Source organism: Pristis pectinata, chromosome 27 (genome assembly GCF_009764475.1).
Source record: "Pristis pectinata isolate sPriPec2 chromosome 27, sPriPec2.1.pri, whole genome shotgun sequence".
NCBI classification, from domain to species: Eukaryota; Metazoa; Chordata; class Chondrichthyes; order Rhinopristiformes; family Pristidae; genus Pristis; species Pristis pectinata.
The window spans coordinates 30,831,004-30,892,478 of NC_067431.1; the positions used below are offsets into that span (position 1 = coordinate 30,831,004).

Here is a 61,475-nt window from a genome sequence, read left to right on the forward strand (position 1 = left end):
TCGAGGTGAACATTTGAATCACCAAGACACAGGAGGCTACGGGCCAACTGCTGGAAGATATGGACGATTTGGGCTGAATGGCCTGTTTCCATGCTGTATGATTCCATATATCTGGGCTGACACCCCAGTGCTGAGGGACTGCTGGGTCACTAGAGCCCCCAGCTCTTGTACAAGATGTTAACCCAAGGCCCCACTGCCCCTTTACAGGAGGACATAGAGGATCCCACATGGAGCTCTCCCCGGTGTCTGGAAGTATTATAATAACAGAAGTCATTGCTGCTGATGGGAGATTGCTGAGAGGAAGGTTCGTTCTTACCTTAAAACAATGACCACATTTCAGAAGTGCTGCACTGACTGTAAACATTGTAGGACATGCTGAAAGCAGCGACCGAAACCAAAGACCCCTTTGTTCTGGGCAAAGATCCTTCTCTGTGATGAGCACTAGAAGCATCAATTTAAAATGTTTTTAAGGAAATGCATTTCAGTGTTGGCTTTTGCTAAAGGTTCCAAGCAAGTGCCCAGGAGCATTGGGAGCCAGAGCCCTGAGAGCTTTAATGTATGACACACTATTGATCGAGCTCAAGTCGTGCTCATGAAACCACATCAAAAGAGGGGAAGATAAATCAGCCTCTGCCTGGGCTCAACATCAAAGAGAAGCTTATTCAAGCTAAATAAAAATGTTAATCGTTTACAATTGTCATCCTCACATAATATCCTGAGTTGTAAGGGTACAAGCTGTTGTTTCCCTGCCTCCCTCCCACCAACCTTCCCAACCCTAAAGGGTTGGATGTAATCTGTGCTTTTAACGAGCTTGTCCTGCCCTGTCACAGTGCTCCCTGCAGCGTTGGTGTGGCTGACAGCAGGAACTTCACTGAAGATCGGGCTGGAAGCCACATTGCCTCTCCGACCTTCCACTGAAGGTCACGACTCCAAAGCACCTCCTCCCTCTGGGTCTTCCGGCAGGTACAAGGGACATGAAAAGGTTCGAACGCAGCAGCAACAACTTCCATTGTTATCAGACCTTTACCACCCCAAGGGCCTTCACAGGAGCTCAGACAGACATCACAGCTAGGCGATAGGTAAAGGAGCTGCACGTCCACAGGCATGTCCCCTTTGACACTCACCGACTTTTATCGATGCACCATAGAAAGCATCCTATCTGGATGCAACACGGCTTGGTACGGCAACTGCTCTGCCCAGGACCACAAGAAACTGCAGAGAGTTGTGGACACAGCCCAGCGAGTCACGGAAACCAGCCTACCCTCCTTGGACTCTGTCTTTACCTCTCGCTGCCTTGATGAAGCAGCCAGCATAATCAAAGACCCCACCCACCTGGGACATTCTCTCTTCTCTCTTCTTCCATCAGGTAGAAGATACAGGAGCCTGAGGACACGTACCACCAGACTTAAGGACAGCTTCTACCCCACTGTGATAAGACTATTGAATGGTTCCCTTATACAATGAGATGGACTATGACCTCACGATCTACCTTGTTGTGACCTTGCACCTTATTGCACTGCACTTTCTCTGTAGCTGTGACACTTTACTCTGTACTGTTATTGTTTTTACCTGTACTACATCAATGCAGCCTGTACTGACTCAATGTAACTGCACTGTGTAATGAACTGACCTGTATGATCGGTGTGCAAGACAAGTTTTTCACTGTACCTCCGTACAAGTGACAACAATAAACCAATACCAATACAGCTCCCTTCACAGACCTATGTCACCTCAGGGTGCTCTACAGCCAAGTATGTCTGGATTGTTAATGTAGGAAAGAAGGATCCAGCTTGTGCACAGCAAGCTCCCACAATCAGCAGTGTGAGAATTACTAAATAGTCTACTTATGGATGTTTATTGAAGGATAGATATTGACCCAAAATGGAGCTGCAGGAACACCAGATAGAGACACAGGAAAATGCAGATGCTGGAACCTGGAGCAACAAACAATCTTCTGGAGAAATTCAGTTGAGCAGCATCTGTGAGGGGAAAGGAATCGTCAGCATTTCAGGTCAGACCCTGCACCAGGACTGAGGGTAGCTGGTACAGAGAGGGGAGGGGGGATGGGTGAGATAGGGGCCAGTAGGTGACAGGTGGACCAAGGAGTGATGGACAGATGGAATCAGATGGGGGAGGGGATCTGATGGGTTAGGTGTGTGAGTAGTGTGTCAATGGAACCAGGAGGGGAAAGGGGCCGAAAGTGGGTGATGAGGGGCTGCTGGGAGTGGGGATGGGGGTGGGGGGTCTACGGGAAAGGGAGCAAAGATGGGAGGACCAGAGGAGAGAGAGAGGGGGACACAGGAAGGGCTATCTGCAATTGGAATGTTCAATGTTCACCAGAAGATTCCCAGGTTTAGCAAATGACCTGGAAGTTGGCACCTCCAACAGTGCAGCACTCCCTCAGTAGTGGACCGTGGTGTCAGTCTGGCATTTTGTGCTCTGGAGAGAACAGGGCACATTATCATTCTCACTGGAGCAGCGGAGGCTGAGGGGAGATCCGATAGAGGTTTATAAGATTATGAGAGGCATAGATAGATTAGACAGCCAGTATCTTTCCCCAGGGTTGAAATGTCTAATACCAGAGGACATGCATTTAAGGTGAGAGGGGGAAAGTTCAAAGGAGATGTGTGGGGCAAGTTTTTTACACAGACTGTGGTGGGTGTGTGGAATGTGCTGCCTGGGGTGGTGGTGGAGGCAGATACGATAGGGCCATTCAAGAAGCTCTTAAATAGGCACAAGAATTTGAGGGAAATGCTAGGATATGGACATTGTGTAGGCAGAAGGGATTAGTTTAGTTGGGCATTTTATTACTAATGTAATTGGTTCGGCACAACATTGTGGGCTGAAGGGCCTATTCCTGTGCTGTACTGGTCTATGTTCTGAAATGTCAGCTTTTGTGGCAAGAGTTCATGAAGTGGCTGAATGGTATCTTTTCCAGAGCAAAGATACTCCGGCACACAATACTCTCAGTCTGGCCTAACCAGTGTTTTGTAAAGTCGCAACATAATGTCCCAACCTATGAAGGCAAGCATGCTATACGCCTTCTTTGCCACCCTATTGACCTGTGTTGCTGCTTTCAGGGACCAATGGACTTGGATCCCAACATCTCTCTGTTCATCAACATTCCTTACTGTGTATGTCCTACCCCGATTTGACTTCTCAAAATATATCACCTTGCACTTGTTGGGATTAAACTCCATCTGCCAACGCTCCGCCCAACCTTCCATCTGATCTGTATGCTGCTGTGGTCTTAGACAACCTTCCTCGCTATCCACAACACCACCAGTTTCTGTGTCATCTGCAAACTTACTAATCATTCCTCCTATGTTCACAGCCAAGTCGTTAATATATATCACAAACATCCCTCCAACCTGAAACAGGCCTGTTTATTCCAACTGTCCATTATTCCAAATCCCAGCATCTTGTACACCAGCCTTTTCTGTGACACCTTAACAAATGCCTTCTGAAAACCCAAGTACACCACATCTACAGGTTCCCCTCCATCAACTCTGCCTGTTACATCCTTGGAATAACCCTAACAAATGTGTCAGACATGATTTACCTTTCATAAAACCACAGTGACTTGGTTTGATTACATTTAGCATTTCAAAGTGAAGAGCTATTTCTTCTTTGATTATAGACTCCAGCATCCTGCCAACAACAGATGTTAAATCAAAGGACCTTCAGTTTCCTGTGTTTTGTCTTCCCCCCTTCTTGAAAAATGGAGTCACTTGAGTGGTTTTCCAACCTTCCCTGAACTCAGACCTTCAGGGTCAGGTCATCGGGACCTGGTAACTTGTCTGCCACTAGTCTCATTTGTTTTTCCGATACATTGTCCCTTGTGTTGGTGAAGGTTACAAGTTCTTCACACTGTTTGAAACTAGCACATCAGAAATCTTCTGGCATTTGCTGTGTCCTCTTCTGTGAAGGCTGATGCAAAGTACTGATTTATCTCATCTGGCATTTCCTTGTATCCTATTATTGATCCTCAAATCTCACTCTCCAGGGGTCCCACATTTATCCCAGTTCTCCTCTTCCTTTTAGTTAATCCCTCGAACCCCTTACTGTTCCTTTGGATGTGATTGGCCAATTTTCTTTCAAAATACATGTTCTCCTTCCTTATTATCTTTTCAGTCTCTTGCCACTGGTTCCTGTAAAGTCCCCAGTCCTCTGGTCTACCACTAGCCCTTGCCACTTTGTACGTTCAACTCTTTGATTCCATATTGTCCTTGACTTCCTTTGTTAAACATGGATGGTTCATTGTTCTCATGGAATCCCTCTTTCTAATTGGGATAAGTTTCTGCTAAGCATTATGAACGAGCTGTTTAACCATCTCCCATGGCTCATCCACTGACCTGTTGCTTCATCCACGCCACACCAAGCACCTCTGTACCTTTGTATTCAGATTGAAGTTATTGGTTACGGACCCCAGAGTTCACCCGCAAACTGTACCAAGGATTCTACCCTAGGGAATCCTTTGCCATTACATGTGGGATAGAACGGTTCCCTAGTACAATAAGATGGACTCCTGACCTCACAATCTACCTCGTCATGGCCGTGCACCTTATTGTCTACCTGCACTGCACTTTCTCTGTAGCTGTAACACTTTATTCGGTATTGTTATTGTTTTACCCTGTACTACCTCAATGCACGGTTGTAATGAATTATCTGTATAGAACATAGAACATAGAACACTACAGCACAGTACAGGCCCTTCGGCCCACAATGTTGTGCCGACATTTTATCCTGCTCTATGATCTATCTAACCCTTCCCTCCCACATAGCCCTCCATTTCTCTATCGTTCATGTGGCTATCCAAGAGTCTCTTAAATGTCCCGAATGTATCTGCCCCCACAACCTCTGCTGGCAGTAAGTTCCACGCACCCACCACTCTCAGTGTAAAAAACTTACCCCTGACATCCCCCTTATACCTTCCTCCAATCACCTTAAAATGATGTCCCCTCGTGTTAGCCATTGTTGCCCTGGGAAAAAGTCTCTGACTGTCCACTCGATCTATGCCTCTTATCATCTTGTACACCTCTATCAAGTCACCTCTCATCCTCCTTCTCTCCAAAGAGAAAAGCTCTAGCTCACTCAACCTATCCTCATAAGACATGCTCTCCAATCCAGGCAGCATCCTGGTAAATCTCCTCTGCACCCTCTCTAAAGCTTCCACATCCTTTCTATATTGAGGCGACCAGAACTGAACACAATAGTCTAAGTGTGGTCTGACCAGAGTTCTATAGAGCTGCAACATCACCTCGTGGCTCTTGAACTCAATACCCTGACTAATGAAGGCCAACACACCATACGCCTTCTTAACAACCCTATCGACCTGCTTGGCAACCTTGAGGGATCTATGTATGTGGACCCCAAGATCCCTCTGTTCCTCCACACTGCTGAGAGTCCTGCCTATAACCTTGTATTCTGCCTTTGAATGCGATCTCCCGAAGTGTATCATTTCACATTTATCTGGGTTGAACTCCATCTGCCACTTCTCAGCCCAGCTCTGCATTCTATCAATATCTTGTTGTAATCTACGGCAACCTTCTACACTATCCACAACACCACCAACCTTTGTATCATCAGCAAACTTACTAACCCAGCCTTCCACATCCTCATCCAAGTCACTTATAAAAATCACAAAGAGCAGGGGTCCCAGAACAGACTCCTGCGGAACACCACTGGTCACCGACCTCCAGGCAGAATATGCTCCATCTACCACCACCTTCTATGGGCGAGCCAATTCTGAATCCACACAGCCAAATTTCCCTGGATCCCATGCCTCCTGACTTTCTGACTAAGCCTTCCATGAGGAACCTTATCAAACGCCTTACGAAAATCCATGTACAAAGATTTTTACTGTACCTCTGTACGTGACAATAATAAACGTATTTACCAATTTTATTAATCCCACGTCATTACACATGACCAAATGTCGATGTTTCAGGTTGAGATTGTGATGTCCTGAGACATTGACCATCCCTCTGCCTCCACAGATGCTGCCTGACCCACTGAGTTCCTCCAGCACTTTGCTTTTTGCTCCAGATTCCAATATCTGCATTCTCTTGTCTCCAGGTTCTGTAACATACTGCTCTAAGAACTCCCTAATACATCCCACAATTTCCTCATCCAGGGTTCCCTTGCCAACTTGATTCATCCAATCAATATGCAGATTAAAATCACCCATAATGATTGCAGGTCCCTGCTTACATGCCTCTGATATTTCCCCAGTTATGCTTTGTCCCATCAAGAAGCAACACCTTGGAGGCCCACCAACTGCCCCCACCCGTGACGTTTTCCCCCAGCTCTTCATTATTTCCACCCAGACTGATTCCACTGCATCAATATCCCACTGCAGGTCGAAGCAGTTAACCCAGCAGTGAGTCAGTCACATCTATGGTCTTCTGTCTGCACTCCAAGGAAGCCTAGTGCTCCCCTGAAAGCTTTTCGCAGCACTCCATGTTTTGAAGTTGAGTTATTGTATGAATTATATAACTTGGCAGACTGACGGTAGGGTTATTTTGAAACCAGGCCAAAGCGGATGCTGCTGAAGCCGATCCAGTTCCTGCATTGTGTTTTATTAGCTAGGGTAAAATGTTTCATAAAACTGAAGCTCTCGGTCACATTAGCCAAAATCCAGCAGGTTTAACCCACTTGGATTGGTGTGGGAGAAAACTGTTTTATTAAAAATTAGAAGGGACCCTTTTAAAGGGATGTTGTTCAAGCACAGAAAGCATCTGTCAGAGCACAAGATTCTGTTGCCTGCCCATTATCCACAAACGTTCATACACTCATTCTCTGTACCGATGATGTTAAAACTTTGCCTTTCTGAAAAAAAAGACTTCCTTAATTCATTCATGAGACATGGACTGTCAAGGCTGGCATTAACCAACCCTAATTGCTCTTCAATTAAGTTTCTCTCTGAGCCATTTCAGAGTACAGTTGAAGTCAACATATTGCTCTGGAGTCACATATAATCCATAGCAAATAAGGATGTCTGATTTCCTTCCCTTCATAGGTCATAGATCATAGAACAGTACAGCACAATACAGGCCATTCAGCCCACAATGTTGTGCCGACCTTTAAACCTTGCCTAAGACTATATAAACCCCTTCCTCCCATATATCCCTCTATTTTAAATTCCTCCATATGCTTATCTGGTAATCTCTTGAATTTGACCAATGTACCTGCCTCCAGCACCGCCCCAGGCAGCACATTCCATGCACCAACCACTCTCAGGGTAAAATACCTTCCTCTGATATCTCCCATCAACTAACCACCCATTACTTTAAAGCCATGCCCTCTTGTATTGAGCATTGGTGCCCTGGGAAAGAGGCGCTGGCTGTCCACTCGATTCCTCTTAATATTTTGTACACCTCTATCATGTCTCCTCTAATCCTCCTTATCTCCAAAGAGTAAAGCCCTAGCTCCTTTAGTCTCTCCTCATAATGCATACTCTCTAATCCAGGCAGCATCCTGGTAAATCTCCTCTGCACCCTTTCCAACGCCTCCACATCCTTCCTATAATGAAGTGACCAGAACTGGACACAGTACTCTAAGTGTGGTGTAACCAGAGTTTTGTAGAGCTGCATCATTACCTCGCGACTCTTAAACTCGATCCCTCGACTTAAGAAAGCAAACATCCTATAAGCTTTCTTAACTACCCTATCCACCTGTGTGGCAACTTTCAGGAATATGTGAATATGAACCCCCAGATCCCTCTGCTCCTCCACACTATCCAGAATCCTGCCATTAACTTTATGCTCCGCCTTGGAGTTTGTCCTTCCAAAGTGTACCACCTCACACTTTTCCGGATTGAACTCCATCTGCCACTTGTCAGCCCAGCTCTGCATCCTATCAATGTCCCTCTGCAATCCTCGACAGTCCTCCACACTATCCACAATACCACCGACCTTTGTGTCGTCTGCAAACTTGCCAACCCACCCTTCTACCCTCTCATCCAAGTCATTAATAAAAATCACGAAAAGCAGAGGTCCCAGAGCCGATCCTTGTGGGACACTGCTAGTCACAGCCCTCCGATCTGAATGCACTCCCTCCACCACAACCCTCTGCTTTCTACAGGCAAGCCAATTCTGAATCCACACGGCCAAGCTTCCCTGGATCCCATGCCTTCTGACCTTCTGAAGAAGCCTACAATGTGGAACCTTGTCAAATGCTTTACTAAAATCCATGTAGACCACATCTACTGCACTACCCTCATCAATCTGCCTGGTCACCTCCTCAAAGAACACTATAAAGCTTGTGAGACATGATCTGCCCTTCACAAAGCCATGCTGGCTGTCCCTGATCAGACCATAATTCTCTAAATGCCCATAGATCCTATCTCTAAGAATCCTTTCCAACAGCTTGCCCACCACAGACGTAAGGCTCACTGGTCTGTAATTCCCTGGACTATCCCTACTACCTTTCTTAAATAAGGGGACAACATTTGCCACCCTCCAATCCTCCAGTACCATCCCCGTGGACAACGAGGACTCAAAGATCCTAGCCAACAGTTCAGCAATCTCCTCCCTTGCCTCGCGGAGCAGCCTGGGGAATATTCTGTCAGGCCCCGGGGACTTATCTGTCCTAATATTTTCTAACAGCTCCAACACATCCTCTCTCTTGATATCAATATGTTTTAGAACATTAACCTTACCAACTCTGTCCTCAGCGTCATCAAGGCCCCTTTCCTTGGTGAATACTGAAGAGAAGTATTCATTGAGGACCTCACCCACTTCCACAGTTTCCAGGCACATCTTCCCAGCTTTGTCTCTAATCGGTCCTACCTTTACTCTAGCCATCCTTCTGCTCTTCACATAAGTGAAAAATGCCTTGGGATTCTCCTTAACCTGACTCGCCAAAGCCTTTTCATGTCCCCTTCTTGCTCTCCTCAGCCCCTTCTTAAGTTCCCTCCTTGCTACCCTATATTCCTCACGAGCCCTATCTGATCCTTGCTGCTTACACCTTATGTATGCCGCCTTCTTCCTAACTAGTTGTTCCACCTCTCTTGTCATCCATGGTTCCTTCACCCTGCCATTCCTTCTCTGCCTCACCAGGACAAATTTATCCCTAACATCCTGCAAGAGATCCCTGAACATCGACCACATGTCCATAGTACATTTCCCTTCAAAAATGTCATCCCAATTTACACCCTCAAGTTCTCGCCTTATAGCCTCATAATTTGCCCTTCCCCAGTTAAATATCTTCCTGTCCTCTTTGCTCCGATCCTTGTCCATCACAATGCTAAAGGTTAGGGAGCGGTGGTCACTGTGCCCCAAATGCTCACCCACTGAGAGATCTGTCACCTGACCCGGTTCATTACCTAATACTAGATCTAATATGGCATTCCCTCTGGTCGACCTGTCAACATACTGTGACAGAAATCTGTCCTAGACACACTTAACAAACTCTGCCCCATCTAAACCTTTGGTACTAAGCAGGTGCCAATCAATATTTGGCAAGTTGAAGTCTCCCATGATAACAACCCTGTTATTTTTGCACCTTTCCAAAACCTGCCTCCTGATCTGCTCCTCAGTATCCTTGCTGCTACCAGGGGGCCTATAGAATACTCCCAGTGGAGTAACTGCTCCTTTCTTGTTCCTAACTTCCACCCATACTGACTCTAAAGAGGATCCTTCTACATTATCCACCCTTTCTGCAGCTGTAATAGTATCCCTGACCAGTAACGCCACCCCTCCTCCTCTTCTCCCCCCCTCCTCCTCTTCTCCCCCCTCCCTATCCCTTTTAAAACACTGAAATCCGGGAATATTCAGTATCCATTCCTGCCCTGGTGACAGACAAGTCTCTGCAAGAGTCACAGTATCATAGTTCCATGTATTTATCCAAGCTCTCAGTTCATCACCCTTATTCCTGATACTTCTTGCATTTAAGTAAATGCACTTTAGCCCATCCAGCTTACTACTTTTATACCCTGTACTAAAACCTTGCCCCCTGCACCAACTCCTCAGCCACACATTCATCTGCCATCTCCTCCTATCCTTACCTTCACTATCACGTGGCACTGGCAGCAATCCTGAGATTGCTACCCTTGAGGTCCTGTTCTTCAGCCTTCTGCCTAGCTCCCTAAACTTACTCTTTAGGACCTCATCCCCCTTCCTACCTATGTCGTTGGTACCAACATGTACCACGACTTCTGGCCGCTTTCCCTCCTGCTCAAGAATGCTGTGGACCTGATCAGAGACATCCTGGACCCTGGTACCTGGGAGGCAACATACCATCTGGGATTCTCGCTCATGTCCACAGAACCTCCTGTCTGTTACCCTGTCTATCGAGTCCCCTATCACTATTGCCCTCCTGTTCTCCTCCCTTCCCTTCTGAGCAGCAGGACCAGTCCCAGGGCCGCTTGATCCCTGTAGGTCGTCCCCCTCAACAGCATCCAAAGCGGAAAACCTGTTATTGAGCCTCCGGGGTCCTCTGCTCTGTCTGTCTGTTCCCTTTCCCTTTCTCTCCCCTGACAGTCACCCATCTACCTGCCTCCTGGACCCCAGAAGTACCTGCTCTAAGGTGGGGGGGGGGGGGTGACTGCCTCCTGATGCACAGCATCTACATAACTCTCTCCCTCCATGATGCTCCGCAGTGTCTGAAGCTGCAACTCCAGCTCATCAATTCTGAGCTGAAGTTCCTCCAGCCTCAAGCACTTACTGCAGATGTGGTCACCGTGCACCACAGCAGGGTCCACTCGCTCCCACATCAAGCAGCTGCAGCATATCGCCTTGCCCTCCATCTGAACTATTTTTTTCTTACCTAGCTGTAGTCTACTTAAAAGTTATAACAATAACAGTAAACCTTACTTCTACTTACCAGCTACTCACCAGTATTGTTGCAGATGGTCTCCGCCTCTTGATGCCGAAGCCTGTTGTGCCAAAGCCACTCACTCTGACTCTGTCCACTCCAACAATGGCCACTCCAAAATGGCCACTCTGCTTGATAAAACCTCCTCTTTATTGGCCCTTCTAAATTAGCCCGGACCTGTGAGGGACCCACTGCTCCGTCTCCCGGGCCGATTCTGTAAAGCACCCATTTGCCAATCCTCTCCGATTCCGCTGCCACCCGACAATTCCCTTAGTTGGAATGAAATCCTATCAGGTTTTTCTTATGATAATCCAATAGTTTAATGGTCACCACTAGCCTGTGCTTTACATAATGACTGGATTTAAAACCATGGAATTTGATCTCCCGTCCTGTGCTCCCTCAGATTACGAGCCCAGTAATGTACTCTCTACAGCGCACACAGAACTAGATGCACACTCCAGGACATCACACAGCCCCACTATCAGGCTGCAACACTCCAGGAAAGTGGAATTTGGGACGTCCCTTGGCATTTTTGGAACATCAGCAAATCGAGTGTGCCGACTGCTGCTCCCCTCAGCAGTGCAGCTTCCTGTAGGAACATCCTGATTAAAACACCACACTTGAGAAACATGCTTGTGAATTATTCATTCCACTTGGACCAGAGGGATACTAGCTTAATGTATCCATTAAATAAAGTATTAAAACATCTTGCAAAGGTACAACTAACCGAAGGTTTAAAGGTCACCAGTCAAGGGAAAGTTGGCTGCATTTTTACAAAATCTGAAATCTCTTATGGTCTCTGGTGACCAATTTTATTTCTTCGATTCGTCTTTTGGGATCTGGGCATTGCTGCCAAGGCCAACATCGACTGCCCCTTGAGAAGCTGATCATGAGCTGCCACGTAGAATGACCACCATCCTTCTGGTGAAGGTTCTCCCATGGTCTGGTCTGGGATGGAGTCCCAGGACTTAGATCCAGCAATGATGAAGGAATGGCAAAACATGTCCAAATTAAGACATTGTGCAATTTAGAGGGTCAGACAGCTTCTGTGGAGGCAGAGGGATGGTCAATGTCTCAGGACATCACAATCTCAACCTGAAACATCGACATTTGGTCATGTGTAATGACGTGGGATTAATAAAATTGGTAAATTAGTTTATTATTGTCATGGACCGACGTACAGATATTGTGCAGTTTAGAGGGGAGCCTGCAGGTGGTGGTGTTCCATGTGCCTAAAGCCCTTGAAGAGTTTGGAGGTTGGGGAAATCAGCTACAAAAACTCATTCCTCGAGCTCTGTGCCCGACTCCCCATTCTGTAACCATCTGAGCTGAGGAAATTCATACCTGGCTCCTCCGAGCTGAGGAACTTCTTACCTGGCCCCTCAGCTCCATGCTCAGCAGGACCAGTACAGCCGGCATGTGCCCAGTGGGGTCACTGACCTTGATTAAAAAGGTAGTGAGCGTAAGTGGTTTGTTAATTTATTTTAACTAATATAATTGATTTAATTAGTTCACATCAGTTAATTGTGCTTTGAAATTTATTATTTCAAATGTTTCAATTTTTTGATTAATGAGTCATACTTTTAAAACATTAATTGCATTTTTTGCAGTTGTTTCCAAATTTCTTTGATCGTCAGTGGGAAACGGTGAGAAGGCGTTCGACAGCTCGCGCTGCCAGAGGGGGTGAGAACCTCCCTCGCAGGGGGTCAAGACCTCTCCCGCAAGGCCAGGATCTCTCCCACAGGGGACGAGGACTTCTCCTGCAGGGGGTCAGGACCTCCCCCACAGTAGGTGAGGACCTCTCCCATAGGGGGTGAGGACCTCTCCCGCAAGGCCAGGACCTCTCCCACAGGGGGCCAGGACCTCTCCCGCAGGGGATGAGGACCTCTCCCACAGGGGGTCAGGACCTCCCCCACAGTAGGTGAGGACCTCTCCCACAGGAGGTGAGGACTTCCCCGCAGGGAGTCAGGACCTCTCCCGCGGGGGGTGAGGACCTCTCCCGCAGGGCGTCCATCTGCACAGCCAGATGGCTGGTTGATGCCTGCAGACCACTCAGCTCGAGGGGTGGCTGCGGTGCCAAGACCGGGAGGTCACTGGGTGTCACACGGCAGCTACAGATGGGAACACACACACGGGGACAACAGGGGTCTGTAGCACACAGGCTGGGTCCACACGATCTGACCCATTCACAGCACTACGTACTTGAGAATCAGGCAGAATTAGCGAAACTTCTCCAGGTTAGATAGAGATTTGCATTTATCTGGGACATTTCACATTGTTTCCAGGCATCCAAAGGTCCCTTCCCACAAGTGAAGCACTTCCAAAGTGTTGCAGGAAATCTGGCTGCCACCTTATACACAGCAAGCTCCCATCAACAACACTGTTCCAATGACCAGATAATCTGCTTTCACTGACGTTTTTTGAGAGATGAATATTGTGTCTGGGAATATTTTACACACACCAGAAGCAGTACCCTGGGCTTTGTTTTAATTTCTCATCCAAAAGACGGCACAGAGTGCTAGCCTTGATTTGTGGATTGAGACTTTACTCTGGAGCCTAGTAACTCAGGGCCAAGAGTTCTTTCCACTGAGCCCCAGTGGGAGCAATGGACCGCTGGACCCTGTCAGCACCTAGCTAAGGGGCTTGATCCCAGTCCGCGGAATGGCTGGCAATGTCGGGATGTTGCAGTCTCACTGCCGAGTCAAACGAAGATCCAGTCAGCAGACTGACTTCAATACGGACCTCACAGCACTGTATTCAACAAACATTCTCAGCAAACATTCACGTCATGCAGTTTGCTCTGAATGGGGTTTAAGTGAAGTGCCTTCTTCATTTAAAGAAAATGGGTGAGACAAAGAAATCATGCAAGACCTGAGGTGAGTCCGGCCAGGCGCGGTCTGGTTGTAAGAGGTAAATCTTGTCAACATCCAGTTTCCTGCCACATCCCCAAGACGTGTGGGTCAGTAGGTTAATTAGCCATTATAAATTGTCCCTGGTTTGTAGGTGAGGGGTAGAATCAGGGGGCAGTTGATGGGACTGTGGGGAGAATAAAATGGGGTCAGTGCAGGATCAATGTAAGTGGGTGGTTGGTGGTCGGCATGGACTCAGTGAGCAGAAGGACCTGTTTCCGTGCTGTATGAATTTATGACTCCAGAAATTCCCCAGATTCAGAATTCATTGTCAATACAGATCAGAAACAGCTGCTGGGGAAAGTGAAGTGTCACAGCAGTGATACAAGGGGTCTTCTGAGCTTGGAATGGAGATGGATTTACTGACAAGAAGAAGGCACATACTGCCCCCAACCTGGGGCCACCTGACGGTGACACCAAGCACCTCTCCTAGCAGACCCTTGTTTTGACAAGTGCAAAGATTTGACACAGAGCCTGCGCCGGGATAAGTTTGAGACTGGAAAATCACCTGTCATTTTGCATCAAGGAAGCAGAGCTCAAAAAATGATAAATTTGCTAAACGCTCAGCAATGAGGGTGTACGATGTTAATCACCGAGCTGTAGTTAATGGGACTGGAGGTTGGGACAGATCGCCATTAATCAGAATGTTCAGCACCTCCTGCCACGCTGGGAATGTGCTACCGGGGAATGTCTTCATCAGGGTGACACCCGGTTTATGTTCACCAGTCACAGGTTCCATTAATCCCAGTCCCACTTGGCAGAAAATTCCAGTTTTGATGACGGACAGTTCTCGGCTAATTTTGTTGTGAATCTATATTCCATTTAGTTGCTTTAAGTCAGGAGGCAGTGGGAGTGTGCAGTAACATCCTGTGATTGCCATAGTGCTCACTCAAGTATAAACCTGAGGAGACAGGAGTAACCTCTGGTGTATCCATGGGCGGACTTGCTCACAGCGTTACTGCTTTAATGCAATCACTTCCATCTGAGTGAAAGCAAAGAATCTACAGCCATTGTCTCTGCAGCTGGAACTCCTTTCCCACTCACGTTAATGCTCCCATGCAGAGGGCATTTCCCTGTGTGAGGAGAGCACATCCAGGGAGCCTCAACCTCCACACAATGGCTCAGTCCTTCAGGACTGAGACCTGAAGAAATTTCTCAAAGTGGTGGGAATCTCTGAGCTCTGGTATTGAGCATATTGAAGCCAAGATCAATGGATTTTTGGACACTAATAGAACCAGAGGATAAGCGTCTATGATTGTGGCACAGCCACGGTCTTACTGAAGCAGGTCCGTGGGCCAGAGGGTCTGCTAGTTCTAAAATGCCAAATATACAGGTCCCTCACCTTTAAGATATCTTTAAGTCCCCCTGCTGCACGCACACTGTCACCAGCCACCATGGTCCCAACAACCACACTGGGACCACACATAGTAACGGAAAAAGCAGGAACAGCCATCAGCCACTCGGCCCATCGAGCCTGCTCCACTGTTCAGTAAGATCAGGGTGGACCTGGCTCCACACCTCTGCCTGTTCCCCATAACCTTCAACTCCCTTACAGTTCAAATCCTCAATAGTTTGTCTCCACAGCTCTCAAACGTAAAGAATTCCAAAGGTTCACCAACCCCCAAGAGAACAAAGTTCCCATTTCCATCGTAAATGAGCAACTCCTGATTCTGAAACTGTGCCCCCAAGTGTTAGATTCTCTAAGAAGGGGAGACATCTCTCAGCACCTATCCTGTCAACCCCTTCAGAATCTTGTGTTTCACTAAGATTACCTCATGTTCCTCTCAACTCCACGGACTTTACACCTAACCTGCTCAAACTTCCCTCATAAGATCAACTCAGCAAACCTTCATCAAAATGCTTCCAATGCAATGTAAGGAGATTAAATCTGTCATAATACTGTGGTCCTGCTGCAGGTCAACAGTCACCTCTGTCAGAGAGTGGCCCCATGTGCAGGAACATGGGAGCAGGCCTGTCTCCGATACATGCTTCTGGGAATAGTCATGGCCTCCCAAATTCCCAGCTCTGTTCCTCCACTAGGATTCCAATCGACTGCAGCATCAAAGCAACCCTGAACAAATTCACTGCACTCTGGCTCTGGATTAGTTATTATGCTGGAGACCATCGCAATCTTTTAGCAGCTGGATGCACCATCCTCCCCCATCAAGTTGTCCAGTTTGGTGGGACTGCCCTTGGCTCCATCCTGCCTGCAGTTCAGAGACGGCAGACACTGGAATCTGCAGCAACAAACAATCTGCTGGAGGAACTCAGTGGATCGGGCAGCGTCTGCCTGCATTTCACTGAGGCCAGGGCAAAGGTTAGAAATCCTTCACTGTGGCAAATCTTTACTGTGGTAAATGTAGAGGTAAATATTGATTGCAGTAGGCGTGGGGATGCCTTCTTACTGCTGCCCAACATGTCACATAGGAGTAGGACATGGTAGGAATGTTAATGAGCAGAGGGAGGTTGGGGTTGAGGTCCATCATTCCCTGAAAGTAGCACCACAGATGGACAGGGTGGTGAAGAAGGTGTACAGCGTGCTTCTCCTCATTGTATTCAAACTCTTGTGAAAGTACTTTGAAAGTCCTTCTCTGGGATTTGGTGGGTGGGGCGAGAACAACAAGAGGATTAAAGAGATCACATCAAAGGGATTTTGCTTTGAATGGATAAATCAGACTTCATATGGTACGTTCATTTGAATCAATAGCTTGTCTTTATTGGAACAGTGTTATTATGTGCAGTCCTGCTGTGCACCAATTTTAGTGCTTTGTGTGCTCTGGTACAGCGTGCACATGAGCTCTGCTCCTCTATCTGCAACAGCGAATTCTTGCTTTTCCTAACTTGCCGCTGATGCAAACCATCCCAGCTCCATCCCTCCCACTGCCCTCCTGGTCTAGGTCCTTGGAAGAGGATTGGTCAGTGGCCTGAGTTATTGAAGGACAGAATCCTCCTGCAGGATCAGGAGTGAGTGGGTGGGTAGAGGAAAGGGGTGGGGGAGAACTAGGCAAACACTGAAAAGAAATCCAGAAAACTGAAGACTTGCCTACAGGTGATTCCAGCTCAGCAGTTGGGTTGATCCCTGATCTGCTCCCTTACCATGCCACACCAAGTTGCTTCACAGGAAAGAGATATCATCACAGATGACCAAAGGCCTGAACTTGTAAGGAGTGTCTTAATGAAAAAGAATGAGGTGAAGAGGTAGAGGGAGGAGATCGCAGAGTGAGGGCAGAGGGAGGAGATCGCAGAGTGAGGGCAGAGGGAGGAGATCGCAGAGTGAGGGCAGAGGGAGGAGATCGCAGAGTGAGGGCAGAGGGAGGAGATCCCAGAGTGAGGGCAGAGAGAGCTGTCAGACCTGCAGCCAGGAGAGGAGGGAGAAGGCTGCAATTAAATTCAGGAACAAAACCAGAAAATGCTGGCAACACTCAGCAGGTCAGGCAGCATCTGTGGAGAGAGAACCAGAGGGAGTGCTTCATGTTGAAGACCCTTGATCAGAATTAGTTCTCCAACTTGAAACATTAATTCTGCTTTTCTTCCACGGATGCTTCCTGACCCGCTGAGTGTTTCCCGCAACCTCTGCTTTTGTTTCAATTTCCAGCATCTTCTGAAATTTCAAGAAAATTCAGCCGTGTGCCTGAGATCTGAACTGGAGGAAATTGCAGAGTGCAGGGTGAAGAGCTGAAGGTACAGGGTCAGGGGTAGGTGAGACCACTGGAGACTGAGAGCGAGGTTTAGAGTGGAATCAATGTTTATGTGGGACCAAATGTTGGTCAGTGATCACAGAGAAGAAAAGTAATGGGTGTGAGTTAGGAAACTGGCAGAGTCTGGGTATCAATGGGGGATAACACTAATGGATCCCATTATTTACTTCAGGCAAGCAGTCACAAAAATGGGGAAGTTTAACCATTTAGTTGTCTGCTTTAATCCTGGTTCTCAAACTGTGCATAATGTTGAGCACCTGTGCTGCCCTATGGGTTGTGCAGGGAGTTAGCCATCCTTCCAGTGAAGGCACAAGAACAAGAGTACTCCTCCTTTCCTATTTGCTCCTCTAAAGAATGTATTGGCCCTCAGTCAACTGACTGGGAGTGACAATCCAATTAGATTTTATTGAACCATTCAGAGAATTATAGAATTGTTAGAGCATGGAAGGAAGACATTGAGCCCACTGCGACTGCACTCGTTCGGAGTACAGTAACCCCATTGGGTACTCCCTCGTCCTTTTCCTGTAGCCCTGGAAGTCATTCTCAGGTGCCCACCCCTTTCCCCAGTGAAGGTCTTGGTTGTCTATTCCCCCCTGAAGACTGTGACTTACAGATCACCACTCCCTTTCCTCACCGTTGTATCTTTTGTCCAGAATTTTAGATCTACACCCCCTGGTCCTTGCAACATGCATTAATGCAGCCCAATACTTACCCCAACAGCTCATTTAGCACCTACTGGGAACCAGCCTGAGACCTTCTGAACTACTTGAGACAACACTGTTCAATAATTCTCTGCACTGTCTTGTCGAGCTGCTCCTGGTTATATCTGCAACAAAAGCACAGATATCAGATTACAGGTGAGTGATATCTGGCTGGACAATTCACCAACCAGTGAATGCAGAATGATCAGGTGTCCGTCCTGCATGTAATTCTTCACCAACACAATCCATGAGGGAAAACGTGTTTCACCCACCACAATATTATCCACTAATTGTCCTGTGCAAAGTAAAAAAGAATTCATTATTCTGAGGAGTAACAGTCCAAACTTTTCCAAGGTTGTAGTCTTTCCTGTTGTGTGCACTGTCAGCTGAGGGCGAGACCTTAACTCAGGAGCTTCAAATCATAGCCTAGCAACTGAGAGTTGAACCAGCATAAATGTGTTTGTTGTCTGTGCTGCTTGAAGTTTTCTTTATTCATTTGCGGTATTCCTGGCGAGGCAGATGTCTACTGCCCATCCGCTGGGAAGGTGGCTGAGATTGTCTTTGGCCATCTGAGAGGACACAGTGGTGGAGGCCTGGAATCACACAGGCTGGGTAAGGATGGCTGATCTCCCTCCCCAAAGGACTTTAGTGAAGGTGGTGAGTCTTACAACAATTAGATCACTTTATAAAGACACTTGCAGTTTGTAAACAGGCATTTGAGAACAGGACGCTTTTAAAACTGCTATCATTCTTTAAGTGAATAACCAAAATATATTATCAATAAAAATTACTGGGAATTTAAAATTTAGAAAGGGATCATAGGCTGACGAAAACCCAAATAGTTGGACATCCATGCCTTGAAATCAGTCAACAGTCCTCAGACATGGCATTAGATCCTGTCAACGTTTCCAGTGTGGGAGAAGGTGCGAAATAGGTGAAACACACTGAACTTTCCTTCCACATGTCGCAGTAAATGATGTACTTAAAACAAGACTAACTGTTGCTAGGATGTGATTTAACTCCGCTTTTTGAATCTTCTAGGTCCCAAATTGCCCAAATCAACTAGATGTTGAATGTTTAATCAGTGCAAGTGGCAGAGAAAGTTACTGAGCTTGACAAGGCAAGGGAGCAGAATTAACGTATGCAGTTCAAATGACAAGATTCATGAAGCACTTTGACGATAGTTCAGCTCCCTCATTATTGCAATCAACATTTCCCTCGGGACAATGTGCTACTTGGAGCTGTTGTTCATTAAGAGAACAAAAGCACTTGTGATGTTCGGCCACAATAATTATCCATCTTTTCCCTACTTGCTTCATTCTACACATACGTGAAGAACAGGAGGATGACTAGGGTGAGGGTAGGACTGCTCAGGGATAAGGGGGGAGAAATGTGTCTGGAGGTGAAGAAGTAGTGGAGGTCCTTAATGAATATTTTGCTTCATGTTCACCAGGGTGAGGGACTTAGTTGAATGCGAGGTCAGTGTAGAACAGGCAAATGTGCTGGAGCATGTCGAGGTTAAGAAACAAACAGTGTTGGAGATAGATATGTCCCCGGGGTCGGTCAGGAGATACCCCAGGTTACTATGGGAAGCAAGAGAAGAGATCGCTGGAGTGTTAACAATGATCTTTAAGTCCTCCCTGGCCACAGGAGTGGTACCAGAGTGGAGAATGGCAAATGTTGTTCCATTGTTCAAGAAAGGTAAATGGGATAATCCTGGGAATTATAGACCAGTGAGTCTTACAAAGGTGGTGAGCAAATTATTGAAGAGAATTCTTAGGGACAGGATTTATGAGCATTTAGAGAAGCATAGTCTTATTAGGGATAGTCAACATGGCTTTGTGAGGAGCAGGTCAATCTTCATGAGCCTAATAGAGTTTTTTGAGGAAGTGACAAAACAAATTGATGAAGGTAGTGCAGTGGATGTGGTGTATATGGATTTTAACAAGGCATTTAACAAGGTTCCCCATGGTAGGCTCATCCAGAAGGTCATGAGGTATAGGATCCATGGAAAATTGGCTGTGTGGATTTGAAATTGGCTTGCCCACATAAGGCAGAGGGTGGTTGTAGTAGGAGATTATTCGATCTGGACATCAGTGACTAGTGGTGTTCTGCAGGGATCTGTTCTTGGACCCCTGCTCTTTGTGATTTTTATAAATGATTTGGATGAGGAAGTGGAAGGATGGGTTGGTAAGTTTGCAGATGACATGAAGGTTGGTGGTGTAGTAGATAGTGAAGAAGGTTGTTGTAGGTTGCAATGGGATTTAGACAGGATGCAGAGCTCGGTGGAGAAATGGCAGATGGAGTTCAATCTGGAGAAGTGTGAAGTGATACAATTTGGAAGAACAGACTTGAAGGCAGAGTACATGGTTAATGGCAGGATTCTTAGCAGTGTGGAGGAACAGAGAGATCTTGGGGTCCAAGTACATAGGTCCCTCAAAGTTGCCACACAAGTGGATAGGGCAGTTACTGTAAGAAGGCGTCTGATGTGCTGGCCTTCATTAGCCAGGGCATTGAGTTCGAGAGCCAAGAGGTAATGTTGCAGCTCTGTAAGACTCTGGTTAGACCATACTTGGAATATTGTGTTCAGTTCTGGTCACCACATTATAGGAAGGACATGGAAGCTTTGGAGAGGGTGCAGAGGAGATTTACAAGGATGCTACCTGGGTTGGAGAGCATGTCTTATGAGGAGAGGTTGAGCAAGTTAGGGTTTTCTCTTTGGAGCGATGGAGGATGAGAGGAGATTTGATAGAGGTATATAAGATAATGAGAGGCGTAGACAGAGTGGACAACCAGCATCTTTTCCCCAGGGAAATGGCCAATACCAGAGGTCACCCATTTAAGGTGTGTGGAGGAAAGTTCAGGGGTGATGTCAGATGTAGGTTTTTTTTTTTACACAGAGAGTGGTGGGTGTCTGGAACGCACTGCTGGGGGTGGTGGTGGGAGCTGATAAGATCGGCTCATTTAGGAGACTGTTCAATAGGCACATGGATGAAAGAAAAATAGAGGCATATGGGAGGTGAAGTAGAGAGGGGGATAGATTGATTGGGGATACTGTTTATATGGGTCAGCACAACATTGTGGACCGAAGGGCCTGTACTGTACTGTTCTATGTTCTAAGTTAATGGTCTTTCAAGAGGTACAAGAGTTCCACTGGCAAAGTTGTACTTGTATTTAGATGCTATTAATCTATGTAGACAAGATCAGTTTACTATATTGCACATCTACAGCAGGAACCAATCAAAGCATTCATGATAAACCAATGATCATAGAGTACAGAGAATCCAATCTGTTGACTCAGTGGAAAGCACTCTCACCTCTGAATCAGACAGTTGTGACCTCAGAGATCCAGGCAGAAAGATCTAGACTGACGCTTCAATGCAGTGCTGAGGGAGTTCTGTAGTGTTGGAGATAAGACACTAACATCACACCTGATCTCCCAGGTGATGTCTGAAGAGGAGAACAGAGATCTCCAAATCTTCTGAATAAGGTTCATCTTTCAACCAACTCCCAGGACTAGATCATCATCTGGACAGATGCAACAACAGACAAACTGCTGGAGGAGCTCAGTGGGTCAGGCAGCATCTGTGCAGGGAAATGTACAGACAACGGTTTGAGTCAAGAGCCTTCAGCTGGACTGAAGGAGTAGGGAGGTAGCCAGAATAAAGGGATGAGGGGAAGAGGTGGAGCAAGAACTGGCAAGCAACAGGTGGATCCAGGTGAGGACGGGTGATAAGCAGATGGAGGAGGGGAGGGTGGAATTAGTGACAGAGGCTGTTTGTGGAGGTTAGTGCACACAGGATGGTTGTCATGTTTCCTACAACAGTGACCACTTCGTGTAAATGCTTCAGGGATCGGAAAATAGTGTTTCTTTTTGACATGTAAATTGTAAATGCTTTGAGCATCAGTTGTACAAGAAACCTCATCACCACTTGAGCAAGTAAAGAATTTTCAGCCACTTACAAGTATTCCAACAGAGTCTGTACCTCGCCCATAGGGGAACACAGAAAGCATCCTATCCCGATGCGTCACAGCTTGGTACGGCAACTGCTCTGCCCAAAACCACGCAAAATTGCAGCAAGTTGTGAACATAGCTCAGTCCATCACGGAAACCAGCCTCCCCTCCATGGACTCTCTCTACATACTCTGCTGCCTTAGTAAAGCAGCCAACATAATCAAAGACTCCACCTACCCCAGACATTCTCGCTTCTCCCCCCTCCCATCAGGCAGAAGGTACAAAAGCCTGAAAGCACGTACCACCAGGCTCAAGGACAGCTTCTATCCCGCTGTCATAAGACTATTGAAGGTTACCTAGTGCAATAAGATGGACTCTTGACCTCACAATCTACCTTATTATGACCTTGCACCTTATTGTCTGCCTGCACTGCACTTTCTCTGTACTGTAACACTTTATTCTGCATTCTGTTATTGTTTTCCTTTGTACTACCTCAATGCACTGATGTTGTGAAATGATCTGTATGAATGGCATGCAAAACAAGTTTTGCACTGCACCTTGGTACTTGTGACAATAATAAACCAATACCAATTACCATTCTACTGATGTGGGCCGATCCACAGTTTGGAAGCAGTAATTCTTTCTGATGTCACTGCTGTTTTTACAAAGACAGACCAGTGAGATTCCCACACCAAATTCCCACCTACACTTGTGGTGACAGCAGAGGTTTCCAAAATTTACAGTCATGCAGAGGGAACTGTTCAGTTTTGCAAAATAAAGATCCAACAAATCTGTCACCTTTCACAGGAAACAAGTTTATTTTGTTAACTTTGATAAAATGAGCACTTTACGCAGGACAGTGTATGTTTGGAGAGGTCATTTAGAACACAGAACAGAGAACCTAGCACAGATACAGGCCCTTCTGCCCGCCATGTCTGTGCTGACCACGATATCAATTTAATCCAATCTGCCTGCACATAATTCATATCCCTCCATTCCCTGCCTGTTCTTGTGTCTGTCTAAATGCTTCTTAAACATTGCCATTGTATCTGTTTGCACCACTTCCCTGGCAGTTCGACCCAGTAGTCTACCATTCTCTATGTAAAAAAACTTGCCCCACACGTCTCCTTTGAACTTCCCCCCTCACCTTAAACCTATGCCCTCTAGTATTTGACATCTGCACCACGGGAAACAGGCTCAGACTGTCTACCCTGTCTCTGCCTCTCATATTTTCATACACTTTGATCAGGTGACCCCTCAGCTTCCAACGTTCCAGAGAAAACAATCCAAGTTTGTCCAACCTCTCCTTCTACCTAATACTCTCCAATCCAGGTAACATCCTGGCGAACTTTTTCTGCACCTTCTCCAAAGCCTCCACATCCTTCCTGTAATGCAGTGACCAGAACTGCACACAAATACTCCAGATGTGGCCTAACCAAAGTTTTATACAACTGCAGCGTGACTTCCCGACTTTTATGCTCAATACCCCACCTGATGAAGGCAAGGGTGCTGCACACCTTCTTCACCACCCTATCCCATCATGTTGCCACTATCAGGGAGCTATGGACTTGCACCCCAAGATCCCTCTGCCCATCAATGCTCCTACACTTGTCCAGATTAAACTCCATCAGCCATTTCTTCACCCACATTTCCAACTGGTCTGTATCCTGCTGTGTCCTTTGACAACCTTCCTCACTGTCCACAGTTCCACAAGTTCCCATGTCATCCACAAGCTTATTAATCAGCCCGTCAACATTTTCATCCAGATCATTTATATAAATATATTTAGGTGTGAAGAATCTTCTGTACTCTCATTGCTAACACAATGTCCTTGGCTATTAACAGACAGTGTACAATTTGAAGCAAATTTACTGGATTGCAAACCTTTCCTGTGAAATGCCGTTCCATATCCGTTGGTAGCTCAGCTGAGTTAGTGGTAGATTATGCCAGCAGCACCACCAGCTGGGTGCTGTTAGTACAGCAGGCCTATTTTGGAATATACAACAACTCGCAAATTTCAGTACCTTTAACACAGAAAAATGTCTCAAGGTACATAGCAGAAAAACAAGTCAACACAAAGCCAGATAAGAGGATACTTGGGCATCACAGAAAAATTATAGTAGGAGGCCATTCAGCCCTTTGTGTCTGATTTCTTAAAGGTCAATGAACACCACCTCGTTATTCCTTTTTGTTTGCACTATTTATTGATTTTGTAATTTATAGTAATTTTTATTTCTTTGCACTGTACTGCTGCCGCAGATCAACACATTTCACGTCACATAAGTCAGTGATAATAAACCTGGTTCTGATTCTGTTCCAGTCAATCCCATCGTCCAACACTGGGTCTGTGTGCCTGCAGGTCACACACACGTCCAATTTAAATGTGATGAGGGGTCCCCCACTCTTCAACAGAGAGTTCAGGATGTTGTTTGATTGTGAGGAGCCAGGCAGCCTACCACTCCTCCCATTTTCTTTTGTGTATTTCTGTGGGTACCAGACCCCCCAGAGCCCAGGTCGAGAAAATGTTTTCTTACCCCGCATCTGTCAGTCAATAGCTTCCAGCGAGGGAACCCGACTCTTTCCCCTTTTCTTTCAATGACACTAGGAAATTCAAGATTAACATCCTGGACAACTCTTCTGTGCAGTAGAGGGAGCGGCGAACTCCGTTGAATGAATTCCCACATCTGCCCTCTCCAGTGAACGCCAAGGTGATGTGTGAATTTTTAAAGTTCTGCCCAGTATCTCTTAACTTACATCATCTGGTCATGATCATATCGTCACATGTGGGAATTTTGTCAGCAAAGTGACTGTCATGTTCCCCACATTATACCAATAACTGTTCACTTCTCCTCCATTGGCTGTGGTTTCTCTGGGCTATTGTGATCTTATAAAAGGAACTCTGCAAACACAAGCCTTTCTTTCACCCTCATTGAATTGGTAGAATGTGTAGGAGCAGAAACAAAACAGAGCCAAGTGCACAAGTACCATGCTAAATAGAGAGCAGAAGCTGGGCGTTCAGTGGCGCACTGTGGATGAAGTGTGCACTACATACAAGGCAGACTACAGCAGTTTGCCAGGATTTCTTTGGCCACACCTCTGAGACAGGTGCTCCACTAGCCAAAAGGGCAAGACCCCAGATGCACAGAAACAACTCCAGCTCCAACTTCCCCATCAGATCAGAAGCTATCCTGGAGTCGATGTGGGAAATCCTGGAATTCACATCCCAGCATCAAACTGGAAATATCTTCAACACAAGGACTGCAGGGGTTGAAGCGCACCAGCACTTTCTCAAGGGCCACCAGGAGTGGGCAATGCCCACACCCTGTGAATGATTGTTTGTCTATTCCAAAAACCAAGTGTAAGAATTGGCTTGTAATCACGAGAAAAGTTCACGTGGCAACACTATTCATATTGCTGTAAAACAGGAAATGTGGAGATACTCAACAAATCGGCAGTGCCTGTGGAGAGAGAAACAGTTAACAGTTCAGGTCAATGACCTTTCATCAGAACTTTTCATCAGTTCTGATTTTATCCCAGAGTTCCAGTAACTGCAGTTTATTTTTTAAAGTTTTCAGCATATTTTTAAAACTTGCATTAACTGCTTTGACTTGTCACATTGATGTGATCTCTATGACAGTCTACATGGAAAACAAGAAAGCACTCAGTGCATCAGGTATCTGCAACTGAAAACCCAGTAAAAATTATGCAAAGCATTTATTTTTAGTTCATCAAGGATTGTAAGGCACGAAACAGGAGGCGAGAAATCTGCTGCACCCACACAGCTTTGTATTGTTATAAATACACCTGAGCACAGGAACACAATTCAACAGATTGATCAGTCCCCAACACCTCAGGGAGACTGTAAAACAGAATTGTTTGCTTTGCTTTAAAGAAAATGGTAATAAGTCAAGAAATAGTTCAATGTGAGCATAAAACAGAGTACAAAATAAAACATGGAGAATGGAACGATATAATTTCAACTGACTTAACAAACCACATCCTGTTGGACACATTTTTCCAGTCCCAGTCACTGCAGTGAGGAACAATTTCTTAGGTAGTTCCTTGGGATCAAGGATGACTTGCTTCAACTCTGTGACTGATGAGGCCAATGCAGAAACTACCGACTCTTCCACTATTGGGGCAGGGGGGACCTGGAAGGGCGGGAGGGACCTGGCAGGGCGAGCGGTTGAGTGCTTGGTCAGGCAATAAGCTCCTTCCACCATTTATGCAGGGTTTCTGTGTGGGCACAAGGTTCTCAATACCAGCCTGAATCCTCCTCCTCCACTTTGAGTGGTGATGGGCCAGGAATTCACAAGAGTCAGTGGGTATGTTTCATTCTTCCTTGGAGACTTTAAACACACTTTTGAGTCACTTCCCACGACAGAGTTCAGGATGTCTGATGCGACATGTACTCAAATTACAACCTGACACTGCTCTCTGAAAGACCCTGGGAAACACGGACCACTTCTCAGAAGCCGCCTGTACATGAAGGTCAACATTGATGATGAAATTCACCCCCTTCAGTGCAGCAGAACAGCCTTTCATCAATTGAGGAAAAGAGTATTTGAAAATCAAGATCTCAGAGCAAAACCCAAGGTCTACCGGGCAGCAGTGATCCCCGACTTCTGTATGCTCTGAACCTGGACGATAAAAATACCACCAATGCTGCCTCTGCAAAATCTGCAAAGTTCAATGGAAGGACAAGTAACCAATATCATTGCCCTTTGCCACATCAATACCCATCCCCAGTACCAATCCCTTCACTGGGTCAGGTACCGTATTCACCACACTCCCAAAACACTCTATTCCAAGCTGTCATGGAAAGACATTACTGGACAGACACAGGAAAAGATTTAATATGTGCTCAAAGCCTCCTTAAAAGGGATGCAACGTCCCCACTGACTCCTGGGGATGTCTGGCCCACAACTACTCAAGGACAAGGAGGAGGAGGAGACAGAGGCCCTGCATAAGCAGCAAAAGGAGAAGACCACTGCATAAACCATCTACTCACCACCCCACTAACTACCACTTGCCTCACCCATGGAAGAGTCTGTGGTTCCCATATTGGTCTCAGCAGCCACCCAGATTGCAAGGGTCTGCCATTGAAGAAAGATGATGATGTTAGGACACTAAGAGAATAAAGGACAGGGGAATTCAGGAAGGAAAGGCAACTAGAAGCCAGGATCAGCCACGATCTTATTCAACAGTAGAGCGGATCTGAGGACCCAAAGCTGCTTCTATTTCTTGTAGACCCACATTGAACTGCATCTGCTATCATCCTTCCCAATCGTTCTTTGTCTGGCTCCCTTTCCCACTTCTAACTCCCATCCAAACAAGTTATCCTGCCTCATGTAGCTGAAATCTGCAGCTAGTCACTTCATCAATCTATAAGAAAGAAAATTGCAAGCAGAGGATTCCCCTCATCTGTGGTTAGCTAAATAGCTTAATGAAAAAGTACATAATCACACAAAGGTCTGAAGATTGGACAGAATATTTAAAACAAAACAAAGAATGTTGACAAGATTAATACAGAATGAACAATTAGAGTACAGGATAAAGTTAGCCAGAAATATAAAAAGAGATAGTAAGAGTTTCCATGGATATTTAAAGATGTTAGAGTTAATACTGGAAAATAGAGAGAGATCAATCTCACGGGTATTTTGCACCAGACTACACTAAAGAGGGCACAAGTAATGTCCCAGAAACAACCAAAAATCAGGAATAGGAGAGAGGAATTTGAGGAATTACAATCACCAAGAATGTGATGCTGGACTACTGGAGTCTCAGACTGACAGATCTCCAGATGGACCTCATCAGAGGGTCTTCAAAGAAGTGGTGAGTGAGAGAGTTAATGCTTTGTTTTTAATTTTCCGAAATTCCACAGATTTGAGAAAAGTTCTATTAGATTGGAACATAGCAAGCATAACTTCTTTAATCAAAAAGGGAGGCAGAAAGCAAGAAACTACAGGCCACTTAACGCAACAATTGTCTTAGTTGAAAAATTGGAAGCTACAAATAAAGATGGTGTAACTGAGCACTTGGATTCATAGAGTCATACAGCACAGAAACAGGCTCTTCAGCCCAACTCATTCATAGGAAAATGCTGTGTCATCAGACAAAGTTAACACAGATTTGTGTAAATCATGTTCAACCAATTTATTGGAGCTGTTTGGAAAAGTAATATGTTCTGTGGATAAAGGGAAACGTGTTAATGTACTATGCTTAGACTTCCAGAAGGCATTTGACAAGTGCCATATCCAAGGCGTAGGAGGTAACAAGCAGAAGATAGCTGGCTCACAGAAAACGGACAGTGGTATTGGTGAGTTTTCTTCTTCTGGTTGGCATGACACAAGGATCTGTGTAGGTGATCAACTTTTGACGATCTACATAAAGGATGATAAAGGCACTTAAGGTACGGTTACTAAAGTTACTGATCACACAAATACGGGTAACAGGAAGGTTGTGAAGTTGGCATAAGGAGACTACGGATAGGTTTAGTGAGAGATCAAAGATCTGGCAAATGAAGCACAAGTCGGAAAATGTTAAGCTGTCCATTTCAGCAGGAAACAACAAAACTTATTCCCTAAATGGTGAGAGACTGCAGAGCTGTGAGATGGAGAGACGTCCGAGTGTTCTGATGCCTGATTCACAGAAGGCTAGACTCCATGTACAGCAAGACGTTAGGAAAGTTACGTTATTTTTTTAAATGTGAAATATTAATGTAGTGAAGTTACATTTCAGTCACATAGATTGACCACATCTGGACCAGTGTATAGCACTGGACTCCTTATTTAAGGAAGGATGTTGTTCAGAGAACGTTTACTAGACTAACAACTGGAACAGTGGGTTGTCTTATGTAGAAAGCTTGGCAGGTGAGGCTTGTGTCTCATGGAGCTTGGAAGAGAGAGAGAAGACATGCCCAAAATATACAAGATCCTGAGGGGATGTAACAAAGTGGATTTGGAGATGTTTCCTTTTGTGGGAGGATCTAGATGTTTAAAAACAAAGGGATGCTAATGCAAGCAAAGATGAGGCAATTGTTGTGTTGTGTTTGGAACTCTCTTCCGCAAAGGGCAATGGAAGGAGGGTCTCAGTATTAAGGCAGAGGAGGATCTATTCTTGATAAAGAAGAGGGTGAAAGGTTTCAGAGGCAGGCAGAATGCAGAGCTGAGCTTATAAAATGTTGAATCAAGCTTCAGGGGCTGAATATTCCAAGTCTGCCTGTCCGTCCATACGGGCTGTAATTCCCTCTCCCCTGAATCAGTGAGTGACACACCTCACAGGGTTACCCAGTTCCAGCAGCGCTCCATTTTGCTCATCTTTTACACGTACTTTGAGAGACACTATTTGGGACGCCTCGATGGTCTTGGGGAAGGTATTACCGAAATTACCACCTGCTTAATCAAGGTGGATATTTGGCAAGACCGAGAAAAAGAAAATAATGAGATTCAGAGAATGGAGCTGTATACGGGTTTGTGTTCCTTGGTGTTTAGAAGAATGAGGGGGTGACCTTACTCAAACATACAAGACCCTAAGGGAGCTTGACAGGGCAGATGTTTGGATGTTTTCACTGGTGGGAGAGTCACGAACAAGGGGACATACAAAATAATAGGCCGGTCACTTAAAACTGAGGTGCATAACATGCCTTCTCAGAGAGTGGTGGATCTCCGGAATTCTCTACCCCCGGGGTGGAGGAGGCCGGATCACTGGATACATTTACAATGGACATAGATAAATACTTGAAAGATCGAACAACTGAGCGTTATGGGGAACACCATCCTGACTCGGAAACATATCACTGCTCCCTTATAGTGGGTGGGTCTAAAACCTGGGGCTCTCTCCACAACGTGCTGTGTGTTTATCGGTACCAGAAGGACTGCAGCTGTTCAAGGGGTCAGTTCACCTCTTTTCAAAGACAATTGGGGATGGACAATAGATGCCAATCTTACAGCAATTGCATGACCATTAAAATAAAAACATTTCTAAAAAGCTATAAATAGCAGGTAAGCCAGGGCGTGAAAGGGGAAATGTTTCAGCTGGGCCCCACTTTACATCTGCTTTTTGGCCTGTATGAACTGCAGGTTATGCTGACTTTTCTTTGAGAATGGTTGGATGGAAGTACTCACTCCTCAGGAGCAGCCCGTGCACCAAAGGAGCAGTGATGATGATGAAATTCCATGAGTCACCACATTGAGCAGAGGAGGTAAATGCAGGAAACTAAAATGGGGGAAATGAATCACTAAATGAGCCACATTGATCACAGTAACTTGTGCGGTGTCATGGTGCCTAATGGACTCTCCGAGAACTGGAACAAGGTGTGGGATTCAATCACCAGCGGCCACCCCCAGCAGAGTGAAAAAGCCTGGAAAACCAAGTTTGAAAAAAATCATGCAGGATTTATTCTGTATTCTGCACAGCACCTGACAAGTGAGCAAAATAGTACATGATTTCAAATCTGCAACTTTCCAACAGTAAACTACATTATCACTTAAACTCTGTAGTTGTGGATGTGGGCACTCAGGCAACAACAATCTAACTGTTAAAATATTTAAGCAAAATTCATGCTTTAATATTCTAAAGATCAAATACAAAATGGATTTCTTTAAAAAAAAACCTTTTGTCACGTAGCAACATAGGAAAAGACAATACCAATATATACTGGCAGGCATGTCTTGTACAGAAACTTGTATTTATCAAGCAGCACCTACAATAGTTCTATTTATAGAACAAGGGCTTAAAGATCAGCTGTACACAAAGCAGTGAGTATTTTCCACAAAGGCTCCATTCTTTCAAGGATAATGCTTACCAGAATGCAAGTTTCAGGATGTATTCCTTGACATTTCAGAGCAAAAAATATTTACTGGTAACAGTATAAGTAAAAAGATACAATGCGAAGTACTCTACCGCACACTGTCTAAACGTATATAATACTGTTCAGATGGAGCCTGAGATTTGTGCAGGGAATATGGTGCAATTCTCAGCTGCTCCCAGTCAAAAAACACATCACGGTTTTTAACTTAAAGGAATTGATTCTCATTAAACATGATGATCAAAAATCTCCAAATGTGTATCCCATCAAAACCCAGCAACATTTGGGGTGGGTTTTATTCAACCCAATCACTTCAGAAGAATGAATCAGAAATGTTCACAAATTTGAGGGCTACTTTAATTGATTCAAGACACACCTGACAGAAAGCCCAGTCCCTACATCGCAACCAGTGGCTATTTGACAGCGATGTTCACAACACATCAGGTCAACATGAATAAAACCCAGCCCAAGCATCGCCTCTGCCTCACCTCACACAAAGAACAGCCACTGGGCAAGGTATCCTTGGACCTGCCAGGACTGCAGGAACCACATTCCATCCAGTGGAAGGAAGGGAACAGATTGTGTGAAAATTTCCAGGGAAGGCAAGGCTAATATTAATTGCTAGTTAAAAATGTTAAACTCAGTTCTTAATCTGTGCTGAGTTGCCTCATTATAACCAGGGGAACTGTTGGAAAATCCACCTAGCTTCAGTCTGATGGATTCCTGTACTGAATTGCAGTTCAAGAAATGCACTTGTGATGTTTATCAGCTGGGCATCAGATTGGGCTGAGCCACAGCATGTGGTCATACAGTCCACACTGGCAGTCTCACACCCGAGAAGTTGGCACTTGGACATGGAGTGGCAAGAAGTGAACAAGGGAAAATCTGCCAAAAGTTAAAGTAAAATTCCACTATTTTGACCAGAATCAATATGAAATGAATCAAAGTGCCTTTAATAAACCAACATGTATTTTTAAACAAAGTGCCTCTCTGCATTTACTACCTTTTCCTTGAAAAGTTATAAGCTTTTGCCCAAGAGGAATCTTTGGATTTTGCAAAGAATATTTAACATTCAGAACAAAAATTGGAATAATTAAGCTGGGAAAAGTAGTTAAAAGTCAATCAAATTAACAGTGATCATGAGATCAGATTATAAGGCTAGGAAGTAGCATCCAGGGATAGAAGCAATGACTAAATCCTCTCCACTATATGTTTACTGATGGGATCAAACTTAACTTCAGAAGGAGCTTTAAGCACTGATTTTGATAAAAGCAAGCCCTTCCAATCTAAAGTACAGCAACAAAACCTTTTGTGGCAGAATTCCACAGCTGTAGAGGTTGTTCATTTCAGTCTGAGCAGTAAGGTCTGATGGCAAGTTCCCTTCTCACTAAACATTTCACTTCACACTTCTCCAGCCAAGCCAACTCAACTCTGCTTCACTGAGAAAATACAAGTTCATACAACTGACGAGGAGTCACTTTGGTTGTTGCATCCTTCATTATTAACAACTCACGTCTCTAGAAAGCAAAGTAACAGTAATGGATCAGATTCAAACTCGTGACATCTTTTCCACTTGCCTGCTTAGAATGATTGAGGTGTTTTAAGAAATAGAATCAGGCACAGACTTTGTGTCCTATATGTCTAGTAAACACCGAGACTAATGACAGAACGTTCCCACAACTGTGGCATGGTAGAGTCAAGATGCCATCAGATTTAATACAATGTACAGTGTGATTCTGTTGTGCCCGACACCGCTGGTTCTTTCAGCCCACATCAAAAATAGGGTATTACATAGAGTGTAATATTCAGGAAAAGGCAGCAACAATCTGAGAGCCGGCTGGGGCTGCTGGCTGGGATAACACGTCATCACGGTCAGTTCATAACCAGCTCCCGATTATTTTTAGACCATGTCAGTAAAACCAAATGATGCACTTGGTCTAACTTCAATGCTTGGTTCAGACAACTCAGGCAAGTTCCTCAAGAGTACAAGCACCTTCTAACCATGGCTCTAATTCAGGTCGTCGTCCCCACTGTCATCAGAAGTATCATTGTGTGCAATTTTCCAGTTTCTGCGCTTCTTTTTGCTGCTTCTGATTTCTTTATCACCCTCTTCTTTGGGAGCACTTCTCTGCTGCTTCTTTTTTCTCCTCTTCCTCCTTTTATCCAGACGATTCCTGGAATCACTGTCATCCTTGCTACTTGTGTCGGAGACGTGGCTGGGTGATGAGCTGCTCTCGCAGGAGCTGAGAGGCAGCTCCTTCTGCTTTCTTGCTGCCTTCTGGCGATGCTTTTTCTTTGCTTTTACCCTCTTCCTTTGATCAGAGTTCTCCTCCTCCACTGAGCTCTCACTGTCACTGGAAGAATCACTGCTCTGCAGGCTTTTCTTCCGCCTCACCTTTTTCCTAGATTTCTTTTTACGTTTCTTCTTACTTGTTTTACTTGAGCGTTTGCGCTTCCGTGAAGCAGATTTCAAAGACTTTGAGTGCATGGTTTTTACTCCATTGGCAGTGTGCTCCTCGCTATCCTTTTGGTCACTGCAAATTTAAAATAAAGATGAGTTCTTACAGAAAGCGTAACTGCCAATAACCAGAAATGCATACTGGAAAAAATCCTGTGGTTGTCTGGTGTCATTGAGCTTTTACAGCACAGAAGGAGGCCATTCAGCCCACTGAGGCTGTTCTCACCCTCTCTACACAGATTCAGTCAGTCCCATTCACTCACTCTGTCCTCATTTTCCTGCTAGTTTATTTCTCTATAGTATCAATCCAAATTTTATTTCCCAATCATTGACCGTGTCTGCTTTCACCACCCCTATCACTGGTATGACCTGGAACTCACTGTTTATCACACCTCCATGTTTGGTACCAGCGTTTCACTCCATATTCCAATATCCAAGTAAACATATCAAAAAAAACATCAATGGCTCTAGCACCGACTCTCAGAGAACACCAATGCCTTCTGTCTCCCAGTCTGAAACAGAACCATTTACTATGACTCACAATTTTCTGCCCTTAGATCAACTTTTCATCAAAGCTCACCCTGACCTAGCTACCCATGCCTCAGTTTTATCAACCAGGCTTTTACTCTGTCAAGTGCTCTCTTAAAATCCATACAGACAGCACTCACTGCAGTCCCTTCATCAACCTTCTCTGTCACCTCATCAAGAACATTTAATGAAGTCAGACAAACGTGATCTACCATTTACAAAACTGAGGGGGCTCTAACTGATTCAAACCTCGCCATGCTCCTGATTATTACGTCCAAAACCTTCCTGACCACTGATGTTAAACTGACTGCTGCCTGGTCACTAAGAATACCCTTCTACCCTTCCTTCAACAAGGATGACACTTGCCACTTTACAATCTTCTGGCAATTCCCACATCTAGGACAGATTCAAAGATTAATTGGATTTAAAAAAAAGACAGAAGAGCTCCCAGTTTGCTCCCAATATAGACATGCACAGATTTGACAAGGCTGAGGCTCCCAGAGTGCAAGCACAGCAGACTGGAAAATTGATGATTTTTCTGCATTCTGCACCTTTTTTTGCAAAAAAAAAGACAATCAGGAAACAGTTGCTCCTGACACTAAGTGAACAACTGACTGGCACTAGAACCAAGGCAAACCTCCCAGAGTCAGAGGACAGGTAAGGACAAGGGGGAGAGGGTGAACAAGAACCCAACTGGGCAAGTAGACCTAGTGGGAAGGCAGGCATCTATTAAGGGAACAAGCGAGTAGCCACTGCTTGTGGTGGCACCAGGTTGTTAGACAGAACGTACAGCTGGTGGACAACTTCTCGTGCTTTCCTGGTACTGCCCATAGAGACAGAGGCTGAAGTTCACTGGGCACGATCCCATGAAGACAAACTCTTACCCCTGAGCCAGACATCTGATTGACCAATGCCAGCCTGAAATCAACAGTATCACTCATAGAAGGTGCTAAAATCTTATTTTCAAAAACATTTCATACTTAGGTGCAAGTACAACAACGAAGACTTAATATCTGACATTCTCTCATCCCAAAGGCAGCAGAAACCAGTGTCCTTCTCTATGCTCTTGCTCAAGACTAGTAAGTGAGCTCAGTCCTTCTGGAGAAAACAGAGGTGAGTCTCCAGAATACACTTCTAGATAAGGATCAGAACAACTCCAACTGGTATTTCAAGACTATAAAAAATTAGCTGAAGGTAATATGGAGTCCCTACAGGCCGAGACCAAAGATATTAAACATTGGGGAATAAGGAAAAGATAGGGAAATTAAACAAATGTTAAATGTTCATCCTCACAGAAGACACAGATAACCTCATGGAAATAGCGGAGACCTACAAATCTAAAGTGAACGAGGGGCTCAAAGTAATTGGCATTAGTAAAAATATAGTAGTATTGGAGAAATAAATGGACTGAAAGACAATGCCCCCATGTCCTGATAACCTGTTTCCTGGGGTTCTGAAGACGTAGGTATGGAGAAAGTGGATACAAAAGCTCAGACTCTACAATAGCTTCCGCACACTGAAACATAACAAATATAACCCCTACAAGGTAAGGTGGGAGAGAGAACAAAGAATGGACCAGTTAGCCTAACATCAGGAGGAAAATTGCAGGAATCTATTATTAAAGTGGTAGCAACATGGCTTGTAGAAAATAACAAGACTAGGCAGAATCAATGTGGACTTAGGAAAGGGAAGTCAGGTCTGACAAATCTGTTGAGTCTTTTCAGACTGTAACTAGCAGAAATAGATAAGCAGACATGGATGTGGTGAATTAGGACATTCAGAAGGTCTTGGATAACATTATTGCACAAAATTAGAGGGCAAGGTATTGGCATGGACTGAGGGTTGATTGACGGACTGAGGGTTGATTGACGGACAGAACACAGTAGAAATTCATGGGTTGTTTTTGGGTTGAGAGGCTACGACCAGAGAGATGTTGCAGGGACTGGTGCCGACTGCTGTTCAGAGTCTACACCAATGATTTGGGCAAGGGATCGTGTAACGTGTCCAAGTTTCTTGATGATACAGAGCTGGGTGGCACTGTGACCTGACAGGGGGATGTAGAAGTCCTTCCAGGAATTACAGACAAGTTATTGAATGGGCAAGAATGTAGCTGATGGACTAAAATGTGAAATGCAATCTGAATATCCCTTCAGACAAACCAATGAAAGCTAACATGCAAGTACTACAGGCAAGAGGAAAGTAAGTAGCACATTGGCCTTTATTGCAAGAGGATTCAAGTACAAGTATCTAGATGTCCTTCTTCAATTATATGGAGCCATGTGTGGTCACACCTGGAATGTTGTGTACAGATCTGTTCTTTCTACCCAAGGAAGGATTTGAGACAGAGGGAATGCAGCAAAAGTTCAATCAGATTCACTCCTGGGAGGGCAGATTTGTCACCTGAGCAGAGGCTAGGCAGAATGGGCCTGTACTCTCTCGAGTTTAGAAAAGGGGGGGTGGGGGGAATCTTAGAAATGTACAAAATTGTCATGGGTAGATGCAGGATGATCTCTCCTCTGGGTGAGGTGTCTAGGGCCAGGGAACACAGTCTCAATATTAGGGGACAATTCTGGACTGAGGCGGGAAGAAATTTCCCCCACTTTGAATTCTGCTTCCAGAAGGGCAGTGCAGGTCCAGACACTTCACATCCCAGACAGAGAGCAATAGATTTTTAGATATTGAGAGAATTTTGGCTGAATGGTCCACTCATGCTTGGATTTCTTTGTTCTTTCATACCCCATCCACCGTACAGAATAAACTAAAAACTCTGATTCAAATGTGAACATTCAATCCCTTCCTGATTAGAGATGAATCTCAGTATTAGGGTTGCATTAAATCATATTTCTGATTTTGCTAATTGTACTTTAAAACTTACCTCTCAGATTCAAATTCCTCTGGGTAAAGTTCCTTATAACCACTGTGACCCCATCTAAACAAAAACCCATAAAAGACAATTTAATTGCAATGTAATAAAGAGCTTGTGAATTCTTCACTGCTTCCACTTAACAGACAATACTAAAAGATATCATAAAACCGGTGTGATATACAGGTATTCTGGCAAGCCAATTCAGAGTAGAGATTCACACTTTTCCCACAACAAAGTCTTTGGGCAACGTGCCTGAATGCTGACTTCACCTTACTAAGAGCTGTCAATGAACAGGAATCTTGGATGTGCATAGAACACAACAGTACAGCACACGAGCAGACCCTTCGGCCCACAATGTCGGTGCTGATCACGATGCCAATCCAAACTAATCCCATCTGCCAGCACATGGTCCATATCCCTCCACTCCCTGCCTGGTCATGTGCCTGTCTAAATGCCCCTTAAATGTTGCTGTGGTATCTGCTTCCACCTCCTCCCCTGGCAGCACGTTCCAGGCATTGTGTGAAAAAAAAACTTGCCTGGTAGATCTCCTTTAAACATTTCCCCCTCCCCTTAAAGCTATACCCTGTAGTATCTGACATCTCCACCACACGAAAAAGCCTCTCTCTACCCTGTCTATGCCTCTCATAATTTTATAAACTTAAAGGTGGGTCTGATGAGGTAGATCCCAAGCTGTTTTGGAAGGCCAGGGAAGAGATGCTGGGGCTCGGGCAGAATGCTGGCCATGGAAGAGGTGACAGATGACTGGTGGCACCTTTATTTAAGGAGGATAGCAGGAATAAACTAGATAATTACAGGCCAGTGAGTTTAACATCACTGGCAGGTAAATTATTGGAAATATATCTGTGCACTAAGGGAGGCAAGAAGGGTTTTGTTAAGGGACAGGGGACTCTTGACATTAAATTTTCTGAAGAGGTAACTAATTGTATTGAAGAAGTTGATGCAGTCTAGATAAACTTTGACAAGATACTAAATAAGACAGGTCTAAACGCAAGAGCCCATGGGATCCAGAGCAAGTTAGAATCATACAGCACCAAAACAGACCCTTTTGGCCCACCTCCTCTTGGCTACAGAATGATATTAATGAGTTGGTAAGTCTGGCAGAGAAATGAGAGATTGCATTTAGTCTTGAAAGTGATGTAGTGATACACTTCTGGAGGGCTAAAAAGGCTAGGATACACAATGAGCAGTTGGATGTTACAAAGTACTGAAGAACAGAGAGCCCTCAATGTACATGTCCAAGGATCTCTGAAGGCAGAGCAGGTAGGAATGACGTTGAAGGCGGCATACAGGATACTTGCCTTCATGGCCAGGGTGGAGAAGTTAGGAGCAGCGAGGTTAGATTACAACTTTATAAAATGTTGGTTTGTGTGTGGTTTATAAGCATTAGCTTATGAGAGTGCTCCACAGCTGGAGCACCTCTGCACTTCTAGTCAACACCCTATAGAAAGATGTGATTGCAGAGGAGATTCACCAGGATGTTGCCTGGGATGGAGTGCTTCAGCTATGAGAAGAAACTGGAGAGGCTGGGTTTGCTTTCCTTGGAGTAGAGAAGGCTAAGTGGGGACCTAATTGAGGTATACAAAATTATGTTGCGCATAAGTAGGGTAAGTTGCGAGAAACTTTTCCCATTCACACTGATGTCTAAAACCAGGGAGAACAGATTCAAAGATCAGACGATTTGAGGAAGGATTCCACCCCCCCCCCCCCACCCCACCCCACACACACACACAAAGGTTGGTTGCAAGCTGGAACACACCGCCTGAGGGGGAGGTGGAGACAGTATTCTCACCACGTTTGAACTATCTAAAGTGGAGGGAAGATCTGACAGAGGTTTATAAGATTATGAAAGGCATAGATTGAGTAGACAGGGTTGAAATGTCTAATACCAGAGGGCATGTATTTAAGATGATAGGGGGTAAGTTCAAAGGAGATGTGCAGGGGAAGTTTGTTTTACACAGAGAGTGATGGGTGCCTGGAATGTGCTGCCTGGCGTGGTGGTGGAGGCAGATACAATAGGGACATTCAAGAAGTTCTTATATAGGCACACGAATGCAAAGGAAATGGTAGGATATGGACATTGTGTAGACAGAAGGAATTAGTTTAGCCGGGCATTTTATTACTAATGTAACTGGTTTGGCACAACATTGTGGGCCAAAGGGCCTGTTCCTATGCTGTGCTGGTCTATGTTCTAAGCACTTGAAATGCCACAGTATAAGAGCTGCAGGACCATACAGCACAACAGCACAAAACAGGCCCTTCGGCCCACCATAACAAGTGTTGGAAAATGGGTTGAGTACAGATGAGTTGCCAAGAGTCACACACGATGGGCTGAGGGGCCTCAGTCCATGCTGTGTGACTCACTGGGAGGAGGTTTATGAGGACACTGCCAAGGATGGAGAATGGTGGTTATGAAGAGAAACCAGCTATTTTAATATGTATAAAATTATAAGAAGCCTAAACATGGGGAGTAGGAAGGACGTTACTTTCCTGAGCAGAGGGAAATAATAAGGGTACACAGAATGTTGTGGTTCAAGTCCCATTCCAGAAACCTGAGAGCAAAATTCTATGCTTACATTCCAGTGCCCCACTGACCGTAACAGACCAACAAAGGCACCTTAACTTGGAAGATACATGAAACTGAAGCCCTGAATACTTTCTTGGGTGGAATTAAAGGATATCAAGACACTACTGCAAAGAAGAATGGAGTCATTCCCAGATTCCCGGCCAACTTTTACCCCTCAAGCAATTTCACTAAAACAGATTACTTAGTCATTATCACATTGCCATTCATGGGAGTGCACATTGAGTGGCTGTCGTTTCCTAAAGTGGCAACACTTTGAGATCTGCTGAAAGGGACATGAAAGATGCTAGGGAAAGGCAAGACTTGTTCTTTGTTTAACTACCTGCCCACTGACAGCCTAAGATAGAGACAGTATTATTCAATGGAGGCAAATTAACATGGACCTCCCATAGTGCCATGCCAACAGGCTGCCAATCAGACCCATGAGTAACATTTCAGTGACAGCTTTAAACAGCTTGACAAATGCACTTTTGCCAGATGAGGGTTTACTAAACTGTGTGTAAGCAAAATAATTAATGGTAATGGAACATATCGTGCGTTGAAAGCTCAGATTGGAAATACCTACAAAACATTGTGCAACTGTCATTTTTGATTATTCTGAACCTTTTGCCAATGTGAAAGAAGGGAGTGATTTTTATATAAAACAATTGTACATAAAAATTGCTGATCGATCATCCAAAACTTCCAGCAAAGCGGTGCTTGATCTTGACAATACCCAGAAGAATTGACCACTAGTTGACAAGATAATCAGAGTCAAAGATCAACTGAAGCACAACTCATTTGTTTCTTGCTTGCTGCCCCTCTCAACAGCTCAAGAGCAAATCAGGCTTTCGAAATAGAGAGTACTAATGGTAGAAATCCCTGTCAGTGGTGGTTAGAAAATTGGTCTGCAATTTTGTAAAAGCTGTGTTTGAGAACAAGGTGGTCATAACCCAAGTGCATTCCAAGTGCACTGACAATATTTCAAGTATAATCCTCAGCTTTCTCCGTTTCCTGGTTGATTTCAACTTGATAGATTAAATTCAATCTTTTTTTTATATAAAAAGGATAAAGTCTGATTATTTCAGATAAAAAAAAATCAAGCACAAGGTTCTTTACCAGATTACTGTCTAATCTACTTAATTCAGTCACCTGTTTTAAGTTAAATGATAATTCAACTTTTTTTTAGAAACAAAAAATATTTGAACCATGAGGGGCTTTTTTTTTATATATGTGAACATTTTATAGCATTTCCTTTATGCACTACAACACAAAACTGAAGCAACTAGTTACTGTGCCAGGAAGTTTGACTTTTCTCAACAACCGAAGGTTTTAAGGCTCGGACCTGTTGGGATCACTTGCTTCAAACTCATACAGCTTCTTTGTCCAGTATCTGCTTTCCCGTTCATCCTGGGGTGTAGTGAAAGCCTTCCGAGCAGCAGCATTTGCCTTTTCTTCTTCCTCCTCTTCATCATACCCATCACATCGCATTCTGTTCCTGGTGCAGACACAGTAAACACAGATTTCAATTACTCTCTCATTTTGGTTCCATCACAAAACTCATTTCTGTTTGTTTTTGAAAATCCAAAAATACACAGATGCTGAAAACCTGGATCAGCACTCTTCTCACTGCTACCATCGGGCAGGAGGTATAGAAGCCTTAAGTCCCACACCACCAGGTTCAGGAACACTGACTTTCTTACAATTATCAAGTTCCTGAACCAACCTGCACAACCTTAACCCTACCTGAGCGATGGAAGACTACAGGCAATGGAAGACTACAGGCCACCTCTTGCCGACTGTGGCCTTGTCTCTGACTGTGTATTTTTTTTTACACGTCTTGATTTGCACAGCCTTGTATAATTCATGTTCTGTGTGTTGACTGAACCTACGTGCCTGTGATGCTGTTGCAAGCACGTTTCTCATTGTACCTGTACCTCACTGTACTTGTGCACATGGCAATAAACTCAACTTGAAATGAAAACAGAAAATTCTGTAAACACTCAGGTCAGGCAGCATCTGTGGAAAAAGAAAGTTACCGTTTCAGGTTGAAGCCTCTTCATCAAAACCACTTTCAGTTCTCACGAAGTTCTTCTGAAGGGTCTCCAACTTGAACCATTAACCGATTCCCTCTCCATTGATGCTGCCTAACCTGTTGAGTCTTTCCAGCATTTTCCAACTTTACTCCTGATATTTCTTTTAATTCATTCATTCATACATACATAGAGTACAAGTGTCAGTGGCAATGCTGGCTGTTACTGTCCATCTTAAATTATTCACCACAGTTAAGGGTCAACATTGGTGGTGCTGGATTCGGCTGTTTTAATTAGTTTTTTTTAACATGTATAGTATTTAATACACCTCATGGCTGCACAAGGAACGGCCGCTTCCTAGCTTATTGGTTCGTCCATCAGGTGAACATGTGTTTTCTTCATTGGTTGGTTTTGCCACAGGTATCTGGTAGGTTTTCTGACTGGACTATTGTTAGCTAAGGAGTACCTCTTATCTCAGGTATAAAAGGTCTTGTTTTTTGTTAATCTTTCTCTTGCTCTCTTCCCCAACCACCGCCCCCCCCCCCCCCCCCCCCACGCCCTAGCTCATCTTTAGTTCCTTTTGTCTTGGCTTATCTCCTAGTAGTAAAGCTAGTGCCATGTGCTCTGTGACTGTTTCTTTGTTTGAAACTTTTCCAATAAAACTTTGTGAAGCACCAAGTTGTTTTCAACTCATTCCTGGACTCCTGAAAGAACCCGTGGATTCAAAAACAACCAGATCTGACAGTGGTCAGGAGTCATTTGTAGGCTATTCTGGGTAAAGATGGTGGACATCCTTTCCTGAAGGACATTTTGTCTTTCCTGCCAAAGGTACCACTTGCCACTGATCCCCCCACTCTGCTAGCCTGTCTACGTCGCCATCAATTGTTACCCTCCTGCTCCACCTACAACATTGTCATCTGCCAGTTTGGAAATTGTGGCCTGTGCACTAGAGTCCAAAGCATTAATGTACACGAAGGAAAGCAGTGGTCCAGGTACCAAGCCCCGAGGAACTGCACTCAGTACTTCCCTCTAGTCGGAGAAACAACCTTTCCCAACCGTTCCATTACTTGGCCAATGCTCTATGTTGCTACAGCTCCTTTTATTCCATGACTCTTTAGCAATCACCTGGCACCTTATCAAGTATATTTTGAACATTTTTTTTTAAATCACATCAACCACATTTCACTCAGATTATAACTTTAGTATATTTTCCTTGCGTATTAGGCCATTTGGCCCATCAAATCTATGCTGGCCCGCAGAGCAATCCCAACATTCCCACTCCTCCACCAATTTCCCTGTACCCCATTCCCTCTTTCATGCCCACTAAAACCCACTGGATTCTCCCACCAGCCAAGTACATAATGGGTAACTTGCGGCAGCAATTAACCTAACAACCAGCACATCTTTGGGATGTGGGAAAAACCAGAGCACACGGGGAAAACCACATGGTCACAAGGAGAACGTGCAAACTTCACACAGACAGCAGTCTCGTTGCTGCCATTAGGCAGGAGGTCCAGGAGCCTGAAGGTTCAACAACAGATTCTTCCTCACTGCTGTCCGGGTTCTTCATTCTTCCTCGGTCTATATTCCCCTCAACTTGCACTAACGTCATTACATCTATTTTTATTTTGTCATGTAAGTGATGCATAATTTATGTTAATTTAAGTTTATGTGATTTATGTTTGTAATGTACTGAGCTGCTGCTGCAAAAAGCTGATTTTCATGGCATTTATACCCTGGGTATGTATGCCCGTGGCAATAAACTTGCACCCAGGACCACCCCTTCTGTAATTTCATCAGAAAAGCTCTACTAGCTTGGTTAGACTTTATCTTTAACAAATCCGTACTAGTTTCTCTAATCAATCCACACTTGTCCAAATGAATGCTAATTCTGACCCTAATTAACATTTCTTAACCTTTCCACACTACCAAGGTTAAAGTCTGCAGGTACAGGATTTATCCCTAATAAGATCAGAAAACAAAAGAACTCAGGTCAGGCAGCATCAGTGGAAAGGGAGTTAACCTTTCAAACCAAAGACCCTTCATCAGAATAGAGAAAAGGAGAACTAAGAGAGAAATTTTTTTTCAACCTGCAATGTCATCTTTCTCTTTCCACCGATGCTGCCTGACCTACTGACCTTTTCCAACATTTTCTGTTTTTATTTCCAATTTCCACCCTCTTCAGTTTATTTGATTTTCATTTCAGGTTTATCCCTGAACCTTATATTGAACAAGGGTGTAACATTTGAAATGTTACAGTCCTCAGGCCCGAATCTCAGTCTCCTGATATTTAGAAGATTCTGACTGGGGCCTCTGCAATTTCCTCCCCTCAGCAACCTAGGATTCATCCCATCCGCACCAGGTGATTTACCCACTACGTCATTCAAGCCTTTCTATTCTCTTTTATCAATTTTCAGCCCTTCCAGACTCTCAACTACATCATCCTTTGCTGAGACTTCAGCAGTATCTTCTTCCTTGAAGCCTGACATCACGTACTCATTTCGTACCTCAATCATGCCCCCTGCCTCCATGAGTAAATTTCTTTTTTTGCCACGGCTCAGCCCCACCTACCCTCTCACAATCTTCTCCCTCTTCACACAGCAATAAGAAATTTTTGGATTCCCTTCTAAGTTTGCTACTGACCTCTTCTCATACTCCCCCTCCTATTTCCTTTCCATCTTCCTCTTCTGAACTTTCTGTAATCTGTCTGGTTCTCAGTTCTGTAAACAACCTGGCTTCGGTGATGTGCTGTTTATCCCTGCACTGTATTGCTCTTCACCAATTTGGACACCCTGCTTTAATTTCTCCCTCATGTAAAAGTGCCTGGCCTGCAGCTGAAACAAGCCTTTGAACTGAAGGCTTCCCACTAATCAACTTCACTTTGGCCTGCCAAGTTTCGATCCAATTTACCCAGGCCAGATGTGTTATCATCCCATCAAAATCAGCTTCTTCTCCACTCGTCTATTTTGACCTGGGAGTGGTCTATACCCTTTTCCATAATTTTTCTAAATCTTAAGATATCGTGCACACTTTAAGAAAAATATACATGAAATGCTGCAAATAAAATTCACACAAAAATTACAATGAGGTAGATTTTTGGTACATTCCCTTACCCATGAATCTAGACAAGCAGCTCCAATACTGCAAAAGAACATCAACCCTCCCAAGACTTAGGTTTCTGAGAACAGGATTAAATGCTTACCCTGGCAAGCTCACAGACTTTCTTTGCTGTTGGAGGAATCTCATTTTGTTTGTTTGCTTCTCTTTTTCTCTAATCTTCCACATTTCTGACTCTTCTTGAATCTGCAGAAAACCAGAAGGAATGTTTGAAACCCCAGAGTGTTCACGAAAATTGGTTAGGACCCCAGACTGGGTCAAGGGCAGCAAAGGTTGGGTTTAAAGTGTGTGTGGAGGATCCAACTCTCTCCATCCCTGTAACGTCCTTCAGTCTGACAACTTCCGGCATCTCTGCATTCCTCCAGTTCTGGCCCCTCGCTCGTTCTGTTGTATAATCATCTTGTCGTTGGTGATTTTGTCACAGAGTTATACAGCATGGAAACAGGCCCTTCAGCCCAACTCACCCATGCCAAGCAAGGTGCTTTCCTGAGCTAGTCCCACTTGGCTGCATTTCACCCACACTCCTCTAAACCTTTCCTATCCACGTACCTATCTTCTAAACATTGTAGTTCACGATACAGATCCCCCTCGAGGCTAACTGGGATGGGTAACAGATGCTGGCCTTGCCAATACCATCCCCGTCCCACAAGAACACAAGAAGATATAAGCAAGAGTAGGCCACCAGGCCTCTATCCTGCCCCATCATTCAATGTGATCCTGGCTGATCTACGCTGGCTCCAACTCTTCTGCTGTGCCGGTTCCCCATACCGTTTTGATCTATCAAATGTGTATCCACCTCCACTGTAAATACTTCAGTGATCCAGCTTCCACCACCCACCAGGGCAGGAAATTCCAAAGATTCACTGCCCTCTGAGAGAAGGCATTTCTAAGCACCTTAGTTTTAAATAACCGGCCCCTACATCCCCTTGTTTGAGTCTCGCCCCCTGGTGGAAACAGATATCTCCCTTTGAAAGGCCTAGCAAGCTCTGGAGTTGAATCCAACGATGATGATGCTGTAATCACTTTCACTGCTGGGACTGCAGTGGTTCAGGTTCAGGTCCTCCAGGCCACATACAGACGGGCAAGAACCTCTGGCTCTGCCAGCAACATCCACATTCCAGGAATAAGCCTTTAAAAAGTTGAAGGTCAAATCATATCACCGATTCCTTGCTGACTGCATTGATTGAAACTGTAACATTGTCATTGACAGCAAATTCTGGACTTCAGTGTTTAACAGCATGCACGCAGACTTTAAAAGTTAGTGCCAGTTTTACATAATGATGACGTGAATGCCGACCTTTTCATTACCACAAATCCTCAGCTATTCTAGACTGCTGATCTGAGCTTAAAAAAGACAGAAGTGGCACAGGTTTACCTTGTTGTGTGCATCTGTGTGGCGGATGACATTTCGCAGAAGAACTTTGCCCATGGGAATTCGAGCCATTGTGAGTGATATCCTAATAAATGAAAGAGCAATATCAATGTGGATGCAGCCCTGAACTAAACTGAAGTGACTCCTGTAGTGATGTACCAAGTTAAGGCTTAGTAGCCCAGTGTCAGAAGCAGCAAATAAAAGTGGTGTCTGAACAAGCAGACTTGGAAATACAGCCACGAGGAGTGAAAGAGAAAAAAAAGGCCAGATAAAAACTTCCTCCCACCATGTGCCAATTTATGAAAAGATTTTAATCTCTCAGCTGCTTTAAAGTTTATGCTACTAACACATCCCTTACTGTACACTGGGTCTAGCTGAAGAACACAAGCATGGAGAACTATTAGGAAGTGAATCATAAAATGTTTCCTTCATCCCTGACATGACAGGGATGTGGAGGCAATATACAATCTGCAGACATTCAGCTTACAGCGGATTCTTGCATTCTGTGCAGCTATCTATCCATTACAACCCAACCCTACGACAGAACTTCAGTTTTAAATCAGAAACTGTGCAAATATTGCTTATAATATTCTAGAGCAGGCACAAGATTTTCTCAAGGTGCCACGTAAAACAAGCTGGAAAAAATATGAAGGCTATATGAATTTCATAGATGGGACAATCATGGATTTAATCAGCAGTATCAGTCTCATTTTCCAATAGTTGCTAATAAAATTCTTCAAGCATTAAATTAGTCAGCTCTCGATTGAGATTGAGGTCAAGATAAACGTTAAATCAAAGACTAGAGAATACAAAGTGACAAGATCTGGTGATAGATCACAGGACTGGGAATATTACAAGAAACAGCAGTGACAGACTAAAAAGTTAACAAGGTGGGAGCTAATTGATTATGAAAGAAAACTGACAAATAATATCAAAACATGCAGCAAGGGTTTCTGTGGATACACAAAAAGGAAGGGGCTGGTTAAAGCAAGCGTGGGGCCCTTGCAGAGGGAAACAGGAGAGTAACAGGAAACAACAAAATGGCAGCTAAATCAATAGTTTGCATCAGTTTTCACAGTGAAGGGCACGACAAATATCCTAAAGATGGATTCAAACAGTGTGGAAGAACTTGTAACAATCGCTGTCACAAGGAACAAGATATTGGAAAAACTAATGAGACTAAAGGCAGACAAGTCACCAGGTCTCAATGCTCTGCACCCGAGGGCTTCAAAGGGAACAGCAGCAAGTTAAAGTCTGTAAAAACTCAATGAGTTTCAGGAAGGATTGAAAAACTGCAATTGTGACTCATTGTTCAAGAAGGGAGGAAAACAAAAAGTGAGAAACTGCACGCCTGTTAGCTTAACACGTTGTTGTTGGCAAAATGCTGGAGTTTATAGAAACAGCTAGTCATGTAGAGAAGCTTACATAATCAAACCAAGTCAACATGGTTTTATGAAAGGTAAATATGTTTGACAAATTTGCTAGAGGTGTTTGAGGATGTAACAGGGAGAATCCGTAGATGCACTGTATTTGGATTTTCAGAAGGCATTTGATAAGGTGCCACATAAAAGGCTATTAAATAAGAGCTCATGATATTAAGGGAACTGTGGACAGAAAACAAAACTGCAGATACTAGAATCGGAAACAAAAACAGAAATGTTGGACGAACTCAGCCAGTCAAACAGCATCTGTGAAAGGGAAATCAGTTAACGTTTCAAGTCAGGGACCGTTCTTCTGTTCTTGGAACCCAATTTTTTTAATGTTTGGAACAGAATATTGGTGAGTTGAGCAAAAAATTGACAAATGGAATTTAATGAAAGACTCAGATCATGCACTTTGGTAAGAGGAATCTAAAGGCAGACCATTATCCAAAGGGAGAAAGACTGCAGAACAAAGGGTAGAGGAATTAGGTGTTCTTGATGCAGCAAGTGTTGGGAAGGCATTTTGGCCCTTATTGCACAAAGGTTTGAGTTTAGAAGAACAGAAGTATTGTTACAATTGTACAAGACACTAATGAGGCCATACGTGGAGTACTGTGTAGTTTTGGTCTCCTTGGTCTCCTTATTTGAGATAGGATATCCTGACATCAGAGGCAGTGCAGAAGAGATTCACTTGGCTAATTCCTGGGATAAAAGGGTTGCCCTATCATAAGTGGCTAAAGAAATTAGATCTAATTTCTTTGGAGTTCAGAAGATTGAGGGGCGATCTTACTGAAACACACAAGATCCTAAGGGGGCATCAGGGTATATGTGGAAATCTTTCCATAAGTGGGAGAGTCTCAAGAGAGAAGAGATAGCTAAGATTAGAGGGTGGATCATTTAAAAGTGAGGTGCACCAGAGGACTGTGGAGGCTAGATTAATATGGGTATTTGACGAGGAAGAGGATGCATTTTTGAAAGATCATGGAACTGAGGACTAGGGGAACTGGCACAGAAGAGGAGATGAGGCCTGGGGCAGATCAGCCTTGATCACATTGAAGAGTGGGGCAGGACAGAGGGACCGAATGGCCTGCCCCATGTTCTTATGATTATCATCCACGAATTTAATGGTCACTTGCTGCTTTCACGCAATCTAACAGTGACATAACAGCCCTTGGAGGGTCAAAAGTTTTCTTTAAAAAAAAGCTCAACACCCTAGCAATTAAAAAGATCTGTTTGCCACCAGCTTTTTACACCATAGAGTCTGCACAACAAAGGCACAAAATTATTTTCTTGCTATAAACACAAGAAATGAGGCCTTGTGTGTGCAAGAAGAGTGCCAACAGTCAGGATAGGGAATGAAAAAAGATTCTTATCCAGAAGATGTGCAAAGTATAATGATAAACATCAACTCCTCAGCTGTCACAAGAGTGTCATTTATTGCTACGCTGAAATATCAAATGGATAAATTTATGTTACTGAATACTTATTTCTTTGGAACAATACAATGACTCCATTCAAGTGTCCTAGTCCAACTATGTAGATGCCACAGCCAAGAAAATTCACCAGTGCCTCTACTTCCTCGGGAGAAAGAAATTTGATATGTACCCATCCACCCTCACCAATTTTTAATCGATGCAACATCAAAAGCATCCTATCCAGATGCATCACGGCTCAGTACGGTAACTGCTCTGCCCAGGACCGCAAGAAACTGCAGAGAATTGTGAACACAGCTCAGCGCATCACGGAAACCAGCCTCCCCTCTATGGACTCTATCTATACCTCTCGCCGCCTCGGTAAAGCAACCAGCATAACCAGCCCACCACCTGGGTCATTCATTCTTCTCCCCCCTCCCATTGGGCAGAAGATACAAAAGCCTGAAAGCACGTACCACCAGGCTCAAGGGCAGCTTCTATCCCGCTGTTATAAGACCATTGAATGGTTGTCTATAATTATAACAATCTACCTCGTTGTGACCTTGCACCTTATTGTCTGCCTGCACTGCACTTTCTCTGCAGCTGTAACACTTTATTCTGCACTGTGTTATTGTTTTCCTTGTGCTACCTCAATGCACTGATGTGATGAAATGATCTGTATGGACAGTAGGCAAGAGAAGGTTTTCACTGTACCTGTGACAACAGTAAACCAGTGCACACAACCCCGACCCATGCAGCACAGTTACAGAGTTCCCCTTCCAGCGCACACCGAGCGGCTGCTCCCCGTTGCTCTCAGGGCGGAGTGTGACTGTGGCAGGAAGGGGTCAGGAGCCCAGTGGAGGCTCCGCCGCCCTGTCTCACCTCCCGCCGAGAAGGGGGACGTCCCGGGGTGGGGCCGCTCGGCCGGCAGGGGGAGGGGGGGGGAGGGGGGGGAGGGGGGGGAGGGGGGGGAGAGAGGTCGGGGGGGGTCCTGGTAGGGGGGAAGGGGAGGGGGGTAGGGGGGAAGGGGAGGGGGGGTAGGGGGGAAGGGGGGAAGGGGGGAGGGGGGAGGGGGGGGGAGGGGGGAGGGGGAGGGGGGGGAGGGGGGAGGGGGGGGGGGAGGGGGGGAGGGGGGGAGGGGAGGGGGGGGAGGGGGGAGGGGGGAGGGGGGAGGGGGGGGAAGGGGGGGGGAGGGGGGAGGGGGGAAGGGAGGGAGGGGGAGGGGGGGGGGAGGGGAAGGGAGGGGGAGGAGGGGTGGGGGGGAGGGGGGGAGGGGGGGGGGGGAGGGGGGGAGGGGAGGGGAGGGGGGGGGGGGGGGAGGGGGGAGGGGAGGGAGGGGGGGAGGAGGGGGAAGGGGTCCCGGGGGGCGGGGGGGCCGCTCGACCGGCGGGGGGGGGGAAGAGGTCCGGGGAGGGGGGCCGCTGCCGGAGGGAGAGGAAGATCCCAGGGCAGCCGGAGCGGCCTGGGATCTTGCTGTGCCTGCCCCAAACGCCGCGCGCCCCGTGGGATCCTGCCGTGCGGGCGGGGCCGGGGGTGAACGCGGACCGGGGCGCCCCGCCTCGCCCCACCGGGGTTACCTGCCCGGCCGACCGGCCCGTCCGCTCCCTCCGGACCCGATCCGCCCGGGGCCCTGACCGGAAGTTGGTGCCGCCTGGCAGGTCCGGGTCGGAGAGCAGCAGGTGGCAGGTTCCGGCCGCCGGGGACCGGACCGGTCGCCGCGTTAATTCTCCGGGCCCCTGGCGGGGGCCCCACCCGTCACCGGTCAGCGGACCACCACACGCGCCCAGCACGGACGCTCCTTCCCGACCTTGGATAAACTTGCGGAATAACTTTTATTACTTTGGATCCGGGGAGCAGATTTGCGGGGACAGTTTCCGGGTTGAAGGTGACTTCCGGTGTCGGTCCGGTCGCCAAGGTAACCAGAGCCGCCCGGTGAGCGGCGCCGCTTCAACTGCGGTCCCGGGGGGGGGTCCGAACCCGCAGCGCCGCCCCCACCCCCCCGGACCCCCCCTCCCTTCGTCACCCTCCCTCCCCCCCTCCCCTCCCCCCCTCCCCTCCCCCTCCCCTTCTCCCCCTCCCCCCCTCCCCTCCCCCTCCCCTTCTCCCCCTCCCCCTCCCCTTCTCCCCCTCCCCCTCCCCTTCTCCCCTCCCCTTCTCCCCTCCCCTTCTCCCCTTCTCCCCTCCCCTTCTCCCCTTCTCCCCTCCCCCCCTCCCCCCCTCCCCCCCCTCATCCCCCTCCCCCCCCTCATCCCCCTCCCCCCTCCCCTCCCCCCCTCCCCTTCCCCCTCCCCCCTCCCCTTCCCCCTCCCCTTCTCCCCTTCCCCCTCCCCTCCCCCTCCCCCCTCCCCTTCCCCCTCCCCTTCTCCCCTTCCCCCTCCCCTTCTCCCCTTCCCCCTCCCCTCCCCTCCCCCTCCCCTCCCCTCCCCCTCCCCTCCCCTCCCCTCCCCCTCCCCTCCCCTCCCCTCCCCCTCCCCTTCTCCCCTTCCCCATCATCCCCCTCCCCCCTCCCCTCCCCCTCCCCTTCTCCCCTTCCCCTCCCCTTCTCCCTTCCCCTCCCCTTCTCCCCTTCCCCCCTCCCCTCCCCCTCCCCTCCCCCCTCCCCTCCCCCTCCCCTCCCCCCTCCCCTCCCCCTCCCCTCCCCCTCCCCTCCCCCTCCCCTCCCCCTCCCCTCCCCTCCCCTTCTCCCCCTCCCCTCCCCTTCTCCCCCTCCCCTCCCCTTCTCCCCTTCCCCCCTCCCCTTCTCCCCTTCCCCCTCCCCTTCTCCCCTTCTCCCCTTCCCCCTCCCCTTCTCCCCTTCCCCCCTCCCTCCCCTTCCTCCCCTTCCCCCCCCCCTCCCCTTCCCCCTCCCCTTCCCCCTCATCCCCCTCATCCCCCTCTCCCCTTCCCCCTCCCTCCCCTTCCCCCTCCGTCCCCCTGCCCCCTTCCCTTCCCCCTCCCCTCCCCTTCCCCCTCCCCCCCTCCCCTTCCCCCTCCCCACCTCCCCTTCCCCTCCCCCCCTCCCCTTCCCCCTCCCCTTCCCCCTCATCCCCTCCCCTTCCCCCTCATCCCCTCCCCTTCCCCCTCATCCCCCTCCTCCCCCCTCGCCCCCCCATCTCCCCCTCGCCCCCCCATCTCCCCCTCGCCCCCCCATCTCATTTGTCAGATCCTTTCCAGCTTGTGTAAAGGTCTCATCCTACTTCTCCCCACACCCCTGAAACCACCCCCCCCCCCAACCTCCTGTCCTATTTAAGGACGACAGGACGAATAATTAAGCAAATGAGTAGAAATTCTCAAGTAAAGATAGAACAACAAACACTCGGCATGATCTAACGTGTTAAAAAGTGAACACAGAAGCATTGAAGGAATTGCCAGTTGAGTGTTGAGTTGTGTTAGTTGGAGTGGAGGTGGTCAGCACCAACCGGCCTTTCATATCATTAATCTTTTTGACACGCTTTGTTCTTCTAAGCCTGTTTTCTAATCTTCCACGCCATTGCTTCGATAAAGGTTGCAGTACCCTCTCATGATCCAAAGCTCCATTGACGAAGTCTTGAAGAAAATACAGAGGAGCTATGGCCACAAAGCAGAGCGAAAATCTGCTTTTGCAGCAGGTGAACCAGCTGTGGGGTATGTTGGACGAGATGTCTGAGAGCAACCCTGAAGCATATCACAAGTTCATCCAGCATCACCTTGGCGAGGGAATGAAGCAACTCACTGCCCCGGAGCCTCATGGCTGCTTTCAGACCAGGATGATGGTATCGTGCCTGCAACACTAACACACTCATTTCCTTCTATAACCTTATACATTTTACAACAAATGAAGCCCTTAAGTGAGTTTGAGTGCCAGAATTTGTAGCACCATCCGGAGGCACTCTAGTGACGAGGGTTAGGCGTTACGTGGGGAGGCAATGCAGAGAGGGAATGGGTTAGTGGCAGGCAGAGGAAGAGGGGCAGCCTCAGACTGCATCTCTCTCCAGAACTGTTCCTCTGTGTAAGAACATGATGTGTGACTATATCTCTGAGGAGTCCAACCAGAACCTAGTTCACAGCACTGTGGGCGGCTCAGCTGTGCTGAGGGGGAGGAGCCAGAGTCCAGGGCATCAGTGGCAGGAGACTCAGTACTGAGGCAAATAGATAGGGGCTTCTGCAGGTGTAGATGTGAATCCAGAATGCCAGGGCTAAGGATGTCACAGAACAGTTGCAGGCCATTCTAAAGGGGAGGGTAAACAACCAGAGGTTGTGGTTCCCGGTGGTACACAGGTGAAATAAGGAATGAGGTCCTGCGTCTTCAACTTAGGGAGTTAGGTAGCAGATTAAAGAGCCGGACCTTTAAGATTATAGTTTCTGAATGACTTCCAGTGTCCTGTGCTAGCGATTATAGGAATAGGAGAAAAGGTCGGGTGAATGTATCTCTGAAGAGCTATTGTGGGCGGAGGGGAACTTTGTTGTGGATAACTGGGACCACTTCTAGGAAGGTGGGACCTGTACACACCAGATGGATTACATCTGTACTGGAATAGGTCCAACATCCTTACAGGGCTGGGGGTGGTACCAGAGCTGTTGGGGAAGGTAAATTTTGCAGGGGAATTGGAAGCTGAATAGGAGTACAGTGGGGGTGAGGAACTCAATATAATGTTGGGAGCACTCCCAGAGGGAGTGGTGGACACAGGTACTCACAAAACATTTGAGAATTACTTAGGTGAATACCAGAAACATCACAGTATAGAGTCACTGAGCTGAGTGCAGGGGAACGGAACGATCGTGATGGGGAGAAGGGCCTGTTTTCCTGCTGTACAACTGTCAGTGGGAGCTTCAAATTTATTTACTAGTTTCAGATTTTATTGTTGGCAGATTATGCAAAAATGCAACATTTATCAATCTTAATGGAATTTCCAACAGCAAAAGAATTGTAATAAATGTACAAAATGTTTTTAAAAATAATTTTTTTTAAGTGGCATCTTCCTGTGAGCCAAAGATGGATTGTTGAGAAGGTCCCAGTGACAGATGAGCACAAGAGCCAAGAGAATCTGGAACTAACTCTTCAGTTTCAGTTGTACTTGGTTGTGCCAAGCTCGCACTGATTCTACAGAAGCCCTTTGCAAGCTCTGATAATGAGCAGTCATTATTCCCTTCTCTTCTAGGAGCCTAGTGAGAGGTTGCTGTACGTAAACCTTTGTAGCTGGAGTCGGGTCCCTGCTCCAGTATGTGACTCTGACCCTGTCCCTCTGGCTGGAGGCACATTGGAAGAAATAATCGACAGCACAGGTTGGTGGTGAAGGAAGGCTGATCTTTCTCTGAGTGTTGCTGTGGTGTGTTGTGAACCTGTTGACTGGAGTAAGAGGGTCACTGGTCCACCCAGCCCTTATCTCATCTGCCATACCTTCCAGGAAAGATCGCCAGATGGCTGACCCTTTCTGCCACCCTCTGCTAACTGAGGGATTTAACCATGGACTCCCACCATTGGTAGGCTTCAGTGCAGCTGACTCTGTACAGGACACATGGAACTATCCATTGATGCATTGGAGGAGTGGACTTTGACTCTTTCATAGAATCATAAAAGGTTATGGCACAGGAGGAGGCCATTCAGCCCATTTCTCACTGTGCTGACAAAGATAGACCTCTTCAGTTAACCCTTCTTCGCAGCTGCTGGGCCTGATTCGTCTGTTCTTTTGATTCAGGTGAAGATTCGAATCCCTGTGTCTAAAGCAAACAGTTCTTGCAGTGACGTGGGTGAGATGGGGACTCTTTGCAAGCTGTCCCCAGCAGATTCACTCATTCTACTCTTGTTGATCTCAGTTATAAGACAGTAAGGATTTCTACTATTTCGATCTACTTACGGATGCAGTGATCTGTTTGGATGGCACGCAGACAGAACGCTTTCACTGTATCTCAGTACATGTGACAATAATAAACCAATACCAATTCCAAAGCTGATATTTGTGGGATTTTACAGTTGGGAAAGTCTGCCCATTACAGTGAACCATCCAACAAGAGGTGCCTTTGATGTATTGGGAGATACAATAGTGCAGTATGAATGGGAAAGATTCTTAACTCCAATCCATTTCCAATATCTCCATGTAGACTAGCTTTCAGTGAACTGGGAGCTGATCACCTGGTGCCTATATCTGGGGATGGGACCCCCAGATTGAGACTTGGGTTCGCTGAAGAGAGGAAGTTACTTGTACCTACTCATCCATTCTAATATTCCTCCCACAGACACTTACTCTGTCACTGACATTGCATATAGCCCAGAGGTGCTTCAGAAAGCAAGCAAGGATCCTGTAGAAAGAGATCAGCTGATCCGGCTGGCAATGAAATCCATCGAAGAGCAGCACTGTGTCCACTTGTCACACTCTTACCGGCTGCTGACACAGAAACTGAAGGGCAGCAACAAGCAGATGAGGCAACGGCTGAGTGGAAGGTCTGAGCCTGCCCGAGGTGGATCAGGAGGCATCGATGCCACCTTACTGCAACTGCTGACTGGCCTGAAATTGGCAGGCAGGGAGCAGGAGGAAGAGGCCTCTCCAATCCGGCTGCCCGGTGATGTCCAACATCCCAAGAACCCTGGGCTCATCCAGGAGATTTCAAGCACGGAATTTGAGTGCGGAGGCAAAGTGGAGACTCCAAAGTATGAAGTATCGGTTATGGAAGATGAGAATGGGAAAGCAAACTCTGTGGAGCTGAAGGTGGAACTGCCTGGAGTTTCTTCTGTTGCAGAATGTGACCTCAGTGTCTCGAAGGTACGTGTGACTATCGGGCCACTCTTGTGCAGTATCCTGTAAACCACTGATATCCGAGTTTGTCATTCTCAAATTCCACTTCTCACTCATACTTGTGAAACAGAGGCACCTGGAACACTTCAGTATTTTCAGGTTCAGATCAGTTTATTGTCATATACACCAGGGTGCAATTAAATTTCTTACTCACATGAAGCTCACAGAGTGAACAGTGTACATGGTAATAACAAATACATCAATAAATACAGTGATGAGCTCAAAACAGCAGAATGGTGCAGAGACTGTCGTGCCGTCTGAGGTAGTGCAGAAAAAAAAGCTAAAGTGACAATAACGGAATAACCGAGGGAGGGAGAGTTAAGAGTCCGAGAACGTGGCAGCACCACCAGGAAGGGGGTGTGACAGCGGGGACTGGTTCAGGGGTCTGACAGCGGTGGGGAAGAAGCTGTTCTTGGGTCTGGTCACTTGGGCTTTCAAGCTCCAGTATCTTCATTGGTGGAGCACAAACTTACTCCAAAGTTCTCACTATTTAAAAAAACTTGCAGTTAGTTCCTGATCTTTCACTTCCAAAAGGCAAGTTCAAATCCAAATCGGTCCAATGGAATACTCATTTGCCCTCATTACGCCAACTGAGCTGAGGTTAGAGGATCACAGCCCAGCTCGACACCACCATGGATCTTCCCACCAAGAGGCAACCTGTTTGTGTGGAAAGTGACACTGAGCTTTGTGTTTGACGTTACTTATCCTACAGGCTGGAACCTGTTGGATGCCCAGATGCGAATCATTATCAAAGCACAAATGGGGCCCAGTCTCACTCAGTCCAAGATTGGACTACATGGCCCATGAGAAGCTGTGTGGGTGGGGCAGAGTGGAAGAAATCTGTCTGTGTAGCTGAGCTCCGAGTGCTGTTCCTGACATGGCTCGATGCAGACAGTGGGTGCAAGATGAGGAAATGTTCCATTTCCCAACACCCTGTGAGCTCAGAATGGTGAGCTGTTCTCTGCATGTCCCAACTGAGGGCACCGGAGCAGACAAATGAGACTGATAGTGGGATCCGGAGCAGAAACAAACTGCTGGAGGAGCTCAGCAGGTCAGGCAGCATCTGTGGGGGCAGAGGAATGGTAGATGTTTCGGGTTGAGACCCTACGTCAGGACAGAGACATGGGGGCAGTGTGTGGCCTTTGTCCTTGAGGGCAGAACATGCACACTGTCCGTAGTCTGTAGGAGGGAGGGTCTGTTTTGCTACAACATTCATATTTGGGATCGTTCTGAGAACTATCAGAGTCCTGGTGGGCTGAATGCCCTCCTGCTCTGTTGTAACAAGTTAGTCGCCAATTCTTTAACTGCAGTTGGGTTTGTCAGTAGTTCTGAGTAATTCGGTTGAAAGTGTGATCAACGTGTTAATGTTTTTGATATTTTTAAGTTTATGATTTTTATGTCTCAATTGTGTTGTGTACTGTCTACAATGGTGTGCGGTGTTAGAAAGGTGGACACATGCACCTGTACTGGTCTGTAATATGTCCTTACAGTGCAGGCAGAGGGGATGTCAGTGTCACATCACTCACCTGTACTCACCTGTTGCTTATATATTTCTGTAAAATTAAGCAATGAGGAGCTAGTTGGAACTGATCTTTATCATTTACACAGTATATTTTTATGAATAGGTTTAGTAGATTTGGACTATTAATTTCCATCTGCCTCTGAAACAGGATGATGTGGTTATTGATGTCCCCGAGAAGTACAGACTGCGGCTCAACCTACCTGAAACTATCAGTGAGGACATGACCAGTGCAAAGTTCAACAGGAAGTCACACGTCCTGTCTGTACGGATGCCCATTCTTACCAAGTAATTGTATCGCGATTCTGAAATGTTCTGCATTGACGTAGCGATCCTATTTCCAAGCAGATTGTTGCAAGGTTTCTAAAGGATGTGATTTAACTCGGTGTGAATAGTCAAATCTTTCCTTGCAGAGAGGTTGGTTTCCTCCTCATCACAGGACTACAGGGAATGTCCACTCACAGGCCCTTCAGCCCACCTGTAGTGTACTGGTTTCATGATCCACTCAAGCCTCCATCCCTCCTTCAATCATTATTAGTGTAACCTTTAGTTCTTTTCTTCCTCATCTGCCTGTTCAAACCTGCCTTGACTGCACTCATTATTTGCCTCCACCAGCCCCTCTGGGAGTGAGTCCCAATTCTCACTTCCCTCCAGGTGAAGATGGTGATTACCTGGTACCAAAGGCCTTCGGTTTTCCTCTCCCTCCCAGACAAACAGGTCTTTATGTTTATCAAAACATTTTTTATTGTCACTTTTCTTAAGCCCTTTCTATTTTCTATTTTGCTTCTGACGTAGGAGGCCAGTCTGCGCCAGCTGCAGGAGCAATCCCTTCAATCTGCACTCATGTCCCTGGAACCCTTTCCGTCTCACATTTCCACCAACTCTGCCCGATTCTCCCACTGCCCACCCATACTAGGGGTAAGTTAGCGTTTGGGGTGTGGGAGGAAACCAGAGCACCCGGGGAAAACACACACGGTCACACAGAGTACAAGCAAACTCCACACAGACAGTGCCGGAGGTCGGAATCGGGCCCAGGTTGCGGGGCGGTGAGACAGCCGCCCTTTGTAAAGATCTCTCTCAGCCTTTTGATTTTCAAGACTAGAGATACCCAGCCCATTCATCCATGACTGAGCAGAATAACCTTGCAGTCCTGATGTTTTATTTAACAACCCAGAAGTGTACACACCAAGTGATCAACAACATATCAGATCAAGTTTATCACATTTTCCCGTAAGTGTCACAGATAACATACGTTGCAACCTGTACTGAAGATACCGTCACATGCACCCAGTTATACTTCCTGGAGACAAATGTAAAGTGTAGAGTCGAACAAGAAAGGAGTAGGTGATTGTCTGAGTACATCCTGTCAGACCACTGGAAGGAATGTTAACTACAGGTCCAGGCCTGATCTCCCTACAGATGAAACAAACCGCTCACTTGTGCAACGCATCAAGCCCTTGCTGCAGTCATTGGCGCGATTATTGGTTCACAGAGGAATGCCACACACGATGTTTTCATTCAGTCAGTTTCTGCAGTAACCATGCACTCCCTTCCAGACATCAGATCAGTCAATTAGTTAACTAAATAAAAGAAACATTTAAGTTAACTGTCCTCAAAATTCCCCAGCCAGCTACAAGACAAACCTTTTAAGTGACCACTGAATCAATGACCCTCCCCGTCCTCAGGACCATCTGTCCCCTGAACTCCCACTGCTCTCACCTTCCCCGTTCTGGGCCAGTTCAGCCACTCTCCACACGCGGTGCGGTGGAGGGCAGATCACCCTGATGTTTTTACCAGTGCTAGTCTGACACAGTGAATACCCGAGAATGAACCATCCAGTTTTCCAGACGGAACTGTGAGCAGGCAAGGGAGTAGGTTCAGGCGCAACTCACTGAGCCCCTTCACTGGCCTTCCCGCAGGCTGTTTCTCCCTGTAGCTGATCCCCAGGGAATCTCCGACCAAAGCCAGTCCCACAGAGGGAAACAGCTGAGCCTGGTACGTTTTCATTCCACAAAAGAATTTCACAAAGAATTGTAAAACCTGTCCATCAAAATAAATTCCTTTGAAACGCTGTGAGGCATGAGCTACGTTGTTAATTTTTAAACTATACTTTCATGTTCCATGTGTAGCCACCAATAATTGTGCCGTGGAAATCTTTGCAGTTTCCCTATTTTACAACAGGGAAGTGTCAGATTTAACTCCACAGTGAAAGTCAGCTTTAACTGTCTGCTTTTTAATAAAGGATTAAGCAGCGTGGAGGGAAAGCCAGTTATGTCTGGTGTTCTGCCTCAGCTCCCACAAGAGCAACGTTGTGGGAGGTACAGAGGCCAGACCGTCTCCCTGCTATACTGGCTGTGGTGGTTGTAACTGCCGTTTGTTTCAGGTCAGAGGAAATTAAGGAGTCCCTCGGCAGCCACTGAACCACTGAGTGAGGCTCCCTTGCCTGGCGGCTGGGAACAACTGCCAGCCCTTCAGAGAGCAGGTGGCTCCTGGTTACCGTGACCCTACCTCCGCGATGATTCCTGCTATAACTGGATGGCCGAGTGGGGGGAGGCCTCAGTGAGGCTGCAGGAAGGAATGAGGTCCTAACTCAGTTAGTCTCCAGGGAGGGGAACAGTTGCAACTTCAGTACTTGCTGGTGTGTTACAAGCCTGTGACGCCTTGGAGAAATAAGTCCAAGTATCTCATTAAACAGGGCACTGAGTATAAAAGTCAGGAGATCATGTTGCAGCTGTATAAAACTTTGGTCAGGCCACATTTGGAGTACTGTGTCCAATTCTGGTCACCGCATTACAGGAAGGATGTGGAGGCTTTGGAGAGGGCGCAGAAGAGGTTCACCAGGAAGCTGCCTGGATTGGAGGGTATGAGCTATAAGGAGAGGTTGGACGAACTTGGGTTGTCTTCCCAGTGGAGGCTGAGGCGCGACCTGCTAGAAGTTTATACAATTACAAGAGGCAGAGATAGAGTAGGTAGTCAGGGTCTTTCTCCCCCAGGGTGGAAATGTCAAATACCAGGGGGCATAGGTTTAAGGTGAGAGGGGGAAAGTTTAAAGGAGATTTAGGAAGCTAGTTCTTTTTAAAAATACACAGACAGTGGAGGTGCCTGGAACACACTGGGGACGGGCGGTGGACGCGAGTCCGATAGCTACATTTAGGAGGCTTTTGGACGGGCAGGGGATGGAGGTAGATGTGTAGTTTGGATCGGCATCGTGGTCGGCATGGACATTGTGGGCGGGAGGGTCTGCTCCCATGGGTGGGAGGGACTGCTCCCGTGCTGTGTGGTTCTCCTGTGCTCTCTGTTCTTACCCTAGTTAACAAAGCCACTTGCTGCACATTTCTGCTCTCTCACTGTTCCCTGGGAGCAGCAAAGTGTCCCCCGATGTTGATGGAAAAATGCTGGTAGGTCATGATTCTGTTTGCTTTCCACAGTTAATTATCCTACACTGTTTACTCAAGGGATTTCGTACCCACAGGGGCAAGGAGCCTCAATCCCTGGATTCACTCAGCATCTGTTACCTCTACCTTGCCTCAAATTTACTTGCTGGATTATTAGCATCTGCCGCATATTGTCGCATTTACCCAATTTACTTAAATCAGCCTGCAACCTATTGATTTTGTGTAAATTACTAATACATTTCCTCTGCTGCTAATGTAGTTACTGTACAAAAATCAGCCCAGTAGCACCCTGTGGAATCCATTCTCGTGGACCTGCCACTCTGTGAAGAACTTGCAGCTAACACACAGCGGCAAGTTCAGAGGAGGTGTGTGCTCCACTCCGAGGTGGGCAGTCCACTGGGATATTCCTGATTCCCACAGCAAGTGTCTCTGTAATCTGACTGTAGTTAATTGTTGGAATAACAGTTTAAATAGGAATAGGATGCTCAATAATTTATGCAAATATAATCAGCTAATATTTTGAAGGGAGTTAATTTATATTAATTGAGTGAATGCCCCCAACTCTTGTTGCTGGAGCAGGGTCTGGGTGTGTTGCGGGTGGGAGGGGCTGTATTGTGGGGGGAGGGGAGGGGGTGTGTTGGGAGGGGAGTGGAGGGGAGAGGGCGTATTGTGGGTGGAGGGGAGGGGGCATGTTGGGAGGGGGCGTGTTCTGGCTGGAGGGGAGGGGGCGTGTGGTTTAATGCCCCCAACTCTTGTTGCTGGAGCAGGGTCTGGGTGTGTTGTGGGTGGAGGGGGCGTGTTGTGGGTGGAGGGGAGGGAGCGTGTTGGGAGGGGGCGTGTTGGGAGGGGAGGGGGCATGTTGTGGGTGGAGGGGAGGGGGCGTGTTGGGAGGGGAGGGGTTGTGTGGTTTAATGCCCCCAACTCTTGTTGCTGGAGCAGGGTCTGGGCGTGTTGTGGGTGGAGGGGGGGAGGGGGCATGTTGTGGGTGGAGGGGAGGGGGTGTGTTGTCAGTGGAGGGGGCATGTTGGGAGGGGGTGTGTTGGGAGGGGAGGGGAGGGGTTGTGTGGTTTAATGCTGATATCACCAACATCCACCAGGGTCAGTGATGCTGAGCCCATCGTGGGGTCACCATAG

General features: G+C 46.3%; 2 protein-coding genes across 3 annotated transcripts; one reads left to right on the forward strand and one right to left on the reverse strand.

Annotated features, from left to right (window-relative positions):
* Positions 1-30,414: 30,414 nt before the first annotated feature.
* Positions 30,415-50,481, reverse strand: nkapd1 (NKAP domain containing 1). 2 transcript variants are annotated; one of them, XM_052040097.1, is made up of 6 exons: positions 49,393-49,495; positions 45,849-45,930; positions 44,559-44,659; positions 40,669-40,821; positions 36,752-36,805; positions 30,415-33,424 (listed from the first exon to the last, which is right to left on the reverse strand). In XM_052040097.1, exons 2-6 carry the CDS (start codon positions 45,915-45,917, stop codon positions 32,899-32,901), a joined length of 903 nt encoding a protein of 300 aa, XP_051896057.1. In that variant the 5' UTR covers positions 45,918-45,930; positions 49,393-49,495; the 3' UTR covers positions 30,415-32,898. The 2 variants fall into 2 exon arrangements, with proteins under 2 accessions (XP_051896057.1, XP_051896056.1); XM_052040096.1 differs by lacking the exon at positions 49,393-49,495 and adding an exon at positions 50,256-50,481 and having other exon boundaries at positions 30,416-33,424.
* An 18-nt stretch (positions 50,482-50,499) lies between these two features.
* pih1d2 (PIH1 domain containing 2) lies at positions 50,500-59,022 on the forward strand. The gene is made up of 5 exons (XM_052040095.1): positions 50,500-50,593; positions 52,162-52,409; positions 53,796-53,919; positions 54,871-55,394; positions 57,098-59,022. The coding sequence occupies exons 2-5, from the start codon at positions 52,227-52,229 to the stop codon at positions 57,236-57,238; spliced, it is 972 nt and encodes a 323-aa protein (XP_051896055.1). The 5' UTR covers positions 50,500-50,593; positions 52,162-52,226; the 3' UTR covers positions 57,239-59,022.
* Positions 59,023-61,475: the final 2,453 nt, after the last annotated feature.

Bases quoted from the DNA above. Each gene is read 5' to 3' on its own strand.
- pih1d2 (XM_052040095.1), top strand. From the start codon at position 52,227: ATGGCCACAAAGCAGAGCGAAAATCTGCTTTTGCAGCAGGTGAACCAG. The intron at 52,410-53,795 runs GTATCGTGCCTG...CTTCTCTTCTAG, and splicing joins GCTTTCAGACCAGGATGATG to GAGCCTAGTGAGAGGTTGCT. The intron at 53,920-54,870 runs GTTGGTGGTGAA...TTCCTCCCACAG, and splicing joins AGAAATAATCGACAGCACAG to ACACTTACTCTGTCACTGAC.
- nkapd1 (XM_052040097.1), bottom strand. From the start codon at position 45,917: ATGGCTCGAATTCCCATGGGCAAAGTTCTTCTGCGAAATGTCATCCGC. The intron at 36,806-40,668 runs GTCCGAGCCTTA...GTTTTTGTTTAG, and splicing joins GAAGCAAGTGATCCCAACAG to ATGGGGTCACAGTGGTTATA. The intron at 33,425-36,751 runs GTAAGTTTTAAA...TTAAATTTGCAG, and splicing joins GAGGAATTTGAATCTGAGAG to TGACCAAAAGGATAGCGAGG.